The sequence below is a fragment of the Schistocerca gregaria genome, chromosome 3 (genome assembly GCF_023897955.1).
Source record: "Schistocerca gregaria isolate iqSchGreg1 chromosome 3, iqSchGreg1.2, whole genome shotgun sequence".
Classification (NCBI taxonomy): domain Eukaryota; kingdom Metazoa; phylum Arthropoda; class Insecta; order Orthoptera; family Acrididae; genus Schistocerca; species Schistocerca gregaria.
The window spans coordinates 12,195,021-12,267,109 of NC_064922.1; positions in this window are offsets into that span (position 1 = coordinate 12,195,021).

Below are 72,089 nucleotides of genomic sequence, written 5' to 3' on the forward strand. Positions count from 1 at the left end.
TGTATTCAATCCTAATGCATTTCCTGTGTTTCGTCAACACTCTGATACTCCACAGATTACAGAATGCCTCCAGATGTGCATCGGAAACTACTGCTGGTCTTCCAGGGAACGATGAAAGCGTAAACTCTTTGAGACAATACTCCAATGGAGGAGAGTGCGCATGGTGATTGTTGTAATCAATCCCGATGCATTTTCTGTGTTTCATCAACACTCAGATAGTCCACAGATTACAGAATGCCTACAGATGTGCATCGGAAACTAACACTGGTGTTCCAGGGAACGGTCAAATCGTAGATTGTTTGAAACATTACTCCCATGGAGGAAAGTGCGCATGGTGACTGTTGTATTTAATTTCGATGCAATTTCTGTGTTTCATCAACACTCTGATACTCCACAGATTACAGAATGCCACCAGATGTGCATCGGAAACTACTACTGGTCTTCCAGGTAACGATCAAAGCGTAGACTGTTTGAGACATTACTCCCATGGAGGAAGGTGCGCATGGTGACTGTTGTATTCAATCTCGATGCAATTTTGGTTTCATCAACACTCTGATATTCCACAGATTACAGAATGCCTCCAGATGTGCATCGGAAACTACTACTGGTCTTCCAGGGAACGATCAAAGCGTAGACTGTTTGAGACATTACTCCCATGGAGTAAAGTGCGCATGGTGACTGTTGTATTCAATCTCGATGCAATTTCCGTGTTTCATCAACAGTCTGATAGTCCACAGATTACAGAGTGCCACCAGATGTGCATCGGAAACTACTACTGGTCTACCAGGGAACGATCAAAGCGTAGACCGTTAGAGCCATTTCTCCCATGGAGGAAAGTGCGCATGGTGACTGTTGTATTCAATCGCGATGCAATTTCTGTGTTTCATCAACACTCTGATAGTCCACAGATTGCAGAATGCCTGCAGATGTGCATCGGAAACTGACAATGGTGTTCCAGTGAACGATCAAAGCGTAGACTGATTTAGACATTACTAACATGGAGGAAAGTGCGGATGGTGACTGTTGTATTCACTCCCGATGCTATTTCTGTGTTTCATCAACACTTTGAAGGTCCACAAATTACAGAATGCCTCCAGATGTGCATCGGTAACTACTACTGGTCTTCCAGGGAACGATCAAAGCGTAGACTGTTTGAGACATTACTCCCATGGAGGAAAGTGCGCATGGTGTCTGTTGTATTCAATCCCGATGCAATTTCTGTGTTTCATCAACATTCTGATGGTCCACAGAGTTCAGAAATCCTCCAGATGTGCATCGGAAACTACTACTGGCCTTCCAGGGAACGATCAAAGCGTAGACTGTTTGAGACATTACTCCCATGGAGGAAAGTGCGCATGGTGACTGTTGTATTCAATCCCGATGCAATTTTGGTTTCATCAACACTCTGGCACTCCACAGATTACAGAATGGCTCCGAATGTGCATCGGAAACTACTACTGGTCTTCCAGGGAACGATCAAGGCGTAGACTGTTTGTGAAATTACTCCCATGGAGGAAAGTGCGCATGGTGACTGTTGTATTCAATCCCGATGCAATTTCTGTGTTTCATCAACACTGATAGTCCACAGATTATAGAATGCCTCCAGATGTGCATCGGAAACTACTGCTGGTCTTCCAGGGAACGATCAAAGCGTAAACTCTTTGAGACATTACTCCCACTGAGGAAAGTGCGCATGGTGAGTGTTGTATTCAATCCCGATGCATTTCCTGTGTTTCATCAACACTCTGACACTCCACACATTACAGAAAGCCTCCAGATGTGCATCGGAAGCTACTATTGGTCTTCCAGGGAACGATCAAAGCGTAGACTGTTTGAGACACTACTCCCAATGAGGAAAGTGCGCATGGTGACTGTTGTATGCAATCTCGATGCAACTTCTGTGTTTCATCAACAGTCTGATAGTCCACAGAATACAGAAAGCCTCCAGATGTGCATCGGAAACCACTACTGGTCTTCCAGGGAACGATCAAAGCGTAGACTGTTTGAGATATTACTCCCATGGAGGAAAGTGCGCATGGTGACTGTTGTATTCAATCCCGATGCAATTTCTGTGTTTCATGAACACTCTGATGGTCCACAGATAACAGAATGCCTCCAGATGTGCATCGGCAACTACTACTGGTCTTCCAGGGAACGATCAAAGCGTAGACTGATTGAGACATTACTCCCATGGAGGAAAGTGCGGAAGGTGACTGTTGTATTCAATCCCGATACAATTTCTGTGTTTCATCAACACTCTGATAGTCCACAGATTACAGAAGGCCTCCAGACGTGCATCGGAAACTACTACTGGTCTTCCAGGGAACGATCAAAGCGTAGACTGTTTGAGACATTACTCCCATGAAACGAAAGTGCGCATGGTGACTGTTGTATTCAATCCTAATGCATTTCCTGTGTTTCATCGACACTCTGATACTCCACAGATTACAGAATGCCTCCAGATGTGCATCGGAAATTACTGCTGGTCTTCCAGGGAACGATGAAAGCGTAAACTGTTTGAGACATTACTCCCATAGAGGAAGGTGCGCATGGTGACTGTTGTATTCAATTTCGATGCAATTTTTGTTTCTTCAACACTCTGATACTCCACAGATTACAGAATGCCTCCAGGTGTGCATCGGAAACTACTACTGGTGTTCCAGGGAACGATCAAAGCGTAGACTGTTTGAGACATTACTCCCATGGAGGAAAGTGCGCATGGTGACTGTTGTATTCAATCCCGATGCATTTCCTGTGTTTCATCAACACTCTGATACTCCACACATTACAGAATGCCTCCAGATGTGCCTCAAAGGCTACTATTGGTCTTCCAGGGAACGATCAATCCGTAGACTGTTTGAGACACTACTCCCAATGAGAAAAGTGCGCATGGTGACTGTTGTATGCAATCTCGATGCAATTTCTGTGTTTCATCAGCAGTCTGATAGTCCACAGAATACAGAAAGCCTCCAGATGTGCATCGGAAACTACTACTGGTCTTCCAGGGAACGATCAAAGCGTAGACTGTTTGAGACATTACTCAGATGGAGGAAAGTGCGCATGGTGACTGTTGTATTCAATCCCGATGCAATTTCTGTGTTTCATGAACACTCTGATGGTCCACAGATTATAGAATGCCTCCAGATGTGCATCGGAAACTACTGCTGGTCTTCCAGGGAACGATCAAAGCGTAGACTGTTAGAGACATTACTCCCATGGAGGAAAGTGCGCATGGTGACTGTTGTATTCAATCCCGATGCAATTTCTGTGTTTCATCAACACTCTGATACTCCACAGATTACAGAATGCCACCAGATGTGCATCGGAAACTATTACTGGTCTTCCAGGGAACGATCAAAGCGTAGACTGTTTGAGACATTACTCCCATGGAGGAAGGTGCGCATGGTGACTGTTGTATTCAATCTCGATGCAATTTTGGTTTCATCAACACTCTGATATTCCACAGATTACAGAATGCCTCCAGATGTGCATCGGAAACTACTACTGGTCTTCCAGGGAACAATCAAAGCGTAGACTGTTTGAGACATTACTCCCATGGAGGAAAGTGCGCATGGTGACTTTTGTATTCAATCTCGATGCAATTTATGTGTTTCATCAACACTCTGATAGTCCACAGATTGCAGAATGCCTGCAGATGTGCAACGGAAACTGACAATGGTGTTCCAGTGAACGATCAAAGCGTAGACTGATTTAGACATTACTAACATGGAGGAAAATGCGGATGGTGACTGTTGTATTCAATCCCGATGCTATTTCTGTGTTTCATCAACACTTTGAAGGTCCACAAATTACAGAATGCCTCCAGATGTGCATCGGCAACTACTACTGGTCTTCCAGGGAACGATCAAAGCGTAGACTGTTTGAGACATTACTCCCATGGAGGAAAGTGCGCATGGTGACTGTTGTATTCAATCCCGATGCAATTTCTGTGTTTCATCAACACTCTGGTACTCCACAGATTACAGAATGGCTCCAGATGTGCATCGGAAACTACTACTGGTCTTCCAGGGAACGATCAAAGCGTAGACTGTTTAAGAATTTACTCCCATTGAGGGAAGTGCGCATGGTGACTGTTGTATTAATTCCCGATGCAATTTCTGCGTTTCATCAACTGTCTGATAGTCCACAGATTACAGAAAGCCTCCAGATGTGCATCGGAAACTTCTAACGGTCTTCCAGGGAACGATCAAAGCGTAGACTGTTTGAGACATACTCCCATGGAGGAAAGTGCGCATGGTGATTGTTGTATTCAATCCCGATGCAATTTCTGTATTTCATCAACACCCTGATAGTCCACAGATTACAAAATGACCCCAGATGTGCATCGGCAACTACTACTGGTCCTCCAGGGAACATTCAGAGCGTAGACTGTTTGAGACATTACGCCCATGGAGGAAAGTGCGCATGGTGACTGTTGTATTCAATCCCGATGCAATTTCTGTGTTTCATCAACACTCTGGTAGTCCACAGAATACAGAATGCCAGCAGAAGTGCATCGGAAATTACTACTGGTCTTGCAGGGAACGATCAAAGCGTAGACTGTTTGAGACATTACTCCCATAGAGGAACATGCGCATGGTGACTGTTGTATTCAATCCCGATGCAATTTCTGTGTTTCATCAACACTCTGATAGTCCACAGATTACAGAATGACTCCAGATGTGCATCGGAAACTACTGCTGGTCTTCCAGGGAACGATCAAAGCGTAAACTCTTTGAGACAATACTCCAATGGAGGAAAGTGCGCATGGTGACTGTTGTATTCAATCCCGATGCATTTTCTGTGTTTCATCAACACTCAGATACTCCACAGATTACAGAATGCCTCCAGATGTGCATCGGAAACTAACACTGGTGTTCCAGGGAACGATCAAATCGTAGACTGTTTGAAACACTACTCCCATGGAGGAAAGTGCGCATGGCGACTGTAGTATTCAATCCCGATGCAATATCTGTGTTTCATCAACACTCTGATAGTCCACAGATTACAGAATGCCTCCAGATGTGCATCAGACGCTACTACTGGTCTTCCAGGGAACGATCAAAGCGTAGACTGTTAGAGACATTACTCCCATGGAGGAATGTGCGCATGGTGACTGTTGTATTCAATGCCGATGCAATTTCTGTGTTTCATCAACACTCTGCTACTCCACAGATTACAGAATGCCTCCAGATGTGCATCGGAAACTACTACTGGTCTTCCAGGGAAAGATCAAAGCGTAGACTGTTTGAGACATTACTCCCATGGAGGAAGGTGCGCATGGTGACTGTTGTATTCAATCTCGATGCAATTTTGGTTTCATCAACACTCTGATACACCACAGATTACAGAATGCCTCCAGATGTGCATCGGAAACTACTACTGGTCCTCCAGGGAACGATCAAAGCGTAGACTGTTTGAGACATTACTCCCATGGAGGAACGTGCGCATGGTGACTGTTGTATTCAATCTCGATGCAATTTCTGTGTTTCATCAACAGTCTGATAGTCCACAGATTACAGAGTGCCACCAGATGTGCATCGGAAACTACTACTGGTCTTCCAGGGAACGATCAAAGCGTAGACTGTTAGAGCCATTTCTCCCATGGAGGAAAGTGCGCATGGTGACTGTTGTATTCAATCCCGATGCATTTCCTGTGTTTCATCAACACTCTGATACTCCACAGATTACAGAATGCCTCCAGGTGTGCATTGGAAACTACTACTGGTCTTCCAGGGAACGTTCAAAGCGTAGACTGTTTGAGACATTACTCAGATGGAGGAAAGTGCGCATGGTGACTGTTGTATTCAATCCCGATGAAATTTCTGTGTTTCATGAACACTCTGATGGTCCACAGATTATAGAATGCCTCCAGTTGTGAATCGGCAACTACTACTGGTCTTCCAGGGAACGATCAAAGCGTAGACTGATTGAGACATTACTCCCATGGAGGAAAGTGCGGATGGTGACTGTTGTAATCAATTCCGATGCATTTTCTGTCTTTCATCAACACTCAGATAGTCCACAGATTACAGAATGCCTCCAAATGTGCATCGGAAACTAACACTGGTGTTCCAGGGAACGATCAAATCGTAGATTGTTTGAAACATTACTCCCATGGAGAAAAGTGCGCATGGTGACTGTTGTATTCAATCTCGATGCAATTTTTGTTTCTTCAACACTCTGATACTCCACAGATTACAGAATGCCTCCAGGTGTGCATCGGAAACTACTACTGGTGTTCCAGGGAACGATCAAATCGTAGATTGTTTGAAACATTGCTCCCATGGAGGAAAGTGCGCATGGTGACTGCTGTATTCAATCCCGATGCAATTACTGTGTTTCATCAACACTCTGATGGTCTACCGATTACAGAATGCCTCCAGATGTGCAACGGAAACTACTACTGGTCTTCCAGGGAACGATCAAAGCGTAGACTGTTAGAGACATTACTCCCATGGAGGAAAGTGCACATGGTGACTGTTGTATTCAATCCCGATGCAATTTCTGTGTTTCATCAACACTCTGATACTCCACAGATTACAGAATGCCACCAGATGTGCATCGGAAACTACTACTGGTCTTCCAGGGAACGATCAAAGCGTAGACTGTTTGAGACATTACTCCCATGGAGGAAGGTGCGCATGGTGACTGTTGTATTCAATCTCGATGCAATTTTGGTTTCATCAACACTCTGATATTCCACAGATTACAGAATGCCTCCAGATGTGCATCGGAAACTACTACTGGTCTTCCAGGGAACGATCAAAGCGTAGACTGTTTGAGACATTACTCCCATGGAGGAAAGTGCGCATGGTGACTGTTGTATTCAATCTCGATGCAATATCTGTGTTTCATCAACACTCTGATAGTCCACAGATTGCAGAATGCCTGCAGATGTGCAACGGAAACTGACAATGGTGTTCCAGTGAACGATCAAAGCGTAGACTGATTTAGACATTACTAACATGGAGGAAAATGCGGATGGTGACTGTTGTATTTAATCCCGATGCTATTTCTGTGTTTCATCAACACTTTGAAGGTCCACAAATTACAGAATGCCTCCAGATGTGCGTCGGTAACTACTACTGGTCTTCCATGGAACGGCCAAAGCGTAGACTGTTTGAGACATTACTCCCATGGAGGAAAGTGCGCATGGTGTCTGTTGTATTCAATCCCGATGCAATTTCTGTGTTTCATCAACATTCTGATGGTCCACAGAATTCAGAAATCCTCCAGATGTGCATCGGAAACTACTACTGGTGTTCCAGGGAACGATCAAAGCGTAGACTGTTTGAGACATTACTCCCATGGAGGAAAGTGCGCATGGTGACTGTTGTATTCAATCCCGATGCAATTTCTGTGTTTCATCAACACTCTGGTACTCCACAGAATACAGAAAGCCTCCAGATGTGCATCGGAAACTACTACTGGTCTTCCAGGGAACGATCAAAGCGTAGACTCTTTGAGACATTACTCAGATGGAGGAAAGTGCGCATGGAGACTGTTGTATTCAATCCCGATGCAATCTCTGTGTTTCATCAACAGTCTGATAGTCCACAGAATACAGAAAGCCTCCAGATGTGCATCGGAAACTACTACTGGTCTTCCAGGGAACGATCAAAGCGTAGACTGTTTGAGACATTACTCCCATGGAGGAAAGTGCGCATGGTGACTGTTGTATTCAATCCCGATGCAATTTCTGTGTTTCATGAACACTCTGATGGTCCACAGATTATAGAATGCCTCCAGTTGTGCATCGGCAACTACTACTGGTCTTCCAGGGAACGATCAAAGCGTAGACTGATTGAGACATTACTCCCATGGAGGAAAGTGCGGATGGTGACTGTTGTATTCAATCCCGATACAATTTCTGTGTTTCATCAACACTCTGATACTCCACAGATTACAGAAGGCCTCCAGACGTGCATCGGAAACTACTACTGGTCTTCCAGGGAACGATCAAAGCGTAGACTGTTTGAGACATTACTCCCATGAAAGGAAAGTGCGCATGGTGACTGTTGTATTCAATCCTAATGCATTTCCTGTGTTTCGTCAACACTCTGATACTCCACAGATTACAGAATGCCTCCAGATGTGCATCGGAAACTACTGCTGGTCTTCCAGGGAACGATGAAAGCGTAAACTCTTTGAGACAATACTCCAATGGAGGAGAGTGCGCATGGTGATTGTTGTAATCAATCCCGATGCATTTTCTGTGTTTCATCAACACTCAGATAGTCCACAGATTACAGAATGCCTACAGATGTGCATCGGAAACTAACACTGGTGTTCCAGGGAACGGTCAAATCGTAGATTGTTTGAAACATTACTCCCATGGAGGAAAGTGCGCATGGTGACTGTTGTATTTAATTTCGATGCAATTTCTGTGTTTCATCAACACTCTGATACTCCACAGATTACAGAATGCCACCAGATGTGCATCGGAAACTACTACTGGTCTTCCAGGTAACGATCAAAGCGTAGACTGTTTGAGACATTACTCCCATGGAGGAAGGTGCGCATGGTGACTGTTGTATTCAATCTCGATGCAATTTTGGTTTCATCAACACTCTGATATTCCACAGATTACAGAATGCCTCCAGATGTGCATCGGAAACTACTACTGGTCTTCCAGGGAACGATCAAAGCGTAGACTGTTTGAGACATTACTCCCATGGAGTAAAGTGCGCATGGTGACTGTTGTATTCAATCTCGATGCAATTTCCGTGTTTCATCAACAGTCTGATAGTCCACAGATTACAGAGTGCCACCAGATGTGCATCGGAAACTACTACTGGTCTACCAGGGAACGATCAAAGCGTAGACCGTTAGAGCCATTTCTCCCATGGAGGAAAGTGCGCATGGTGACTGTTGTATTCAATCGCGATGCAATTTCTGTGTTTCATCAACACTCTGATAGTCCACAGATTGCAGAATGCCTGCAGATGTGCATCGGAAACTGACAATGGTGTTCCAGTGAACGATCAAAGCGTAGACTGATTTAGACATTACTAACATGGAGGAAAGTGCGGATGGTGACTGTTGTATTCACTCCCGATGCTATTTCTGTGTTTCATCAACACTTTGAAGGTCCACAAATTACAGAATGCCTCCAGATGTGCATCGGTAACTACTACTGGTCTTCCAGGGAACGATCAAAGCGTAGACTGTTTGAGACATTACTCCCATGGAGGAAAGTGCGCATGGTGTCTGTTGTATTCAATCCCGATGCAATTTCTGTGTTTCATCAACATTCTGATGGTCCACAGAGTTCAGAAATCCTCCAGATGTGCATCGGAAACTACTACTGGCCTTCCAGGGAACGATCAAAGCGTAGACTGTTTGAGACATTACTCCCATGGAGGAAAGTGCGCATGGTGACTGTTGTATTCAATCCCGATGCAATTTTGGTTTCATCAACACTCTGGCACTCCACAGATTACAGAATGGCTCCGAATGTGCATCGGAAACTACTACTGGTCTTCCAGGGAACGATCAAGGCGTAGACTGTTTGTGAAATTACTCCCATGGAGGAAAGTGCGCATGGTGACTGTTGTATTCAATCCCGATGCAATTTCTGTGTTTCATCAACACTGATAGTCCACAGATTATAGAATGCCTCCAGATGTGCATCGGAAACTACTGCTGGTCTTCCAGGGAACGATCAAAGCGTAAACTCTTTGAGACATTACTCCCACTGAGGAAAGTGCGCATGGTGAGTGTTGTATTCAATCCCGATGCATTTCCTGTGTTTCATCAACACTCTGACACTCCACACATTACAGAAAGCCTCCAGATGTGCATCGGAAGCTACTATTGGTCTTCCAGGGAACGATCAAAGCGTAGACTGTTTGAGACACTACTCCCAATGAGGAAAGTGCGCATGGTGACTGTTGTATGCAATCTCGATGCAACTTCTGTGTTTCATCAACAGTCTGATAGTCCACAGAATACAGAAAGCCTCCAGATGTGCATCGGAAACCACTACTGGTCTTCCAGGGAACGATCAAAGCGTAGACTGTTTGAGATATTACTCCCATGGAGGAAAGTGCGCATGGTGACTGTTGTATTCAATCCCGATGCAATTTCTGTGTTTCATGAACACTCTGATGGTCCACAGATAACAGAATGCCTCCAGATGTGCATCGGCAACTACTACTGGTCTTCCAGGGAACGATCAAAGCGTAGACTGATTGAGACATTACTCCCATGGAGGAAAGTGCGGAAGGTGACTGTTGTATTCAATCCCGATACAATTTCTGTGTTTCATCAACACTCTGATAGTCCACAGATTACAGAAGGCCTCCAGACGTGCATCGGAAACTACTACTGGTCTTCCAGGGAACGATCAAAGCGTAGACTGTTTGAGACATTACTCCCATGAAACGAAAGTGCGCATGGTGACTGTTGTATTCAATCCTAATGCATTTCCTGTGTTTCATCGACACTCTGATACTCCACAGATTACAGAATGCCTCCAGATGTGCATCGGAAATTACTGCTGGTCTTCCAGGGAACGATGAAAGCGTAAACTGTTTGAGACATTACTCCCATAGAGGAAGGTGCGCATGGTGACTGTTGTATTCAATTTCGATGCAATTTTTGTTTCTTCAACACTCTGATACTCCACAGATTACAGAATGCCTCCAGGTGTGCATCGGAAACTACTACTGGTGTTCCAGGGAACGATCAAAGCGTAGACTGTTTGAGACATTACTCCCATGGAGGAAAGTGCGCATGGTGACTGTTGTATTCAATCCCGATGCATTTCCTGTGTTTCATCAACACTCTGATACTCCACACATTACAGAATGCCTCCAGATGTGCCTCAAAGGCTACTATTGGTCTTCCAGGGAACGATCAATCCGTAGACTGTTTGAGACACTACTCCCAATGAGAAAAGTGCGCATGGTGACTGTTGTATGCAATCTCGATGCAATTTCTGTGTTTCATCAGCAGTCTGATAGTCCACAGAATACAGAAAGCCTCCAGATGTGCATCGGAAACTACTACTGGTCTTCCAGGGAACGATCAAAGCGTAGACTGTTTGAGACATTACTCAGATGGAGGAAAGTGCGCATGGTGACTGTTGTATTCAATCCCGATGCAATTTCTGTGTTTCATGAACACTCTGATGGTCCACAGATTATAGAATGCCTCCAGATGTGCATCGGAAACTACTGCTGGTCTTCCAGGGAACGATCAAAGCGTAGACTGTTAGAGACATTACTCCCATGGAGGAAAGTGCGCATGGTGACTGTTGTATTCAATCCCGATGCAATTTCTGTGTTTCATCAACACTCTGATACTCCACAGATTACAGAATGCCACCAGATGTGCATCGGAAACTATTACTGGTCTTCCAGGGAACGATCAAAGCGTAGACTGTTTGAGACATTACTCCCATGGAGGAAGGTGCGCATGGTGACTGTTGTATTCAATCTCGATGCAATTTTGGTTTCATCAACACTCTGATATTCCACAGATTACAGAATGCCTCCAGATGTGCATCGGAAACTACTACTGGTCTTCCAGGGAACAATCAAAGCGTAGACTGTTTGAGACATTACTCCCATGGAGGAAAGTGCGCATGGTGACTTTTGTATTCAATCTCGATGCAATTTATGTGTTTCATCAACACTCTGATAGTCCACAGATTGCAGAATGCCTGCAGATGTGCAACGGAAACTGACAATGGTGTTCCAGTGAACGATCAAAGCGTAGACTGATTTAGACATTACTAACATGGAGGAAAATGCGGATGGTGACTGTTGTATTCAATCCCGATGCTATTTCTGTGTTTCATCAACACTTTGAAGGTCCACAAATTACAGAATGCCTCCAGATGTGCATCGGCAACTACTACTGGTCTTCCAGGGAACGATCAAAGCGTAGACTGTTTGAGACATTACTCCCATGGAGGAAAGTGCGCATGGTGTCTGTTGTATTCAATCCCGATGCAATTTCTGTGTTTCATCAACATTCTGATGGTCCACAGAATTCAGAAATCCTCCAGATGTGCATCGGAAACTACTACTGGTCTTCCAGGGAACGATCAAAGCGTAGACTGTTTGAGACATTACTCCCATGAAAGGAAAGTGCGCATGGTGACTGTTGTATTCAATCCTAATGCATTTCCTGTGTTTCGTCAACACTCTGATACTCCACAGAATACAGAAAGCCTCCAGATGTGCATCGGAAACTACTACTGGTCTTCCAGGGAACGGTCAAATCGTAGATTGTTTGAAACATTACTCCCATGGAGGAAAGTGCGCATGGTGACTGTTGTATTCAATTTCGATGCAATTTTTGTTTCTTCAACACTCTGATACTCCACAGATTACAGAATGCCTCCAGGTGTGGATCGGAAACTACTACTGGTGTTCCAGGGAACGATCAAATCGTAGATTGTTTGAAACATTACTCCCATGGAGGAAAGTGCGCATGGTGACTGCTGTATTCAATGCCGATGCAATTACTGTGTTTCATCAACACTCTGATGGTCCACCGATTACAGAATGCCTCCAGATGTGCAACAGAAACTACTACTGGTCTTCCAGGGAACGATCAAAGCGTAGACTGTTAGAGACATTACTCCCATGGAGGAAAGTGCGCATGGTGACTGTTGTATTCAATCCCGATGCAATTTCTGTGTTTCATCAACACTCTGATACTCCACAGATTACAGAATGCCACCAGATGTGCATCGGAAACTACTACTGGTCTTCCAGGTAACGATCAAAGCGTAGACTGTTTGAGACATTACTCCCATGGAGGAAGGTGCGCATGGTGACTGTTGTATTCAATCTCGATGCAATTTTGGTTTCATCAACACTCTGATATTCCACAGATTACAGAATGCCTCCAGATGTGCATCGGAAACTACTACTGGTCTTCCAGGGAACGATCAAAGCGTAGACTGTTTGAGACATTACTCCCATGGAGTAAAGTGCGCATGGTGACTGTTGTATTCAATCTCGATGCAATTTCTGTGTTTCATCAACAGTCTGATAGTCCACAGATTACAGAGTGCCACCAGATGTGCATCGGAAACTACTACTGGTCTACCAGGGAACGATCAAAGCGTAGACCGTTAGAGCCATTTCTCCCATGGAGGAAAGTGCGCATGGTGACTGTTGTTTTCAATCGCGATGCAATTTCTGTGTTTCATCAACACTCTGATAGTCCACAGATTGCAGAATGCCTGCAGATGTGCATCGGAAACTGACAATGGTGTTCCAGTGAACGATCAAAGCGTAGACTGATTTAGACATTACTAACATGGAGGAAAGTGCGGATGGTGACTGTTGTATTCAATCCCGATCCTATATCTGTGTTTCATCAACACTTTGAAGGTCCACAAATTACAGAATGCCTCCAGATGTGCATCGGTAACTACTACTGGTCTTCCAGGGAACGATCAAAGCGTAGACTGTTTGAGACATTACTCCCATGGAGGAAAGTGCGCATGGTGTCTGTTGTATTCAATCCCGATGCAATTTCTGTGTTTCATCAACATTCTGATGGTCCACAGAGTTCAGAAATCCTCCAGATGTGCATCGGAAACTACTACTGGTCTTCCAGGGAACGATCAAAGCGTAGACTGTTTGAGACATTACTCCCATGGAGGAAAGTGCGCATGGTGACTGTTGTATTCAATCCCGATGCAATTTTGGTTTCATCAACACTCTGGCACTCCACAGATTACAGAATGGCTCCGAATGTGCATCGGAAACTACTACTGGTCTTCCAGGGAACGATCAAGGCGTAGACTGTTTGTGAAATTACTCCCATTCAGGAAAGTGCGCATGGTGACTGTTGTATTCAATCCCGATGCAATTTCTGTGTTTCATCAACACTGATAGTCCACAGATTATAGAATGCCTCCAGATGTGCATCGGAAACTACTGCTGGTCTTCCAGGGAACGATCAAAGCGTAAACTCTTTGAGACATTACTCCCATTGAGGAAAGTGCGCATGGTGACTGTTGTATTCAATCCCGATGCATTTCCTGTGTTTCATCAACACTCTGACACTCCACACATTACAGAAAGCCTCCAGATGTGCATCGGAAGCTACTATTGGTCTTCCAGGGAACGATCAAAGCGTAGACTGTTTGAGACACTACTCCCAATGAGGAAAGTGCGCATGGTGACTGTTGTATGCAATCTCGATGCAACTTCTGTGTTTCATCAACAGTCTGATAGTCCACAGAATACAGAACGCCTCCAGATGTGCATCGGAAACTACTACTGGTCTTCCAGGGAACGATCAAAGCGTAGACTGTTTGAGACATTACTCAGATGGAGGAAAGTGCGCATGGAGACTTTTGTATTCAATCCCGATGCAATTCCTGTGTTTCATCATCAGTCTGATATTCCACAGATTACAGAATGCCTCCAGATGTGCATGGGAAACTACTACTGGTCTTCCAGGGAACGATCAAAGCGTAGACTGTTTGAGACATTACTCCCATGGAGGAAAGTGCGCATGGTGACTGTTGTATTCAATCTCGATGCAATTTATGTGTTTCATCAACACTCTGATAGTCCACAGATTGCAGAATGCCTGCAGATGTGCAACGGAAACTGACAATGGTGTTCCAGTGAACGATCAAAGCGTAGACTGATTTAGACATTACTAACATGGAGGAAAATGCGGATGGTGACTGTTGTATTCAATCCCGATGCTATTTCTGTGTTTCATCAACACTTTGAAGGTCCACAAATTACAGAATGCCTCCAGATGTGCATCGGTAACTACTACTGGTCTTCCAGGGAACGATCAAAGCGTAGACTGTTTGAGACATTACTCCCATGGAGGAAAGTGCGCATGGTGTCTGTTGTATTCAATCCCGATGCAATTTCTGTGTTTCATCAACATTCTGATGGTCCACAGAATTCAGAAATCCTCCAGATGTGCATCGGAAACTACTACTGGTCTTCCAGGGAACGATCAAAGCGTAGACTGTTTGAGACATTACTCCCATGAAAGGAAAGTGCGCATGGTGTCTGTTGTATTCAATCCTAATGCATTTCCTGTGTTTCGTCAACACTCTGATACTCCACAGAATACAGAAAGCCTCCAGATGTGCATCGGAAACTACTACTGGTCTTCCAGGGAACGGTCAAATCGTAGATTGTTTGAAACATTACTCCCATGGAGGAAAGTGCGCATGGTGACTGTTGTATTCAATTTCGATGCAATTTTTGTTTCTTCAACACTCTGATACTCCACAGATTACAGAATGCCTCCAGGTGTGGATCGGAAACTACTACTGGTGTTCCAGGGAACGATCAAATCGTAGATTGTTTGAAACATTACTCCCATGGAGGAAAGTGCGCATGGTGACTGCTGTATTCAATCCCGATGCAATTACTGTGTTTCATCAACACTCTGATGGTCCACCGATTACAGAATGCCTCCAGATGTGCAACGGAAACTACTACTGGTCTTCCAGGGAACGATCAAAGCGTAGACTGTTTGAGACATTACTCCCATGGAGGAAAGTGCGCATGGTGTCTGTTGTATTCAATCCCGATGCAATTTCTGTGTTTCATCAACATTCTGATGGTCCACAGAGTTCAGAAATCCTCCAGATGTGCATCGGAAACTACTACTGGTCTTCCAGGGAACGATCAAAGAGTAGACTGTTTGAGACATTACTCCCATGGAGGAAAGTGCGCATGGTGACTGTTGTATTCAATCCCGATGCAATTTTGGTTTCATCAACACTCTGGCACTCCACAGATTACAGAATGGCTCCGAATGTGCATCGGAAACTACTACTGGTCTTCCAGGGAACGATCAAGGCGTAGACTGTTTGTGAAATTACTCCCATGGAGGAAAGTGCGCATGGTGACTGTTGTATTCAATCCCGATGCAATTTCTGTGTTTCATCAACACTGATAGTCCACAGATTATAGAATGCCTCCAGATGTGCATCGGAAACTACTGCTGGTCTTCCAGGGAACGATCAAAGCGTAAACTCTTTGAGACATTACTCCCATTGAGGAAAGTGCGCATGGTGACTGTTGTATTCAATCCCGATGTATTTCCTGTGTTTCATCAACACTCTGACACTCCACACATTACAGAAAGCCTTCAGATGTGCATCGGAAGCTACTATTGGTCTTCCAGGGAACGATCAAAGCGTAGACTTTTTGAGACACTACTCCCAATGAGGAAAGTGTGCATGGTGACTGTTGTATGCAATCTCGATGCAACTTCTGTGTTTCATCAACAGTCTGATAGTCCACAGAATACAGAACGCCTCCAGATGTGCATCGGAAACTACTACTGGTCTTCCAGGGAACGATCAAAGCGTAGACTGTTTGAGACATTACTCAGATGGAGGAAAGTGCGCATGGAGTATGTTGTATTCAATCCCGATGCAATTCCTGTGTTTCATCATCAGTCTGATAGTCCACAGAATACAGAAAGCCTCCAGATGTGCATCGGAAACTACTACTGGTCTTCCAGGGAACGATCAAAGCGTAGACTGTTTGAGACATTACGCCCATGGAGGAAAGTGTGCATGGTGACTGTTGCATTCAATCCCGATGCAATTTCTGTGTTTCATCAACTCTCTGATGGTCCACAGATTACAGAATACGTGCAGATGTGCATTGGCAACTACTACTGGTCTTCCAGGGAACGATCAAAGCGGAGACTTTTTGAGACATTACTCCCATGGAGGAAAATTGCGCATGGTGACTGTTGTATTCAATGCCGATGTAATTTCTGTGTTTCATCAACACATTGAAGATCCAAAGTTTACAGGATGAGTCCAGATGTGCATCGGAAGCTACAACTGGTCTACCAGGGAACGATCAAAGCGTAGACTGCTTGAGACATTACTTGCATGGAGGAAAGCCCCATGGTGACTGTTGTTTTGAATCCCGATGCAATTCCTGTGTTTCATCAACAGTCTGATAGTCCACAGATTACAGAAAGCCTCCAGATGTGCATCGGACACTACTAATGGTCTTCCAGGTAACGATCAAAGCGTAGACTGTTAGAGACATTACTCCCATGGAGGAAGGTGCGCATGGAGACTGTTGTATTCAATCTCGATGCAATTTTGGTCTCATCAACACTCTGATAGTCCACAGATTACAGAATGCCTCCAGATGTGCATCGGAAACTACTACTGGTCTTCCAGGGAACGATCAAAGCGTAGACTGTTAGAGACATTACTCCCATGGAGGAAGGTGCGCATGGTGACTGTTGTATTCAATCTCGATGCAATTTTGGTCTCATCAACACTCTGATCCTCCACAGATTACAGAATGCCTCCAGATGTGCATCGGACACTACTAATGGTCTTCCAGGTAACGATCAAATCGTAGACTGTTTGAGACATTACTCCCATGGAGGAAAGTGCGCATGGTGACTGTTGTATTCAATCCCCATGCAATTTCAGTGTTTCAACAACACTATGATAGTCCACAGATTACAGAGTGCCACCAGATGTGCATCGGAAACTACTACTGGTCTTCCAGGGAACGATAAAAGCTTAGACTGTTAGAGACATTACTCCCATGGAGGAAAGTGCGCATGGTGACTATTGTATTAAATCCCGATGCAATTTCTGTGTTTCATCAACAGTCTGATAGTCCACACATTACAGAATGCCTCCAGATGTGCATCGGAAACTAACACTGGTGTTCTAGGGAACGATCAAAGCGTAGACTGTTTGAGACATTACTAACATGGAGGAAAGTGCGGATGGTGACTGTTTTATTCAATCCCGATGCTATTTCTGTGTTTCATCAACACTTTGAAGGTCCTCAAATTACAGAATGCCTCCAGATGTGCATCGGTAACTACTACTGGTCTTCCAGGGAACGATCAAAGCGTAGAGTGTTTGAGACATTACTCCTATGGAGGAAAGTGCGCATGATGTCTGTTGTATTCAATCCCGATGCAATTTCTGTGTTTCATCAACACTCTGGTACTCCACAGATTACAGAATGGCTCCAGATGTGCATCGGAAACTACTACTGGTCTTCCAGGGAACGATCAAAGCGTAGACTGTTTGAGAAATTACTCCCATGGAGGAAAGTGCGAATGGTGACTGTTGTATTACATCCCGATGCAATTTCTGCGTTTCATCAACTGTCTGATAGTCCACAGATTACAGAAAGCCTCCAGATGTGCATCGGAAACTTCTAACGGTCTTCCAGGGAACGATCAAAGCGTAGACTGTTTGACACATACTCCCATGGAGGAAAGTGCGCATGGTGATTGTTGTATTGAATCCCGATGCAATTTTTGTGTTTCATCAACACCCTGATAGTCCACAGATTACAGAATGACCCCAGATGGGCATCGGCAACTACTACTGGTCTTCCAGGGAACATTCAGAGCGTAGACTGTTTGAGACATTACTCGCATGGAGGAAACTGCGCATGGTGACTGTTGTATTCAATCCCGATGCAATTACTGTGTTTAATCAACACTCTGGTAGTCCACAGATTACAGAATGCTAGCAGAAGTGCATCGGAAATTACTACTGGTCTTGCAGGGAACAATCAAAGCGTAGACTGTTTGAGACATTACTCCCATAGAGGAACGTGCGCATGGTGACTGTTGTATTCAATCCCGATGCAATTTCTGTGTTTCATTAACACTCTGATAGTCCACAGATTACAGAATGACCCCAGATGTGCATCGGAAACTACTGCTGGTCTTCCAGGGAATGATCAAAGCGTAAACTCTTTGAGACAATACTCCAATGGAGGAAAGTGCGCATGGTGACTGTTGTATTCAATCCCGATGCATTTTCTGTGTTTCATCAACATTCAGATAGTCCACAGATTACAGAATGCCTCCAGATGTGCATCGGAAACTAACACTGGTGTTCCAGGGAACGATCAAATGGTAGACTGTTTGAAACACTACTCCCATGGAGGAAAGTGCGCATGGCGACTGTAGTATTCAATCCCGATGCAATTTCTGTGTTTCATCAACACTCTGATAGTCCACAGATTACAGAATGCCTCCAGATGTGCATCGGAAACTACTACTGGTCTTCCAGGGAACGATCAAAGCGTAGACTGTTAGAGACATTACTCCCATGGAGGAAGGTGCGCATGGTGACTGTTGTATTCAATCTCGATGCAATTTTGGTCTCATCAACACTCTGATAGTCCACAGATTACAGAATGCCTCCAGATGTGCATCGGAAACTACTACTGGTCTTCCAGGGAACGATCAAAGCGTAGACTGTTAGAGACATTACTCCCATGGAGGAAGGTGCGCATGGTGACTGTTGTATTCAATCTCGATGCAATTTTGGTCTCATCAACACTCTGATCCTCCACAGATTACAGAATGCCTCCAGATGTGCATCGGAAACTACTACTGGTCTTCCAGGGAACGATCAAAGCGTAGACTGCTTGAGACATTACTCCCATGGAGGAAAGTGCGCATGGTGACTGTAGTATTCAATCTCGATGCAATTTCAGTCTTTCATCAACACTCTGATAGTCCACAGATTGCAGAATGCCTCCAGATGTGCATCGGAAACTGACAATGGTGTTCCAGTGAACGATCAAAGCGTAGACTGTTTTAGACATTACTAACATGGAGGAATGTGCGGATGGTGACTGTTGTATTCAATGCCGATGCTATTTCTGTGTTTCATTAACACTTCGAAGGTCCACAAATTACAGAATGCCTCCAGATGTGCATCGGTAACTACTACTGGTCTTCCAGGGAACGATCAAAGCGTAGACTGTTTGAGACATTACTCCCATGGAGGAAAGTGCGCATGGTGACTGTTGTATTCAATCCCGATGCAATTTCTGTGTTTCATCAACACTCTGGTACTCCACAGATTACAGAATGGCTCCAGATGTGGATCGGAAACTACTACTGGTCTTCCAGGGAACGATCAAAGCGTAGACTGTTTGAGAAATTACTCCCATGGAGGAAAGTCCGCATGGTGACTGTTGTATTCAATCCCGATGCAATTTCTGTGTTTCATCAACACTGATAGTCCACAGATTATAGAATGCCTCCAGATGTGCATCGGAAACTACTGCTGGTCTTCCAGGGAACGATCAAAGCGTAAACTCTTTGAGACATTACTCCCATTGAGGAAAGTGCACATGGTGACTGTTGTATTCAATCCCGATGCATTTCCTGTGTTTCATCAACACTCTGATACTCCACACATTACAGAATGCCTCCAGATGTGCATCGGAAACTACTACTGGTCTTCCAGCGAACGATCAAAGCGTAGACTGTTTGAGAGATCACTCCCATGGAGGAAGGTGCGCATGGTGACTGTTGTATTCAATTTCGATGCAATTTTTGTTTCTTCAACACTCTGATACTCCACAGATTACAGAATGCCTCCAGGTGTGCATCGGAAACTACTACAGGTGTTCCAGGAATCGATCAAATCGTAGATTGTTTGAAACATTACTCCCATGGAGGAAAGTGCGCATGGTGACTGCTGCATTCAATCCCGATGCAATTACTGTGTTTCATCAACACTCTGATAGTCCACAGATTACAGAATACCTCCAGATGTGCAACGGAAACTACTACTGGTCTTCCAGGGAACGATCAAAGCGTAGACTGTTAGAGACATTACTCCCATGGAGGAAAGTGTGCATGGTGACTGTTGTATTCAATCCCGATGCATTTCCTGTGTTTCATCAACACTCTTATACTCCACACATTACAGAATGCCTCCAGATGTGCATCGGAAGCTACTATTGGTCTTCCAGGATCGATCAAAGCGTAGACTGTTTGAGACACTACTCCCAATGAGGAAAGTGCGCATGGTGACTGTTGTATGCAATCTCGATGCAATTTCTGTGTTTCATCAACAGTCTGATAGTCCACAGAATACAGAAAGCCTCCAGATGTGCATCGGAAACTACTACTGGTCTTACAGGGAACGATCAAAGCGTAGACTGTTTGAGACATTAATCAGATGGAGGAAAGTGCGCATGGAGACTGTTGTATTCAATCCCGATGCAATTCCTGTGTTTCATCATCAGTCTGATAGTCCACAGAATACAGATAGCCTCCAGATGTGCATCGGAAACTACTACTGGTCTTCCAGGGAACGATCAAAGCGTAGACTGTTAGAGACATTACGCCCATGGAGGAAAGTGTGCATGGTGACTGTTGTATTCAATCCCGATGCAATTTCTGTGTTTCATCAACACTCTGATGGTCCACAGATTACAGAATGCCTCCAGATGTGCATCGGCTACTACTACTGGTCTTCCAGGGAACGATCAAATCGTAGACTGTTAGAGACATTACTCTAATGGAATAATGTGCGGATGGTGACTGTTGTATTCAATCCCGAAGCAAATTCTGTGTTTCATCAACACTCTGATACTCCACAGATTACAGTAAGCCTCCAGATGTGCATCGGAAACTACTACTGGTCTTCCAGGGAACGATCAAAGCGTAGACTGTTTGAGATATTACTCCCATGAAAGGAAAGTGCGCATGGTGACTGTTGTATTAATCCCGATGCATTTCCTGTGTTTCATCAACACTCTGATATTCCTCAGATTACAGAATGCCTCCAGATGTGCATCGGAAACTACTGCTGGTCCTCCAGGGAACGATGAAAGCGTAAACTCTTTGAGACAATACTCCAATGGAGGAAAGTGCGCATGGTGATTGTTGTAATCAATCCCGATGCATTTACTATGTTTCATCAACACTCAGATAGTCCACAGATTACAGAATGCCTCCAGATGTGCATCGGAAACTAACACTGGTGTTCCAGGGAACGATCAAATCGTAGATTGTTTGAAACATTACTCCCATGGAGGAAAGTGCGCATGGTGACTGTTGTATTAATTCCCGATGCAATTACTGTGTTTCATCAACACTCTGATAGTCCACAGATTACAGAAAGCCTCCAGATGTGCATCGGAAACTTCTAACGGTCTTCCAGGGAACGATCAAAGCGTAGACTGTTTGAGACATTACTCCCATGGAGGAAAGTGCGCATGGTGATTGTTGTATTCAAACCCGATGCAATTTCTGTGTTTCATCAACACTCTGGTACTCCACAGATTACAGAATGGCTCCAGATGTGCATCGGAAACCACTACTTGTCTTCCAGGGAACGATCAAAGCGTAGACTGTTTGAGAAATTACTCCCATGGAGGAAAGTGCGCATGGTGACTGTTGTATTAAATCCTGATGCAATTTCTGCGTTTCATCAACTGTCTGATAGTCCACAGATTACAGAAAGCCTCCAGATGTGCATCGGAAACTTCTAACGGTCTTCCAGGGAACGATCAAAGCGTAGACTGTTTGAGACATTACTCCCATGGAGGAAAGTGCGCATGGTGATTGTTGTATTCAATCCCGATGCAATTTCTGTGGTTCATCAACACTCTGGTACTCCACAGATTACAGAATGGCTCCAGATGTGCATCGGAAACTACTACTGGTCTTCCAGGGAACGATCAAAGCGTAGACTGTTTGAGAAATTACTCCCATGGAGGAAAGTGCGCATGGTGACTGTTGTATTAAATCCCGATGCAATTTCTGCGTTTCATCAACTGTCTGATAGTCCACAGATTACAGAAAGCTTCCAGATGTGCATCGGAAACTTCTAACGGTCTTCCAGGGAACGATCAAATCGTAGACTGTTTGAGACATTACTCCCATGGAGGAAAGTGCGCATGGTGATTGTTGTATTCAATCCCGATGCAATTTCTGTGTTTCATCAACACCCTGATAGTCCACAGATTACAGAATGACCCCAGATGGGCATCGGCAACTACTACTGGTCTTCCAGGGAACATTCAGAGCGTAGACTGTTTGAGACATTACTCGCATGTAGGAAAGTGCGCATGGTGACTGTTGTATTCAATCCCGATGCAATTTCTGTGTTTAATCAACACTCTGGTAGTCCACAGATTACAGAATGCCAGCAGAAGTGCATCGGAAATTACTACTGGTCTTGCAGGGAACGATCAAAGCGTAGACTGTTTGAGACATTACTCCCATAGAGTAACGTGCGCATGGTGACTGTTGTATTCAATCCCGATGCAATTTCTGTGTTTCATCAACACTCTGATAGTCCACAGATTACAGAATGCCTCCAGATGTGCATCGGAAACTACTGCTCGTCTTCCAGGGAACGATCAAAGCGTAAACTCTTTGAGACAATACTCCAATGGAGGAAAGTGCGCATGGTGACTGTTGTATTTAATCCCGATGCATTTTCTGTGTTTCATCAACATTCAGATAGTCCACAGATTACAGAATGCCTCCAGATGTGCATCGGAAACTATCACTGGTGTTCCAGGGAACGATCAAATCGTAGACTGTTTGAAACACTACTCCCATGGAGGAAAGTGCGCATGGCGACTGTGGTATTCAATCCCGATGCAATTTCTGTGTTTTATCAACACTCTGATAGTCCACAGATTACAGAATGCCTCCAGATGTGCATCGGAAACTACTACTGGTCTTCCAGGGAACGATCAAAGCGTAGACTGTTACAGACATTACTCCCATGGAGGAAGGTGCGCATGGTGACTGTTGTATTCAATCTCGATGCAATTTTGGTTTCATCAACACTCTGATACTCCACAGATTACAGAATGCATCCAGATATGCATCGGAAACTACTACTGGTCTTCCAGGGAACGATCAAAGCGTAGACTGTTTGAGACATTACTCCCATGGAGGAAAGTGCGCATGGTGACTGTTGTATTCAATCTCGATGCAATTTCTGTCTTTCATCAACAGTCTGATAGTCCACAGATTACAGAGTGCCACCAGATGTGCATCGGAAACTACTACTGGTCTTCCAGGGAACGATCAAAGCGTTGACTGTTTGAGACATTACGCCCATGGAGGAATGTGTGCATGGTGATTGTTGTATTCAATCCCGATGCAATTTCTGTGTTTCATCAACACTCTGATGGTCCACAGATTACAGAATACGTGCAGATGTGCATTGGCAACTACTACTGGTCTTCCAGGGAACGATCAAAGCGGAGACTTTTTGAGACATTACTCCCATGGAGGGAAATTGCGCATGGTGACTGTTGTATTCAATGCCGATGTAATTTCTGTGTTTCATCAACACTTTGAAGGTCCAAAGTTTACAGAATGAGTCCAGATGTGCATCGGAAGCTACAACTGGTCTACCAGGGAACGATCAAAGCGTAGACTGCTTGAGACATTACTTGCACGGAGGAAAGTCCCCATGGTGACTGTTGTTTTGAATCCCGATGCAATTCCTGTGTTTCATCAACAGTCTGATAGTCCACAGATTACAGAAAGCCTCCAGATGTGCATCGGACACTACTAATGGTCTTCCAGGTAACGATCAAATCGTAGACTGTTTGAGACATTACTCTCATGGAGGAAAGTGCGCATGGTGATTGTTGTATTCAATCCCCATGCAATTTATGTGTTTCAACAACACTATGATTGTCCACAGATTACAGAATACCTCCAGATGTGCATCGGAAACTACTACTCGTCTTCCAGGGAACGATCAAAGCGTAGACTGTTTGAGACATTACTAACCTGGAGGAAAGTGCGCATGGTGACTGTTGTATTCAATCCCCATGCAATTTCAGTGTTTCAACAACACTATGATAGTCCACAGATTACAGAGTGCCACCAGATGTGCATCGGAAACTACTACTGGTCTTCCAGGGAACGATAAAATCTTAGACTGTTAGAGACATTACTCCCATGGAGGAAAGTGCGCATGGTGACTATTGTATTAAATCCCGATGCAATTTCTGTGTTTCATCAACACTCTGATAGTCCACACATTACAGAATGCCTCCAGATGTGCATCGGAAACTAACACTGGTGTTCTAGGGAACGATCAAAGCGTAGACTGTTTGAGACATTACTAACATGGAGGAAAGTGCGGATGGTGACTGTTGTATTCAATCCCGATGCTATTTCTGTGTTTCATCAACACTTTGAAGGTCCACAAATTACAGAATGTCTCCAGATGTGCATCGGTAACTACTACTGGTCTTTCAGGGAACGATCAAAGCGTAGACTGTTTGAGACATTACTCCTATGGAGGAAAGTGCGCATTATGTCTGTTGTATTTAATCCCGATGCAATTTCTGTGTTTCATCAACATTCTGATGGTCCACAGAATTCAGAAATCCTCCAGATGTGCATCGGAAACTACTACTGGTCTTTCAGGGAACGATCAAAGCGTAGACTGTTTGAGACATTACTCCCATGGAGGAAAGTGCGCATGGTGATTGTTGTATTCAATCCCGATGCAATTTCTGTGTATCATCAACACTCTGGTACTCCACAGATTACAGAATGGCTCCAGATGTGCATCGGAAACTACTACTGGTCTTCCAGGGAACGATCACAGCGTAGACTGTTTGAGAAATTACTCCCATGGAGGAAAGTGCGCATGGTGACTGTTGTATTAAATCCCGATGCAATTTCTGCGTTTCATCAACTGTCTGATAGTCCACAGATTACAGAAAGCCTCCAGATGTGCATCGGAAACTTCTAACGGTCTTCCAGGGAACGATCAAAGCGTAGACTGTTTGAGACATTACTCCCATGGAGGAAAGTGCGCATGGTGATTGTTGTATTCAATCCCGATGCAATTTCTGTGTTTCATCAACACTCTGGTACTCCACAGATTACAGAATGGCTCCAGATGTGCATCGGAAACTACTACTGGTCTTCCAGGGAACGATCAAAACGTAGACTGTTTGAGAAATTACTCCCATGGAGGAAAGTGCGCATGGTGACTGTTGTATTAAATCCCGATGCAATTTCTGCGTTTCATCAACTGTCTGATAGTCCCCAGATTACAGAAAGCCTCCAGATGTGCATCGGAAACTTCTAACGGTCTTCCAGGGAACGATCAAAGCGTAGACTGTTTGAGACATTACTCCCATGGAGGAAAGCGCGCATGGTGATTGTTGTATTCAATCCTGATGCAATTTCTGTGTTTCATCAACACCCTGATAGTCCACAGATTACAGAATGACCCCAGATGGGCATCGGCAACTACTACTGGTCTTCCAGGGAACATTCAGAGCGTAGACTGTTTGAGACATTACTCGCATGTAGGAAAGTGCGCATGGTGAATGTTGTATTCAATCCCGATGCAATTTCTGTGTTTAATCAACACTCTGGTAGTCCACAGATTACAGAATGCCAGCAGAAGTGCATCGGAAATTACTACTGGTCTTGCAGGGGACGATCAAAGCGTAGACTGTTTGAGACATTACTCCCATAGAGGAACGTGCGCATGGTGACTGTTGTATTCAATCCCGATGCAATTTCTGTGTTTCATCAACACTCTGATAGTCCACAGATTACAGAATGCCTCCAGATGTGCATCGGAAACTACTGCTGGTCTTCCAGGGAACGATCAAAGCGTAAACTCTTTGAGACAATACTCCAATGGAGGAAAGTGCGCATGGTGACTGTTGTATTCAATCCCGATGCATTTTCTGTGTTTCATCAACATTCAGATAGTCCACAGATTACAGAATGCCTCCAGATGTGCATCGGAAACTATCACTGGTGTTCCAGGGAACGATCAAATCGTAGACTGTTTGAAACACTACTCCCATGGAGGAAAGTGCGCATGGCGACTGTGGTATTCAATCCCGATGCAATTTCTGTGTTTCATCAACACTCTGATAGTCCATAGATTACAGAATGCCTCCAGATGTGCATCGGAAAGTACTACTGGTCTTCCAGGGAACGATCAAAGCGTAGACTGTTACAGACATTACTCCCATGGAGGAAGGTGCGCATGGTGACTGTTGTATTCAATCTCGATGCAATTTTGGTTTCATCAACACTCTGATACTCCACAGATTACAGAATGCCTCCAGATGTGCATCGGAAACTACTACTGGTCTTCCAGGGAACGATCAAAGCGTAGACTGTTTGAGACATTACTCCCATGGAGGAAAGTGCGCATGGTGACTGTTGTATTCAATCGCGATGCAATTTCTGTGTATCATCAACACTCTGATAGTCCACAGATTGCAGAATGCCTCCAGATGTGCATCGGAAACTGACAATGGTGTTCCAGTGAACGATCAAAGCGTAGACTGTTTTAGACATTACTAACATGGAGGAAAGTGCGGATGGTGACTGTTGTATTCAATGCCGATGCTATTTCTGTGTTTCATTAACACTTTGAAGGGCCACAAATTACAGAATGCCTCCAGATGTGCATCGGTAACTACTACTGGTCTTCCAGGGAACGATCAAAGCGTAGACTGTTTGAGACATTACTCCCATGGAGGAAAGTGCGCATGGTGACTGTTGTATTCAATCCCGATGCAATTTCTGTGTTTCATCAACACTCTGGTACTCCACAGATTACAGAATGGCTCCAGATGTGCATCGGAAACTACTACTGGTCTTCCAGGGAACGATCAAAGCGTAGACTGTTTGAGAAATTACTCCCATGGAGGAAAGTGCGCATGGTGACTGTTGTATTCACTCCCGATGCATTTCCTGTGTTTCATCAACACTCTGATACTCCACACATTACAGAATGCCTCCAGATGTGCATCGAAAACTACTACTGGTCTTCCAGCGAACGATCAAAGCGTAGACTGTTTGAGACATCACTCCCATGGAGGAAGGTGCGCATGGTGACTGTTGTATTCAATTTCGATGCAATTTTTGTTTCTTCAACACTCTGATACTCCACAGATTACAGAATGCCTCCAGGTGTGCATCGGAAACTACTACTGGTGTTCCAGGGATCGATCAAATCGTAGATTGTTTGAAACATTACTCCCATGGAGGAAAGTGCGCATGGTGACTGCTGTATTCAATCCCGTCGCAATTACTGTGTTTCATCAACACTCTGATAGTCCACAGATTACAGAATGCCTCCAGATGTGCAACGGAAACTACTACTGGTCTTCCAGGGAACGATCAAAGCGTAGACTGTTAGAGACATTACTCCCATGGAGGAAAGTGCGCATGGTGACTGTTGTATTCAATCCCGATGCAATTTCTGTGTTTCATCAACACTCTGGTACTCCACAGATTACAGAATGGCTCCGAATGTGCATCGGAAACTACTACTGGTCTTCCAGGGTACGATCAAGGCGTAGACTGTTTGAGAAATTACTCCCATGGAGGAAAGTGCGCATGGTGACAGTTGTATTCAATCCCGATGCAATTTCTGTGTTTCATCAACACTGATAGTCCACAGATTATAGAATGCCTCCAGATGTGCATCGGAGACTACTGCTGGTCTTCCAGGGAACGCTCAAAGCGTAAACTCTTTGAGACATTACTCCCATTGAGGAAAGTGCGCATGGTGACTGTTGTATTCAATCCCGATGCATTTCCTGTGTTTCATCAACACTCTGATACTCCACACATTACAGAATGCTTCCAGATGTGCATCGGAAGCTACTATTGGTCTTCCAGGAACGATCAAAGCGTAGACTGTTTGAGACACTACTCCCAATGAGGAAAGTGCGCATGGTGACTGTTGTATTCAATCCCGATGCAATTTCTGTGTTTCATCAACAGTCTGATAGTCCACAGAATACAGAAAGCCTCCAGATGTGCATCGGAAACTACTACTGGTCTTACAGGGAACGATCAAAGCGTAGACAGTTTGAGACATTACTCAGATGGAGGAAAGTGCGCATGGAGACTGTTGTATTCAATCCCGATGCATTTCCTGTGTTTCATCAACACTCTGATATTCCACAGATTACAGAAAGCCTCCAGATGTGCATCGGAAACTACTACTGGTCTTCCAGGGAACGATCAAATCGTAGACTGTTAGAGACATTACTCTAATGGAATAATGTGCGGATGGTGACTGTTGTATTCAATCCCGAAGCAATTTCTGTGTTTCATCAACACTCTGATACTCCACAGATTACAGAAAGCCTCCAGATGTGCATCGGAAACTACTACTGGTCTTCCAGTGAACGATCAAAGCGTAGACTGTTTGAGACATTACTCTCATGAAAGGAAAGTGCGCATGGTGACTGTTGTATTCAATCCCGATGCATTTCCTGTGTTTCATCAACACTCTGATATTCCACAGATTACAGAATGCCTCCAGATGTGCATCTGAAACTACTGCTGGTCTTCCAGGGAACGATGAAAGCGTAAACTCTTTGAGACAATACTCCAATGGAGGAAAGTGCGCATGGTGATTGTTGTAATCAATCCCGATGCATTTTCTATGTTTCATCAACACTCAGATAGTCCACAGATTACAGAATGCCTCCAGATGTGCATCGGAAACTACTACTGGTCTTCCAGGGAACGATCAAAGCGTAGACTGTTAGAGACATTACTCCCATGGAGGAAAGTGCGCATGGTGAATGTTGTATTCAATCCCGATGCAATTTCTGTGTTTCATCAACACTCTGATACTCCACAGATTACAGAATGCCACCAGATGTGCATCGGAAACTACTACTGGTCTTCCAGGGAACGATCAAAGCGTAGACTGTTAGAGCCATTTCTCCCATGGAGGAATGTGCTCATGGTGACTGTTGTATTCAATCGCGATGCAATTTCTGTGTTTCATCAACACTCTGATAGTCCACAGATTGCAGAATGCCTCCAGATGTGCATCGGAAACTAACAATGGTGTTCCAGGGAACGATCACAGCGTAGACTGTTTTAGACATTACTAACATGGAGGAAAGTGCGGATGGTGACTGTTGTATTCAATCCCGATGCTATTTCTGTGTAACATCAACACTTTGAAGGTCCACAAATTACAGAATGCCTCCAGATGTGCATCGGTAACTACTACTGGTCTTCCAGGGAACGATCAAAGCGTAGACTGTTTGAGACATTACTCCCATGGAAGAAAGTGCGCTTGGTGACTGTTTTATTCAATCCCGATGCAATTTCTGTGTTTAATCAACACTCTGGTACTCCACAGATTACAGAATGGCTCCAGATGTGCATCGGAAACTACTACTGGTCTTCCAGGGAACGATCAAAGCGTAGACTGTTTGAGAAATTACTCCAATGGAGGAAAGTGCGCATGGTGACTGTTGTGTTCAATCCCGATGCAATTTCTGTGTTTCATCAACACTCTGATAGTCCACAGATTATAGAATGCCTCCAGATGTGCATCGGAAACTACTGCTGGTCTTCCATGGAACGATCAAAGCGTAAACTCTTTGAGACATTACTCCCATGGAGGAAAGTGCGCATGGTGACTGTTGTATTCTATCCCGATGCATTTCCTGTGTTTCATCAACACTCTGAATCTCCACAGATTACAGAATGCCTCCAGATGTGCATCGGAGGCTACTACTGGTCTTCCAGGGAACGATCAAAGGGTAGACTGTTTGAGACACTACTCCCAATGAGGAAAGTGCGCAGGGTGACTGTTGTATGCAATCTCGATGCAATTTCTGTGTTTCATCAACAGTCTGATAGTCCACAGAATACATAAAGCATCCAGATGTGCATCGGAAACTACTACTGGTCTTCCAGGGAACGATCAAAGCGTAGACTCTTTGAGACATTACTCCCATGCAGGAAAGTGCGCATGGAGACTGTTGTATTCAATCCCGATGCAATTTCTGTGTTTCATCAACAGTCTGATAGTCCACAGAATACAGAAAGCCTCCAGATGTGCATCGGAAACTACTACTGGTCTTCCAGGGAACGATCAAAGCGTGGACTGTTTGAGACATTACTCCCATGGAGGAAAGTGCGCATGGTGACTGTTGTATTCAATCCCGATGCAATTTCTGTGTTACATCAACACTCTGATAGTCCACAGATTACAGAATGCCTCCAGATGTGCATCGGCAACTACTACTGGTCTTCCAGGGAACGATCAAAGCGTAGACTGTTTGAGACATTACTCCCATGGATTAAGTGCGGATGGTGACTGTTGTATTCAATCCCGATGCAATTTCTGTGATTCATCAACACTCTGATACTCCACAGATTACAGAAAGGCTCCAGATGTGCATCAGAAACTACTACTGGTCTTCCAGGGAACGATCAAAGCGTAGACTGTTTGAGACATTACTCCCAATGAGGAAAGTGGCCATGGTGACTGTTGTATTCATTCCCGATTCATTTCCTGTGTCTCATCAACATTCTGATTCTCCACAGATTACGGAATGCCTCCAGATGTGCATCGGAAGCTACTACTGGTCTTCCTGGGAACCATCAAAGCGTAGACTGTTTGAGATACTACTCCCAATGACTAAAGTGCGCATGGTGACTGTTGTATGTAATCTCGATGCTATTTCTGTGTTTCATCAACAGTCTGATAGTCCACAGAATACAGAAAGCCTCCAGATGTGCATCGTAAACTACTACTGGTCTTCCAGGGAACGATCAAAGCGTAGACTGTTTGAGACATTACTCCCATGCACGAAAGTGCGCATGGTGACTGTTGTTTTCAATCCCGATGCAATTTCTGTGTTTCATCAACAGTCTGATAGTCCACAGAATACAGAAAGCCTCCAGATGTGCATCGGAAACTACTACTGGTCTTCCAGGGAACGATCAAAGCGTAGACTGTTTGAAACATTACTCCCATGTAGGAAAGTGCGCATGGAGACTGTTGTATTCAATCCCGATGCAATTTCTGTGTTTCATCAACAGTCTGATAGTCCACAGAATACAGAAAGCCTCCAGATGTGCATCGGAAAGTACTACTGGTCTTCCAGGGGACGATCAAAGCGTAGACTGTTTGAGACATTACTCCCATGGAGGAAAGTGCGCATGGTGACTGTTGTATTCAATCCCGATGCAATTTCTGCGTTTCATCAACACTCTGATGGTCCAGAGATTACAGAATGCTTCCAGATGGGCATCGGAAGCTACTACTGGTCTTCCAGGGAACGATCAAAGCGTGGACTGTTTGAGACATTACTCCCATGGAGGAAAGTGCGCATGGTGACTGTTGTATTCAATCCCGATGCAATTTCTGTGTTTCATCAACACTCTGATACTCCACAGATTACAGAAAGGCTCCAGATGTGCATCAGAAACTACTACTGGTCTTCCAGGGAACGATCAAAGCGTAGACTGTTTGAGACATTACTCCCAATGAGGAAAGTGGCCATGGTGACTGTTGTATTCAATCCCGATTCATTTCCTGTGTCTCATCAACACTCTGATTCTCCACAGATTACGGAATGCCTCCAGATGTGCATCGGAAGCTACTACTGGTCTTCCAGGGAACGATCAAAGCGTGGACTGTTTGAGACATTACTCCCATGGAGGAAAGTGCGCATGGTGACTGTTGTTTTCAATCCCGATGCAATTTCTGTGTTTCATCAACAGTCTGATAGTCCACAGAATACAGAAAGCCTCCAGATGTGCATCGGAAACTACTACTGGTCTTGCAGGGAACGATCAAAGCGTAGACTGTTTGAAACATTACTCCCATGCAGGAAAGTGCGCATGGAGACTGTTGTATTCAATCCCGATGCAATTTCTGTGTTTCATCAACAGTCTGATAGTCCACAGAATACAGAAAGCCTCCAGATGTGCATCGGAAACTACTACTGGTCTTCCAGGGAACGATCAAAGCGTAGACTGTTTGAGACATTACTCCCATGCAGGAAAGTGCGCATGGTGACTGTTGTTTTCAATCCCGATGCAATTTCTGTGTTTCATCAACAGTCTGATAGTCCACAGAATACAGAAAGCCTCCAGATGTGCATCGGAAACTACTACTGGTCTTCCAGGGAACGATCAAAGCGTAGACTGTTTGAAACATTACTCCCATGCAGGAAAGTGCGCATGGAGACTGTTGTATTCAATCCCGATGCAATTTCTGTGTTTCATCAACAGTCTGATAGTCCACAGAATACAGAAAGCCTCAAGATGTGCATCGGAAAGTACTACTGGTCTTCCAGGAAACGATCAAAGCGTAGACTGTTTGAGACATTACTCCCATGGAGGAAAGTGCGCATGGTGACTGTTGTATTCAATCCCGATGCAATTTCTGCGTTTCATCAACACTCTGATGGTCCACAGATTACAGAATGCCTCCAGATGGGCATCGGAAGCTACTACTGGTCTTCCAGGGAACGATCAAAGCGTGGACTGTTTGAGACATTACTCCCATGGAGGAAAGTGCGCATGGTGACTGTTGTATTCAATCCCGATGCAATTTCTGTGTTTCATCAACACTCTGATACTCCACAGATTACAGAAAGGCTCCAGATGTGCATCAGAAACTACTACTGGTCTTCCCGGGAACGATCAAAGCGTAGACTGTTTGAGACACTACTCCCAATGACCGAAGTGCGCATGGTGACTGTTGTTTTCAATCCCGATGCAATTTCTGTGTTTCATCAACACTCTGATGGTCCACAGATTACAGAATGTCAGCAGATGTGCATCGGAAACCACTACTGGTCTTCCAGGGAACGTTCAGAGCGTAGACTGTTTGAGACATTACTCCCATGGAGGAAAGTGCGCAGGGTGACTGTTGTATTCAATCCCGATGCAATTTCTGTGTTTCATCAACACTTTGAAGGTCCACAGTTTACAGAATGCCACCAGATGTGCATAGGAAACTAACACTGGTCTTCCAGGGAATGATCAAAGCGTAGACTGTTTGAGATATTACTCCCATGGAATAATGTGCGCATGGTGACTGTTGTATTCAATCCCGATGCAATTTCTGTTTTTCATCAAGAATACAGAAAGCCTCCAGATGTGCATCGGAAACTACTACTGGTCTTCCAGGGAAAGATCAAAGCGTAGACTGTTTGAGACATTACTCACATGCAGGAAAGTGCGCATGGAGACTGTTGTATTCAATCCCGATGCAATTTCTGTGTTTCATCAACAGTCTGATAGTCCACAGAATATAGAAAGCCTCCAGATGTGCATCAGAGACTACTACTGGTCTTCCAGGGAATGATCAAAGCGTAGACTGTTAGAGATATTACTCCCATGGAGGAAAGTGCGCATGGTGAATGTTGTATTGAATCCCGATGCAATTTCTGTGTTTCATCAACACACTGATACTCCACAGATTACAGAATGCCACCAGATGTGCATCGGAAACTACTACTGGTCTTCCAGGGAACGATCAAAGCGTAGACTGTTAGAGCCATTTCTCCCATGGAGGAAAGTGCTCATGGTGACTGTTGTATTCAATCGCGATGCAATTTCTGTGTTTCATCAACACTCTGATAGTCCACAGATTGCAGAATGCCTCCAGATGTGCATCGGAAACTAACAATGGTGTTCCAGGGAACGATCACAGCGTAGACTGTTTTAGACATTACTAACATGGAGGAAAGTGCGGATGGTGACTGTTGTATTCAATCCCGATGCTATTTCTGTGTAACATCAACACTTTGAAGGTCCACAAATTACAGAATGCCTCCAGATGTCCATCGGTAACTACTACTGGTCTTCCAGGGAACGATCAAAGCGTAGACTGTTTGAGACATTACTCCCATGGAAGAAAGTGCGCTTGGTGACTGTTTTATTCAATCCCGATGCAATTTCTGTGTTTAATCAACACTCTGGTACTCCACAGATTACAGAATGGCTCCAGATGTGCATCGGAAACTACTACTGGTCTTCCAGGGAACGATCAAAGCGTAGACTGTTTGAGAAATTACTCCAATTGAGGAAAGTGCGCATGGTGACTGTTGTGTTCAATCCCGATGCAATTTCTGTGTTTCATCAACACTCTGATAGTCCACAGATTATAGAATGCCTCCAGATGTGCATCGGAAACTACTGCTGGTCTTCCAGGGAACGATCAAAGCGTAAACTCTTTGAGACATTACTCCCATGGAGGAAAGTGCGCATGGTGACTGTTGTATTCTATCCCGATGCATTTCCTGTGTTTCATCAACACTCTGAATCTCCACAGATTACAGAATGCCTCCAGATGTGCATCGGAGGCTACTATTGGTCTTCCAGGGAACGATCAAAGGGTAGACTGTTTGAGACACTACTCCCAATGAGGAAAGTGCGCAGGGTGACTGTTGTATGCAATCTCGATGCAATTTCTGTGTTTCATCAACAGTCTGATAGTCCACAGAATACATAAAGCATCCAGATGTGCATCGGAAACTACTACTGGTCTTCCAGGGAACGATCAAAGCGTAGACTCTTTGAGACATTACTCCCATGCAGGAAAGTGCGCATGGAGACTGTTGTATTCAATCCCGATGCAATTTCTGTGTTTCATCAACAGTCTGATAGTCCACAGAATACAGAAAGCCTCCAGATGTGCATCGGAAACTACTACTGGTCTTCCAGGGAACGATCAAAGCGTGGACTGTTTGAGACATTACTCCCATGGAGGAAAGTGCGCATGGTGACTGTTGTATTCAATCCCGATGCAATTTCTGTGTTACATCAACACTCTGATAGTCCACAGATTACAGAATGCCTCCAGATGTGCATCGGCAACTACTACTGGTCTTCCAGGGAACGATCAAAGCGTAGACTGTTTGAGACATTACTCCCATGGATTAAGTGCGGATGGTGACTGTTGTATTCAATCCCGATGCAATTTCTGTGATTCATCAACACTCTGATACTCCACAGATTACAGAAAGGCTCCAGATGTGCATCAGAAACTACTACTGGTCTTCCAGGGAACGATCAAAGCGTAGACTGTTTGAGACATTACTCCCAATGAGGAAAGTGGCCATGGTGACTGTTGTATTCATTCCCGATTCATTTCCTGTGTCTCATCAACATTCTGATTCTCCACAGATTACGGAATGCCTCCAGATGTGCATCGGAAGCTACTACTGGTCTTCCTGGGAACCATCAAAGCGTAGACTGTTTGAGATACTACTCCCAATGACTAAAGTGCGCATGGTGACTGTTGTATGTAATCTCGATGCTATTTCTGTGTTTCATCAACAGTCTGATAGTCCACAGAATACAGAAAGCCTCCAGATGTGCATCGTAAACTACTACTGGTCTTCCAGGGAACGATCAAAGCGTAGACTGTTTGAGACATTACTCCCATGCAGGAAAGTGCGCATGGTGACTGTTGTTTTCAATCCCGATGCAATTTCTGTGTTTCATCAACAGTCTGATAGTCCACAGAATACAGAAAGCCTCCAGATGTGCATCGGAAACTACTACTGGTCTTCCAGGGAACGATCAAAGCGTAGACTGTTTGAAACATTACTCCCATGCAGGAAAGTGCGCATGGAGACTGTTGTATTCAATCCCGATGCAATTTCTGTGTTTCATCAACAGTCTGATAGTCCACAGAATACAGAAAGCCTCCAGATGTGCATCGGAAAGTACTACTGGTCTTCCAGGGAACGATCAAAGCGTAGACTGTTTGAGACATTACTCCCATGGAGGAAAGTGCGCATGGTGACTGTTGTATTCAATCCCGATGCAATTTCTGCGTTTCATCAACACTCTGATGGTCCACAGATTACAGAATGCCTCCAGATGGGCATCGGAAGCTACTACTGGTCTTCCAGGGAACGATCAAAGCGTGGACTGTTTGAGACATTACTCCCATGGAGGAAAGTGCGCATGGTGACTGTTGTATTCAATCCCGATGCAATTTCTGTGTTTCATCAACACTCTGATACTCCACAGATTACAGAAAGGCTCCAGATGTGCATCAGAAACTACTACTGGTCTTCCAGGGAACGATCAAAGCGTAGACTGTTTGAGACATTACTCCCAATGAGGAAAGTGGCCATGGTGACTGTTGTATTCAATCCCGATTCATTTCCTGTGTCTCATCAACACTCTGATTCTCCACAGATTACGGAATGCCTCCAGATGTGCATCGGAAGCTACTACTGGTCTTCCAGGGAAAGATCAAAGCGTGGACTGTTTGAGACATTACTCCCATGGAGGAAAGTGCGCATGGTGACTGTTGTTTTCAATCCCGATGCAATTTCTGTGTTTCATCAACAGTCTGATAGTCCACAGAATACAGAAAGCCTCCAGATGTGCATCGGAAACTACTACTGGTCTTGCAGGGAACGATCAAAGCGTAGACTGTTTGAAACATTACTCCCATGCAGGAAAGTGCGCATGGAGACTGTTGTATTCAATCCCGATGCAATTTCTGTGTTTCATCAACAGTCTGATAGTCCACAGAATACAGAAAGCCTCCAGATGTGCATCGGAAACTACTACTGGTCTTCCACGATCAAAGCGTAGACTGTTTGAGACATTACTCCCATGCAGGAAAGTGCGCATGGTGACTGTTGTTTTCAATCCCGATGCAATTTCTGTGTTTCATCAACAGTCTGATAGTCCACAGAATACAGAAAGCCTCCAGATGTGCATCGGAAACTACTACTGGTCTTCCAGGGAACGATCAAAGCGTAGACTGTTTGAAACATTACTCCCATGCAGGAAAGTGCGCATGGAGACTGTTGTATTCAATCCCGATGCAATTTCTGTGTTTCATCAACAGTCTGATAGTCCACAGAATACAGAAAGCCTCCAGATGTGCATCGGAAAGTACTACTGGTCTTCCAGGAAACGATCAAAGCGTAGACTGTTTGAGACATTACTCCCATGGAGGAAAGTGCGCATGGTGACTGTTGTATTCAATCCCGATGCAATTTCTGCGTTTCATCAACACTCTGATGGTCCACAGATTACAGAATGCCTCCAGATGGGCATCGGAAGCTACTACTGGTCTTCCAGGGAACGATCAAAGCGTGGACTGTTTGAGACATTACTCCCATGGAGGAAAGTGCGCATGGTGACTGTTGTATTCAATCCCGATGCAATTTCTGTGTTTCATCAACACTCTGATACTCCACAGATTACAGAAAGGCTCCAGATGTGCATCAGAAACTACTACTGGTCTTCCCGGGAACGATCAAAGCGTAGACTGTTTGAGACACTACTCCCAATGACCGAAGTGCGCATGGTGACTGTTGTTTTCAATCCCGATGCAATTTCTGTGTTTCATCAACACTCTGATGGTCCACAGATTACAGAATGTCAGCAGATGTGCATCGGAAACCACTACTGGTCTTCCAGGGAACGTTCAGAGCGTAGACTGTTTGAGACATTACTCCCATGGAGGAAAGTGCGCAGGGTGACTGTTGTATTCAATCCCGATGCAATTTCTGTGTTTCATCAACACTTTGAAGGTCCACAGTTTACAGAATGCCACCAGATGTGCATAGGAAACTACCACTGGTCTTCCAGGGAATGATCAAAGCGTAGACTGTTTGAGATATTACTCCCATGGAATAATGTGCGCATGGTGACTGTTGTATTCAATCCCGATGCAATTTCTGTTTTTCATCAAGAATACAGAAAGCCTCCAGATGTGCATCGGAAACTACTACTGGTCTTCCAGGGAAAGATCAAAGCGTAGACTGTTTGAGACATTACTCACATGCAGGAAAGTGCGCATGGAGACTGTTGTATTCAATCCCGATGCAATTTCTGTGTTTCATCAACAGTCTGATAGTCCACAGAATATAGAAAGCCTCCAGATGTGCATCAGAGACTACTACTGGTCTTCCAGGGAATGATCAAAGCGTAGACTGTTAGAGATATTACTCCCATGGAGGAAAGTGCGCATGGTGAATGTTGTATTGAATCCCGATGCAATTTCTGTGTTTCATCAACACACTGATACTCCACAGATTACAGAATGCCACCAGATGTGCATCGGAAACTACTACTGGTCTTCCAGGGAACGATCAAAGCGTAGACTGTTAGAGCCATTTCTCCCATGGAGGAAAGTGCTCATGGTGACTGTTGTATTCAATCGCGATGCAATTTCTGTGTTTCATCAACACTCTGATAGTCCACAGATTGCAGAATGCCTCCAGATGTGCATCGGAAACTAACAATGGTGTTCCAGGGAACGATCACAGCGTAGACTGTTTTAGACATTACTAACATGGAGGAAAGTGCGGATGGTGACTGTTGTATTCAATCCCGATGCTATTTCTGTGTAACATCAACACTTTGAAGGTCCACAAATTACAGAATGCCTCCAGATGTGCATCGGTAACTACTACTGGTCTTCCAGGGAACGATCAAAGCGTAGACTGTTTGAGACATTACTCCCATGGAAGAAAGTGCGCTTGGTGACTGTTTTATTCAATCCCGATGCAATTTCTGTGTTTAATCAACACTCTGGTACTCCACAGATTACAGAATGGCTCCAGATGTGCATCGGAAACTACTACTGGTCTTCCAGAGAACGATCAAAGCGTAGACTGCTTGAGAAATTACTCCAATGGAGGAAAGTGCGCATGGTGACTGTTGTGTTCAATCCCGATGCAATTTCTGTGTTTCATCAACACTCTGATAGTCCACAGATTATAGAATGCCTCCAGATGTGCATCGGAAACTACTGCTGGTCTTCCAGGGAACGATCAAAGCGTAAACTCTTTGAGACATTACTCCCATGGAGGAAAGTGCGCATGGTGACTGTTGTATTCAATCCCGATGCATTTCCTGTGTTTCATCAACACTCTGATACTCCACAGATTACAGAATGCCTCCAGATGTGCATCGGAGGCTACTATTGGTCTTCCAGGGAACGATCAAAGCGTAGACTGTTTGAGACACTACTCCCAATGAGGAAAGTGCGCAGGGTGACTGTTGTATGCAATCTCGATGCAATTTCTGTGTTTCATCAACAGTCTGATAGTCCACAGAATACAGAAAGCATCCAGATGTGCATCGGTAACTACTACTGGTCTTCCAGGGAACGATCAAAGCGTAGACTGTTTGAGACATTACTCCCATGCAGGAAAGTGCGCATGGAGACTGTTGTATTCAATCCCGATGCAATTTCTGTGTTTCATCAACAGTCTGATAGTCCACAGAATACAGAAAGCCTCCAGATGTGCATCGGAAACTACTACTGGTCTTCCAGGGAACGATCAAAGCGTGGACTGTTTGAGACATTACTCCCATGGAGGAAAGTGCGCATGGTGACTGTTGTATTCATTCCCGATGCAATTTCTGTGTTTCATCAACACTCTGATAGTCCACAGATTACAGAATGCCTCCAGATGTGCATCGGCAACTACTACTGGTCTTCCAGGGAACGATCAAAGCGTAGACTGTTTGAGACATTACTCCCATGGAGGAAAGTGCGGATGGTGACTGTTGTATTCAATCCCGATGCAATTTCTGTGTTTCATCAACACTCTGATACTCCACAGATTACAGAAAGGCTCCAGATATGCATCAGAAACTACTACTGGTCTTCCAGGGAACGATCAAAGCGTAGACTGTTTGAGACATTACTCCCAATGAGGAAAGTGGCCATGGTGACTGTTGTATTCAATCCCGATGCATTTCCTGTGTCTCATCAACACTCTGATTCTCCACAGATCACGGAATGGCTCCAGATGTGCATCAGAAGCTACTACTGGTCTTCCAGGGAACGATCAAAGCGTAGACTGTTTGAGATACTACTCCCAATGACTAAAGTGCGCATGGTGACTGTTGTATGTAATCTCGATGCTATTTCTGTGTTTCATCAACAGTCGGATAGTCCACAGAATACAGAAAGCCTCCAGATGTGCATCGGAAACTACTACTGGTCTTCCAGGGAACGATCAAAGCGTAGACTGTTTGAGACATTACTCCCATGCAGGAAAGTGCGCATGGTGACTGTTGTTTTCAATTCCGATGCAATTTCTGTGTTTCATCAACAGTCTGATAGTCCACAGAATACAGAAAGCCTCCAGATGTGCATCGGAAACTACTACTGGTCTTCCAGGGAACGATCAAAGCGTAGACTGTTTGAGACATTACTCCCATGCAGGAAAGTGCGCATGGTGACTGTTGCTTTCAATTCCGATGCAATTTCTGTGTTTCATCAACAGTCTGATAGTCCACAGAATACAGAAAGCCTCCAGATGTGCATCGGAAAGTACTACTGGTCTTCCAGGGAACGATCAAAGCGTAGACTGTTTGAGACATTACTCCCATGGAGGAAAGTGCGCATGGTGACTGTTGTATTCAATCCCGATGCAATTTCTGCGTTTCATCAACACTCTGATGGTCCACAGATTACAGAATGCCTCCAGATGAGCATCGGCAACTACTACTGGTCTTCCTGGGAACGATCAAAGCGTAGACTGTTTGAGACATTACTCCCATGGAGGAAAGTGCGGATGGTGACTGTTGTATGCAATCTCGATGCAATTTCTGTGTTTCATCAACACTTTGAAGATCCACAGTTTACAGAATGCCTCCAGATGTGCATAGGTAACTTTCACTGGTCTTCCAGGGAATGATCAAAGCGTAGACTGTTTGAGATATTACTCCCATGGAATAAAGTGCGCATGGTGACTGTTGTATTCAATCCCGATGCAATTTCTGTTTTTCATCAAGAATACAGAAAGCCTCCAGATGTGCATCGGAAAAAACTACTGGTCTTCAGGGAAAGATCAAAGCGTAGTCTGTTTGAGACATTACTCACATGCAGGAAAGTGCGCATGGAGACTGTTGTATTCAATCCCGATGCAATTTCTGTGTTTCACCAACAGTCTGATAGTCCACAGAATATAGAAAGCCTCCAGATTTGCATCAGAGACTACTACTGGTCTTCCAGGGAATGATCAAAGCGTAGACTGTTAGAGATATTACTCCCATGGAGGAAAGTGCGCATGGTGAATGTTGTATTGAATCCCGATGCAATTTCTGTGTTTCATCAACACACTGATAGTCCACAGACTACAGAATGTCAGTAGATGTGCATCGGAAACCACTACTGGTCTTCCAGGATACGATCAAAGCGTAGACTGTTTGAGACAATACTCCCATGGAGAAAAGTGCGCATGGTGACTGTTGTATTCAATCCCGATGCAATTTCTGTGTTTCATCAACACTTTGAAGGTCCACAGTTTACAGAATGCCTCCAGATGTGCATAGGTAACTTTCACTGGTCTTCCAGGGAATGATCAAAGCGTAGACTATTTGAGATATTACTCCCATGGAATAAAGTGCGTATGGTGACTGTTGTATTCAATCCCGATGCAATTTCTGTTTTTCATCAACAGTCTGATAGTCCACAGATTACAGAAAGACTCCAGATGTGCATCGGAAACTACTACTGGTCTTCCAGGGAAAGATCAAAGCGTAGAATCTTTGAAACATTACTCCCATGGAGGAAAGTGCGCATGGTGACTGTTGTATTCAATCCCGATGCAATTTCTGTGTTTCATCAACACTCTGATAGTCCACAGATTACAGAATTCCTCCTGATGTGCATCGGAAACTGCTACTGGTCTTCCAGGGAACGATCAAAGCGTAGACTGTTTGAGACATTACTCCCATGGAGGAATGTGCGCATGGTGACTGTTGTATTCAATCCCGAGGCAATTTCTGTGTTACATCAACACTCTGATAGTCTACAGATTACAAAATGCCTCCAGTTGTGCATCGGAAACTACTACTGGTCTTCCAGTAAACGATGAAAGCGTAGCCCGTTTGAGACATTACTCCCATGGAGGAAAGTTCGCATGGTGACTGTTGTATTCAATCCCGATGCAATATCCGTGTTTCATCAACAGCCTGATAGTCCACAGATTACAGAATGCCTCCAGATGTGCATCAGACGCTACTACTGGTCTTCCAGGGAACGACCAAAGCGTAGACTGTTTGAGACACTACACCCATTGAGGAAAGTGCGCATGGTGACTGTTGTATTCAGTCTCGATCAATTTCTGTGTTTCATCAACAGTCTGATAGTCCACAGATTGCAGAGTGCCACCAGATGTGCAACGGTTACTTCTACTGGTCTTCCAGGGAACGATCAAAGCGTAGACTCTAAGAGACATTACTCCCATGGAGGAAAGTGCGCATGGTGTGTGTTGTATTCAATCCCGATGCAATTTCTGTGTTTCATCAACAATCTGATAGTCCACAGATTACAGAATACATCCAGATGTGCATCGGAAACTAACACTGGTGTTCCAGGGAACGACCAAAGCGTATACTGTTTCAGACATTACTAACATGGAGGAAAGTGCGGATGGTGACTGTTGTTTTGAATCCCGATGCAATTTCTGTGTTTCGTCAACACTTTGAAGGTCCACAGATTACAGAATGCCTCCAGATGTGCATCGGTAACTATTACCGGTCTTCCAGGGAACGACCAAAACGTAGACTGCTTGAGACATTACTCCCATGGAGGAAAGTTCGCATGGTGACTGTTGTATTCAATCCCGATGCAATATCCGTGTTTCATCAACAGCCTGATAGTCCACAGATTACAAAAGAGTCCAGATGTCCATCGGACACAACTAATGGTCTTCCAGGGAACGATCAGAGCGTAGACTGTTTGAGACATTACTCGCATGGAGGAAAGTGCGCATGGTGACTGTTGTATTCAATCCCGATGCAATGTCTGTGTTTCATCAACAGTCTGGTAGTCCACAGATTACAGAATGCGTAAAGATGTGTATCAGAAACTGCTACTGGTCTTCCGGTTAACGATAAAAGCGTAGACTGTTAGAGACATTACTTTTATGGAGGAAAGTGCGCATGGTAACTCTTGTATTCAATCCCGATGCAATTTCTGTGTTTCATCAACACTCTGATAGTCCACAGATTACAGAATGAATCCAGATGTGAATCGGAAACTACTGCTGGTCTTCCAGGGAACGAATAAAGAGTAAACTCTTTGAGACATTACTCCCATGGAGGAATGTGAGCATGGTGACTGTTGTATTCAATCCCGATGCTTTTTCTGTGTTTCATCTACACTCTGATAGTCCACAGATTACAGAATGCCACCAAACGTGCATCGGAAACTACTACTGGTCTTCCTGGGAACGATCAAAGCGTAGACTGTTTGAGACATGACTTTTATGATGTAAAATGCGCATGGTGACTGTTGTATTCAATCACGATGCAATTTCCGTGTTACATCAACACTCTGATAGTCCACAGATTAGAGACTGCCACCAGACGTGCATCGGAAACTACTACTGGTCTTAAAGGGAACGATCAGAGCGTAGACTGTTTGGGACGTTACTCCCATGGAATAAAGTGCGCATGGTGACTGTTGTATTCAATCCCGATGCAATTTCTGTTTTTCATCAACAGTCTGATGGTCCACAGAATACAGAAAGCCTCCAGATGTGCATCGGAAACTACTACTGGTCTTCCAGGGAACGATCAAAGCGTAGACTGTTTGAAACATTACTCCCATGGAGGAAAGTGCGCATGGTGACTGTTGTATTCAATCCCGATGCGATTTCTGTGTTTCATCAACACTCTGATAGTCCACAGATTACAGAATGCCTCCAGATGTGCATCGGAAACTGCTACTGGTCTTCCAGGGAACGATCAAAGCGTAAACTCTTTCAGACATTACTCCCATGGAGGAAAGTGCGCATGGTGAGTGTTGCATTCAATCCCGATGCATTTCCTGTGTTTCATTAACACTCTGATAGTCCACAGATTACAGAATGCCACCAGACGTGCAACGGAAACTACTACTGGTCTTCCTGGGAACGATCAAAGCGTAGACTGTTTGAGACATTACTCCCATAGAGGAAAGTGCGCATGGTGTCTGTTGTATTCAATCCCGATGCAATTTCTGTGTTTCATCAACAGTCTGATAGGCCACTGATTACAGAATGCCTCTAGATGTGCATCGGAAACTACTACTGGTCTTCCGGAGAACGATCAAAGCGTAGACTGTTTGAAACATTACTCCCATGGAGGAAAGTGCGCATGGTGGTTGTTGTATTCAATCCCGATGCAATTTCTGTGTTTCATCAACAGTCTGATAGTCCACAGAATACAGAAAGCCTCCAGTTGTTCATCGGAAACTACTACTGGTCTTCCAGGGAACGATCAAAGCGTAGACTGTTTGAGACTTTACTCCCATAGAGGAAAGTGCGCATGGTGTCTGTTGTATTCAATCCCGATGCAATTTCTGTGTTTCATCAACACTCTGATAGGCCACTGATTACAGAATGCCTCCAGATGTGCATCGGAAACTACTACTGGTCTTCCAGGGAACGATCAAATCGTAGACTGTTAGAGACATTACTCCCATGGAGGAAAGTGCGCATGGTGACTGTTGTATGCAATCTCGATGCAATTTTGTTTTTCATCAGCAGTCTGATAGTCCACAGAATACAGAAAGCTTCCAGATGTGCATCGGAAACTACTACTGGTCTTCCGGAGAACGATCAAAGCGTAGACTGTTTGAAACATTACTCCCATGGAGGAAAGTGCGCATGGTGACTGTTGTATTCAATCCCGATGCAATTTCTGTGTTTAATCAACACTCTGTTAGTCCACAGATTACAGAATGCCAGCAGAAGTGCATCGGAAATTACTACTGGTCTTGCAGGGAACGATCAAAGCGTAGACTGTTTGAGACATTACTCCCATAGAGGAACGTGCGCATGGTGACTGTTGTATTCAATCCCGATGCAATTTCTGTCTTTCATCAACACTCTGATAGTCCACAGATTACAGAATGCCTCCAGATGTGCATCGGAAACTACTGCTGGTCTTCCAGGGAACGATCAAAGCGTAAACTCTTTGAGACAATACTCCAATGGAGGAAAGTGCGCATGGTGACTGTTGTATTCAATCCCGATGCATTTTCTGTGTTTCATCAACATTCAGATAGTCCACAGATTACAGAATACCTCCTGATGTGCTTCGGATACTATCACTGGTGTTCCAGGGAACGATCAAATCGTAAACTGTTTGAAACACTACTCCCATGGAGGAAAGTGCGCATGGCGACTGTGGTATTCAATCCCGATGCAATTTCTGTGTTTCATCAACACTCTGATAGTCCACAGATTACAGAATGCCTCCAGATGTGCATCGGAAACTACTACTGGTCTTCCAGGGAACGATCAAAGCGTAGACTGTTACAGACATTACTCCCATGGAGGAAGGTGCGCATGGTGACTGTTGTATTCAATCTCGATGCAATTTTGGTTTCATCAACACTCTGATACTCCACAGATTACAGAATGCCTCCAGATGTGCATCGGAAACTACTACTGGTCTTCCAGGGAACGATCAAAGCGTAGACTGTTTGAGACATTACTCCCATGGAGGAAAGTGCGCATGGTGACTGTTGTATTCAATCTCGATGCAATTTCTGTCTTTCATCAACAGTCTGATAGTCCACAGATTACAGAGTGCCACCAGATGTGCATCGGAAACTACTACTGGTCTTCCAGGGAACGATCAAAGCGTAGACTGTTAGAGCCATTTCTCCCATGGAGGAAAGTGCGCATGGTGACTGTTGTATTCAATCGCGATGCAATTTCTGTGTATCATCAACACTCTGATAGTCCACAGATTGCAGAATGCCTCCAGATGTGCATCGGAAACTGACAATGGTGTTCCAGAGAACGATCAAAGCGTAGACTGTTTTAGACATTACTAACATGGAGGAAAGTGCGGATGGTGACTGTTGTATTCAATGCCGATGCTATTTCTGTGTTTCATTAACACTTTGAAGGTCCACAAATTACAGAATGCCTCCAGATGTGCATCGGTAACTACTACTGGTCTTCCAGGGAACGATCAAAGCGTAGACTGTTTGAGACATTAGTCCCATGGAGGAAAGTGCGCATGGTGACTGTTGTATTCAATCCCGATGCAATTTCTGTGTTTCATCAACACTCTGGTACTCCACAGATTACAGAATGGCTCCAGATGTGCATCGGAAACTACTACTGGTCTTCCAGGGAACGATCAAAGCGTAGACTGTTTGAGAAATTACTCCCATGGAGGAAAGTGCGCATGGTGACTGTTGTATTCAATCCCGATGCAATTTCTGTGTTTCATCAACACTGATAGTCCACAGATTATAGAATGCCTCCAGATGTGCATCGGAAACTACTGCTGGTCTTCCAGGGAACGATCAAAGCGTAAACTCTTTGAGACATTACTCCCATTGAGGAAAGTGCGCATGGTGACTGTTGTATTCAATCCCGATGCATTTCCTGTGTTTCATCAACACTCTGATACTCCACACATTACAGAATGTTTCCAGATGTGCATCGGAAGCTACTATTGGTCTTCCAGGAACGTTCAAAGCGTAGACTGTTTGAGACACTACTCCCAATAAGGAAAGTGCGCATGGTGACTGTTGTATGCAATCTCGATGCAATTTCTGTGTTTCATCAACAGTCTGATAGTCCACAGAATACAGAAAGCCTCCAGATGTGCATCGGAAACTACTACTGGTCTTACAGGGAACGATCAAAGCGTAGACTGTTTGAGACATTACTCAGATGGAGGAAAGTGCGCATGGAGACTGTTGTATTCAATCCCGATGCAATTCCTGTGTTTCATCATCAGTCTTATAGTCCACAGAATACAGAAAGCCTCCAGATGTGCATCGGAAACTACTACTGGTCTTCCAGGGAACGATCAAAGCGTAGACTGTTTGAGACCTTACGCCCATGGAGGAAAGTGTGCATGGTGACTGTTGTATTCAATCCCGATGCAATTTCTGTGTTTCATCAACTCTCTGATGGTCCACAGATTACAGAATGCCTCCAGATGTGCATCGGCTACTACTACTGGTCTTCCAGGGAACGATCAAATCGTAGACTGTTAGAGACATTACTCTAATGGAATAATGTGCGGATGGTGACTGTTGTATTCAATCCCGAAGCAATTTCTGTGTTTCATCAACACTCTGATACTCCACAGATTACAGAAAGCCTCCAGATGTGCATCGGAAACTACTACTGGTCTTCCAGTCAACGATCAAAGCGTAGACTGTTTGAGACATTACTCCCATGAAAGGAAAGTGTGCATGGTGACTGTTGTATTCAATCCCGATGCATTTCCTGTGTTTCATCAACACTCTGATATTCCACAGATTACAGAATGCCTCCAGATGTGCATCGGAAACTACTGCTGGTCTTCCAGGGAACGATGAAAGCGTAAACTCTTTGAGACAATACTCCAATGAAGGAAAGTGCGCATGGTGATTGTTGTAATCAATCCCGATGCATTTTCTATGTTTCATCAACACTCAGATAGTCCATAGATTACAGAATGCCTCTAGATGTGCATCGGAAACTAACACTGGTGTTCCAGGGAACGATCAAATCGTAGATTGTTTGAAACATTACTCCCATGGAGGAAAGTGCGCATGGTGACTGTTGTATTCATTCCCGATGCAATTACTGTGTTTCATCAACACTCTGATAGTCCACAGATTACAGAATGCCTCCAGATGTGCATCGGAAACTACTACTGGTCTTCCAGGGAACGATCAAAGCGTAGACTATTAGAGACATTACTACCATGAAGGAAAGTGCGCATGGTGACTGTTGTATTCAATCCTGATGCAATTTCTGTGTTTCATCAACACTCTGATACTCCACAGATTACAGAATGCCTCCAGATGTGCATCGGAAACTACTACTGGTCTTCCAGGGAACGATCAAAGCGTAGACTGTTTGAGACATCACTCCCATGGAGGAAGGTGCGCATGGTGACTGTTGTATTCAATCTCTATGCAATTTTAGTTTCATCAACACTCTGATACTCCACAGATTACTGAATGCCTCCAGGTGTGCATCGGAAACTACTACTGGTGTTCCAGGGAACGATCAAATCGTAGATTGTTTGAAACATTACTCCCATGGAGGAAAGTGCGCATGGTGACTGTTGTATTCAATCCCGATGCAATTACTGTGTTTCATCAACACTCTGATAGTCCACAGATTACAGAATGCCTCCAGATGTGCATCGGAAACTACTACTGGTCTTCCAGGGAACGATCAAAGCGTAGACTGTTAGAGACATTACTCCCATGGAGGAAAGTGCGCATGGTGAATGTTGTATTCAATCCCGATGCAATTTCTGTGTTTCATCAACACTCTGATACTCCACAGATTACAGAATGCCACCAGATGTGCATCGGAAACTACTACTGGTCTTCCAGGGAACGATCAAAGCGTAGACTGTTAGAGCCATTTCTCCCATGGAGGAAAGTGCTCATGGTGACTGTTGTATTCAATCGCGATGCAATTTCTGTGTTTCATCAACACTCAGATAGTCCACAGATTGCAGAATGCCTCCAGATGTGCATCGGAAACTAACAACGGTGTTCCAGGGAACGATCACAGCGTAGACTGTTTTAGACATTACTAACATGGAGGAAAGTGTGGATGGTGACTGTTGTATTCAATCCCGATGCTATTTCTGTGTAACATCAACACTTTGAAGGTCCACAAATTACAGAATGCCTCCAGATGTGCATCGGTAACTACTACTGGTCTTCCAGGGAACGATCAAAGCGTAGACTGTTTGAGGCATTACTCCCATGCAAGAAAGTGCGCTTGGTGACTGTTTTATTCAATCCCGATGCAATTTCTGTGTTTAATCAACACTCTGGTACTCCACAGATTACAGAATGGCTCCAGATCTGCATCGGAAACTACTACTGGTCTTCCAGGGAACGATCAAAGCGTAGACTGTTTGAGGAATTACTCCAATGGAGGAAAGTGCGCATGGTGACTGTTGTGTTCAATCCCGATGCAATTTCTGTGTTTCATCAACACTCTGATAGTCCACAGATTATAGAATGCCTCCAGATGTGCATCGGAAACTACTGCTGGTCTTCCAGGGAACGATCAAAGCGTAAACTCTTTGAGACATTACTCCCATGGACGAAAGTGCGCATGGTGACTGTTGTATTCAATCCCGATGCATTTCCTGTGTTTCATCAACACTCTGATACTCCACAGATTACAGAATGCCTCCAGATGTGCATCGGAAGCTACTATTGGTCTTCCAGGGAACGATCGAAGCGTAGACTGTTTGAGACACTACTCCCAATGAGGAAAGTGCGCAGGGTGACTGTTGTATGCAATCTCGATGCAATTTCTGTGTTTCATCAACAGTCTGATAGTCCACAGAATACAGAAAGCATCCAGATGTGCATCGGAAACTACTACTGGTCTTCCAGGGAACGATCAAAGCGTAGACTGTTTGAGACATTACTCCCAATGAGGAAAGTGGCCATGGTGACTGTTGTATTCAGTCCCGATGCATTTCGGGTGTCTCATCAACTCTCTGATTCTCCACAGATTACGGAATGCCTCCAGATGTGCATCGGAAGCTACTACTTGTCTTCCAGGGAACGATCAAATCGTAGACTGTTTGAGACACTACTCCCAATGACTAAAGTGCGCATGGTGACTGTTGTATGTAATCTCGATGCTATTTCTGTGTTTCATCAACAGTCTGATAGTCCACAGAATACAGAAAGCCTCCAGATGTGCATCGGAAACTACTACTGGTCTTCCAGGGAACGATCAAAGCGTAGACTGTTTGAGACATTACTCCCATGCAGGAAAGTGCGCATGGTGACTGTTGTTTTCAATCCCGATGCAATTTCTGTGTTTCATCAACAGTCTGATAGTCCACAGAATACTGAAAGCCTCCAGATGTGCATCGGAAAGTACTACTGGTCTTCCAGGGAACGATCAAAGCGTAGACTGTTTGAGACATTACTCCCATGGAGGAAAGTGCGCATGGTGACTGTTGTATTCAATCCCGATGCAATTTCTGCGTTTCATCAACACTCTGATGGTCCACAGATTACAGAATGCCTCCAGATGTGCATCGGCAACTACTACTGGTCTTCCTGGGAACGATCAAAGCGTAGACTGTTTGAGACATTACTCCCATGGAGCTAAGTGCGGATGGTGACTGTTGTATTCAATTCCGATGCAATTTCTGTGTTTCATCAACACTCTGATACTCCACAGATTACAGAAAGCCTCCAGATGGGCATCGGAACCTACTACTGGTCTTCCAGGGAACGATCAAAGCGTAGACTGTTTGAGACACTACTCCCAATGCCTGAAGTGCGCATGGTGACTGTTGTATGCAATCTCGATGCAATTTCTGTGTTTCATCAACAGTCTGATAGTCCACAGGTTACAGAATGTCAGCAGATGTGCATCGGAAACCACTACTGGTCTTCCAGGGAACGTTCAGAGCGTAGACTGTTTGAGACATTACTCCCATGGAGGAAAGTGCGCAGGGTGACTGTTGTATTCAATCCCGATGCAATTTCTGTTTTCATCAACACTTTGAAGGTCCACAGTTTACAGAATACCTCCAGATGTGCATAGGTAACTACCACTGGTCTTCCAGGGAATGATCAAAGCGTAGACTGTTTGAGATATTACTCCCATGGTATAAAGTGCGCATGGTGACTGTTGTATTCAATCCCGATGCAATTTCTGTTTTTCATCAAGAATACAGAAAGCCTCCAGATGTGCATCGGAAACTACTACTGGTCTTCCAGGGAAAGATCAAAGCGTAGACTGTTTGAGACATTACTCACATGCAGGAAAGTGCGCATGGAGACTGTTGTATTCAATCCCGATGCAATTTCTGTGTTTCATCAACAGTCTGATAGTCCACAGAATATAGAAAGCCTCCAGATGTGCATCAGAGACTACTACTGGTCTTCCAGGGAATGATCAAAGCGTAGACTGTTAGAGATATTACTCCCATGGAGGAAAGTGCGCATGGTGAATGTTGTATTGAATCCCGATGCAATTTCTGTGTTTCATCAACACACTGATAGTCCACAGATTACAGAATGTCAGTAGATGTGCATCGGAAACCACTACTGGTCTTCCAGGGAACGATCAAAGCGTAGACTGTTTGAGACAATACTCCCATGGAGGAAAGTGCGCATGGTGACTGTTGTATTCAATCCCGATGCAATTTCTGTGTTTCATCAACACTTTGAAGGTCCACAGTTTACAGAATGCCTCCAGATCTGCATAGGTAACTTTCACTGGTCTTCCAGGGAATGATCAAAGCGTAGACTGCTTGAGATATTACTCCTATGGAATAAAGTATGTATGGTGACTGTTGTATTCAATCCCGATGCAATATCTGCTTTTCATCAACAGTCTGATAGTCCACAGATTACAGAAAGACTCCAGATGTGCATCGGAAACTACTACTGGTCTTCCAGGGAAAGATCAAAGCGTAGAATCTTTGAAACATTACTCCCATGGAGGAAAGTGCGCATGGTGACTGTTGTATTCAATCCCGATGCAATTTCTGTGTTTCATCAACACTCTGATAGTCCACAGATTACAGAATTCCTCCTGATGTGCATCGGAAACTGCTACTGGTCTTCCAGGGAACGATCAAAGCGTAGACTCTTAGAGACATTACTACCATGGAGGAAAGTGCGCATGGTGACTGTTGTATTCAATCCTGATGCAATTTCTGTGTTTCATCAACACTCTGATACTCCACAGATTACAGAATGCCTCCAGATGTGCATCGGAAACTACTACTGGTCTTCCAGGGAACGATCAAAGCGTAGACTGTTTGAGACATCACTCCCATGGAGGAAGGTGCGCATGGTGACTGTTGTATTCAATCTCTATGCAATTTTGATTTCATCAACACTCTGATGCTCCACAGATTACAGAATGCCTCCAGGTGTGCATCGGAAACTACTACTGGTGTTCCAGGGAACGATCAAATCGTAGATTGTTTGAAACATTACTCCCATGGAGGAAAGTGCGCATGGTGACTGTTGTATTCAATCCCGATGCAATTACTGTGTTTCATCAACACTCTGATAGTCCACAGATTACAGAATGCCTCCAGATGTTCATCGGAAACTACTACTGGTCTTCCAGGGAACGATCAAAGTGTAGACTGTTAGAGACATTACTCCCATGGAGGAAAGTGCGCATGGTGAAAGTTGTATTCAATCCCGATGCAATTTCTGTGTTTCTTCAACACTCTGATACTCCACAGATTACAGAATGCCACCAGATGTGCATCGGAAACTACTACTGGTCTTCCAGGGAACGATCAAAGCGTAGACTGTTAGAGCCATTTCTCCCATGGAGGAAAGTGCTCATGGTGACTGTTGTATTCAATCGCGATGCAATTTCTGTGTTTCATCAACACTCTGATAGTCCACAGATTGCAGAATGCCTCCAGATGTGCATCGGAAACTAATAATGGTGTTCCAGGGAACGATCACAGCGTAGACTGTTTTAGACATTACTAACATGGAGGACAGTGCGGATGGTGACTGTTGTATTCAATCCCGATGCTATTTCTGTGTAACATCAACACTTTGAAGGTCCACAAATTACAGAATGCCTCCAGATGTGCATCGGTAACTACTACTGGTCTTCCAGGGAACGATCAAAGCGTAGACTGTTTGAGACATTACTCCCATGGAAGAAAGTGCGCTTGGTGACTGTTTTATTCAATCCCGATGCAATTTCTGTGTTTAATCAACACTCTGGTACTCCACAGATTACAGAATGGCACCAGATCTGCATCGGAAACTACTACTGGTCTTCCAGGGAACGATCAAAGCGTAGACTGTTTGAGAAATTACTCCAATGGAGGAAAGTGCGCATGGTGACTGTTGTGTTCAATCCCGATGCAATTTCTGTGTTTCATCAACACTCTGATAGTCCACAGATTATAGAATGCCTCCAGATGTGCATCGGAAACTACTGCTGGTCTTCCAGGGAACGATGAAAGCGTAAACTCTTTGAGACATTACTCCCATGGAGGAAAGTGCGCATGGTGACTGTTGTATTCAATCCCGATGCATTTCCTGTGATTCATCAACACTCTGATACTCCACAGATTACAGAATGCCTCCTGATGTGCATCGGAAGCTACTATTGGTCTTCCAGGGAACGATCGAAGCGTAGACTGTTTGAGACACTACTCCCAATGAGGAAAGTGCGCAGGGTGACTGTTGTATGCAATCTCGATGCAATTTCTGTGTTTCATCAACAGTCTGATAGTCCACAGAATACAGAAAGCATCCAGATGTGCATCGGAAACTACTACTGGTCTTCCAGGGAACGATCAAAGCGTAGACTGTTTGAGACATTACTCCCATGCAGGAAAGTGCGCATGGAGACTGTTGTATTCAATCCCGATGCAATTTCTGTGTTTCATCAACAGTCTGATAGTCCACAGAATACAGAAAGCCTCCAGATGTACATCGGAAACTACTACTGGTCTTCCAGGGAACGATCAAAGCGTGGACTGTTTGAGACATTACTCCCATGGACGAAAGTGCGCATGGTGACTGTTGTATTCAATCCCGATGCAATTTCTGTGTTTCATCAACACTCTGATAGTCCACAGATTACAGAATGCCTCCAGATGTGCATCGGCAACTACTACTGGTCTTCCAGGGAACGATCAAAGCGTAGTCTGTTTGAGACATTACTCCCATGGAGGAAAGTGCGGATGGTGACTGTTGTATTCAATCCCGATGCAATTTCTGTGTTTCATCAACACTCTGATACTCCACAGATTACAGAATGCCTCCAGATGTGCATCGGAAACTACTACTGGTCTTCCAGGGAACGATCAAAGCGTAGACTGTTTGAGACATCACTCCCATGGAGGAAGGTGCCCATGGTGACTGTTGTATTCAATCTCTATGCAATTTTGATTTCATCAACACTCTGATGCTCCACAGATTACAGAATGCCTCCAGGTGTGCATCGGAAACTACTACTGGTGTTCCAGGGAACGATCAAATCGTAGATTGTTTGAAACATTACTCCCATGGAGGAAAGTGCGCATGGTGACTGTTGTATTCAATCCCGATGCAATTACTGTGTTTCATCAACACTCTGATAGTCCACAGATTACAGAATGCCTCCAGATGTTCATCGGAAACTACTACTGGTCTTCCAGGGAACGATCAAAGTGTAGACTGTTAGAGACATTACTCCCATGGAGGAAAGTGCGCATGGTGAAAGTTGTATTCAATCCCGATGCAATTTCTGTGTTTCTTTAACACTCTGATACTCCACAGATTACAGAATGCCACCAGATGTGCATCGGAAACTACTACTGGTCTTCCAGGGAACGATCAAAGCGTAGACTGTTAGAGCCATTTCTCCCATGGAGGAAAGTGCTCTTGGTGACTGTTGTATTCAATCGCGATGCAATTTCTGTGTTTCATCAACACTCTGATAGTCCACAGATTGCAGAATGCCTCCAGATGTGCATCGGAAACTAACAATGGTGTTCCGGGGAACGATCACAGCGTAGACTGTTTTAGACATTACTAACATGGAGGAAAGTGCGGATGGTGACTGTTGTATTCAATCCCGATGCTATTTCTGTGTAACATCAACACTTTGAAGGTCCACAAATTACAGAATGCCTCCAGATGTGCATCGGTAACTACTACTGGTCTTCCAGGGAACGATCAAAGCGTAGACTGTTTGAGACATTACTCCCATGGAAGAAAGTGCGCTTGGTGACTGTTTTATTCAATCCCGATGCAATTTCTGTGTTTAATCAACACTCTGGTACTCCACAGATTACAGAATGGCTCCAGATCTGCATCGGAAACTACTACTGGTCTTCCAGGGAACGATCAAAGCGTAGACTGTTTGAGAAATTACTCCAATGGAGGAAAGTGCGCATGGTGAGTGTTGTGTTCAATCCCGATGCAATTTCTGTGTTTCATCAACACTCTGATAGTCCACAGATTATAGAATGCCTCCAGATGTGCATCGGAAACTACTGCTGGTCTTCCAGGGAACGATGAAAGCGTAAACTCTTTGAGACATTACTCCCATGGAGGAAAGTGCGCATGGTGACTGTTGCATTCAATCCCGATGCATTTCCTGTGTTTCATCAACACTCTGATACTCCACAGATTACAGAATGCCTCCTGATGTGCATCGGAAGCTACTATTGGTCTTCCAGGGAACGATCGAAGCGTAGACTGTTTGAGACACTACTCCCAATGAGGAAAGTGCGCAGGGTGACTGTTGTATGCAATCTCGATGCAATTTCTGTGTTTCATCAACAGTCTGATAGTCCACAGAATACAGAAAGCATCCAGATGTGCATCGGAAACTACTACTGGTCTTCCAGGGAACGATCAAAGCGTAGACTGTTTGAGACATTACTCCCATGCAGGAAAGTGCGCATGGAGACTGTTGTATTCAATCCCGATGCAATTTCTGTGTTTCATCAACAGTCTGATAGTCCACAGAATACAGAAAGCCTCCAGATGTACATCGGAAACTACTACTGGTCTTCCAGGGAACGATCAAAGCGTGGACTGTTTGAGACATTACTCCCATGGACGAAAGTGCGCATGGTGACTGTTGTATTCAATCCCGATGCAATTTCTGTGTTTCATCAACACTCTGATAGTCCACAGATTACAGAATGCCTCCAGATGTGCATCGGCAACTACTACTGGTCTTCCAGGGAACGATCAAAGCGTAGTCTGTTTGAGACATTACTCCCATGGAGGAAAGTGCGGATGGTGACTGTTGTATTCAATCCCGATGCAATTTCTGTGTTTCATCAACACTCTGATACTCCACAGATTACAGAAAGCCTCCAGATGTGCATCAGAAACTACTACTGGTCTTCCAGGGAACGATCAAAGCGTAGACTGTTTGAGACATTACTCCCAATGAGGAAAGTGGCCATGGTGACTGTTGTATTCAATCCCGATGCATTTCCCGTGTCTCATCAACTCTCTGATTCTCCACAGATTACAGAATGCCTCCAGATGTGCATCGGAAGCTACTACTTGTCTTCCAGGGAACGATCAAATCGTAGACTGTTTGAGACACTACTCCCAATGACTAAAGTGCGCATGGTGACTGTTGTATGTAATCTCGATGCTATTTCTGTGTTTCATCAACAGTCTGATAGTCCACAGAATACAGAAAGCCTCCAGATGTGCATCGGAAACTACTACTGGTCTTCCAGGGAACGATCAAAGCGTAGACTGTTTGAGACATTACTCCCATGCAGGAAAGTGCGCATGGTGACTGTTGTTTTCAATCCCGATGCAATTTCTGTGTTTCATCAACAGTCTGATAGTCCACAGAATACAGAAAGCCTCCAGATGTGCATCGGAAACTACTACTGGTCTTCCAGGGAACGATCAAAGCGTAGACTGTTTGAGACATTACTCCCATGCAGGAAAGTGCGCATGGAGACTGTTGTATTCAATCCCGATGCAATTTCTGTGTTTCATCAACAGTCTGATAGTCCACAGAATACTGAAAGCCTCCAGATGTGCATCGGAAAGTACTACTGGTCTTCCAGGGAACGATCAAAGCGTAGACTGTTTGAGACATTACTCCCATGGAGGAAAGTGCGCATGGTGACTGTTGTATTCAATCCCGATGCAATTTCTGCGTTTCATCAACACTCTGATGGTCCACAGATTACAGAATGCCTCCAGATGTGCATCGGCAACTACTACTGGTCTTCCTGGGAACGATCAAAGCGTAGACTGTTTGAGACATTACTCCCATGGAGGAAAGTGCGGATGGTGACTGTTGTATTCAATCCCGATGCAATTTCTGTGTTTCATCAACACTCTGATACTCCACAGATTACAGAAAGCCTCCAGATGGGCATCGGAAGCTACTACTGGTCTTCCAGGGAACGATCAAAGCGTAGACTGTTTGAGACACTACTCCCAATGACTGAAGTGCGCATGGTGACTGTTGTAGGCAATCTTGATGCAATTTCTGTGTTTCATCAACACTTTGAAGGTCCACAGTTTACAGAATGCCTCCAGATGTGCATAGGTAACTACCACTGGTCTTCCAGGGAATGATCAAAGCGTAGACTGTTTGAGATATTACTCCCATGGAATAATGTGCGCATGGTGACAGTTGTATTCAATCCCGATGCAATTTCTGTTTTTCATCAAGAATACAGAAAGCCTCCAGATGTGCATCGGAAACTACTACTGGTCTTCCAGGGAAAGATCAAAGCGTAGACTGTTTGAGACATTACTCACATGCAGGAAAGTGCGCATGGAGACTGTTGTATTCAATCCCGATGCAATTTCTGTGTTTCATCAACAGTCTGATAGTCCACAGAATATAGAAAGCCTCCAGATGTGCATCAGAGACTACTACTGGTCTTCCAGGGAATGATCAAAGCGTAGACTGTTAGAGATATTACTCCCATGGAGGAAAGTGCGCATGGTGAATGTTGTATTGAATCCCGATGCAATTTCTGTGTTTCATCAACACACTGATAGTCCACAGATTACAGAATGTCAGCAGATGTGCATCGGAAACCACTACTGGTCTTCCAGGGAACGATCAATGCGTAGACTGTTTGAGACATTACTCCCATGGAGGAAAGTGCGCATGGTGACTGTTGTATTCAATCCCGATGCAATTTCTGTGTTTCATCAACACTTTGAAGGTCCACAGTTTACAGAATGCCTCCAGATGTGCATAGGTAACTTTCACTGGTCTTCCAGGGAATGATCAAAGCGTAGACTGTTTGAGATATTACTCCCATGGAATAAAGTGCGCATATTGACTGTTGTATTCAATCCCGATGCAATTTCTGTTTTTCATCAAGAATACAGAAAGCCTCCAGATGTGCATCGGAAACTACTACTGGTCTTCCAGGGAAAGATCAAAGCGTAGACTGTTTGAGACATTACTCACATGCAGGAAAGTGAGCATGGAGACTGTTGTATTCAATCCCGATGCAATTTCTGTGTTTCATCAACAGTCTGATAGTCCACAGAATATAGAAAGCCTCCAGATGTGCATCAGAGACTACTACTGGTCTTCCAGGGAATGATCAAAGCGTAGACTGTTAGAGATATTACTCCCATGGAGGAAAGTGCGCATGGTGAATGTTGTATTGAATCCCGATGCAATTTCTGTGTTTCATCAACACACTGATAGTCCACAGATTACAGAATGTCAGTAGATGTGCATCGGAAACCACTACTGGTCTTCCAGGGAACGATCAAAGCGTAGACTGTTTGAGACAATACTCCCATGGAGGAAAGTGCGCATGGTGACTGTTGTATTCAATCCCGATGCAATTTCTGTGTTTCATCAACACTTTGAAGGTCCACAGTTTACAGAATGCCTCCAGATGTGCATAGGTAACTTTCACTGGTCTTCCAGGGAAAGATCAAAGCGTAGAATCTTTTAAACATTACTCCCATGGAGGAAAGTGCGCATGGTGACTGTTGTATCCAATCCCGATGTAATTTCTGTGTTTCATCAACACTCTGATAGTCCACAGATTACAGAATTCCTCCTGATGTGCATCGGAAACTGCTACTGGTCTTCCAGGGAACGATCAAAGCGTAGACTGTTTGAGACATTACTCCCATGGAGGAATGTGCGCATGGTGACTGTTGTATTCAATCCCGAGGCAATTTCTGTGTTACATCAACACTCTGATAGTCTACAGATTACAGAATGCCTCCAGTTGTGCATCGGAAACTACTACTGGTCTTCCAGTAAACGATGAAAGCGTAGCCCGTTTGAGACATTACTCCCATGGAGGAAAGTTCGCATGGTGACTGTTGTATTCAATCCCGATGCAATGTCTGTGTTTCATCAACAGTCTGGTAGTCCTCAGATTACAGAATGCGTAAAGATGTGTATCAGAAACTGCTACTGGTCTTCCGGTTAACGATCAAAGCGTAGACTGTTAGAGACATTACTTTTATGGAGGAAAGTGCGCATGGTAACTCTTGTATTCAATCCCGATGCAATTTCTGTGTTTCTTCAAAACTCTGATAGTCCACAGATTACAGAATGAATCCAGATGTGAATCGGAAACTACTGCTGGTCATCCAGGGAACGATTAAAGCGTAAACTCTTTGAGACATTACTCCCATGGAGGAATGTGCGCATGGTGACTGTTGTATTCAATCCCGATGGTATTTCTGTGTTTCATCTACACTCTGATAGTCCACAGATTACAGAATGCCACCAAACGTGCATCGGAAACTACTACTGGTCTTCCTGGGAACGATCAAAGCGTAGACTGTTTGAGACATGACTTTTATGATGTAAAATGCGCATGGTGACTGTTGTATTCAATCACGATGCAATTTCCGTGTTACATCAACACTCTGATAGTCCACAGATTAGAGACTGCCACCAGACGTGCATCAGAAACTACTACTGGTCTTACAGGGAACAATCAGAGCGTAGACTGTTTGGGACGTTACTCCCATGGAATAAAGTGCGCATGGTGACTGTTGTATTCAATCCCGATGCAATTTCTGTTTTTCATCAACAGTCTGATGGTCCATAGAATACAGAAAGCCTCCAGATGTGCATCGGAAACTACTACTGGTCTTCCAGGGAACGATCAAAGCGTAGACTGTTTGAAACATTACTCCCATGGAGGAAAGTGCGCATGGTGACTGTTGTATTCAATCCCGATGCGATTTCTGTGTTTCATCAACACTCTGATAGTCCACAGATTACAGAATGCCTCCAGATGTGCATCGGAAACTGCTACTGGTCTTCCAGGGAACGATCAAAGCGTAGACTCTTAAAAACGTTACTCCCATTTAGGAAAGTGCGCATGGTGGCTGTTGTATTCAATCCCGATGCAGATTCTGTGTTACATCAACACTCTGATAGTCTACAGATTACAGAATGCCTCCAGGTGTGCAACGGAAACTACTACTGGTCTTCCAGTAAACGATCAAAGCGTAGACTGTTTGAGACATTACTTTTATGTAGTAAAATGCGCATGGTGACTGTTGTATTCAATCACGATGCAATTGCTGTGTTACATCAACACTCTGATAGTCCACAGATTAGAGACTGCCACCAGACGTGCATCGGAAACTACTACTGGTCTTGCAGGGAACGATCAAAGCGTAGACTGTTTGAGACATTACTCCCATGGAAGAAAGTGCGCATGGTGACTGTTGTATTCAATGACGATGCAATTTCTGTGTTTCATCAACACTCTGATAGTCCACAGATTACAGAATGCCTCCAGACGTGCAACGGAAACTACTGCTGGTCTTCCAGGGAACGATCAAAACGTAAACTCTTTCAGACAATACTCCCATGGAGGAAAGTGCGCATGGTGAGTGTTGCATTCAATCCCGATGCATTTCCTGTGTTTCATTAACACTCTGATAGTCCACAGATTACAGAATGCCACCAGACGTGCATCGGAAACTACTACTGGTCTTCCTGGGAACGATCAAAGCGTATACTGTTTGAGACACTACTCCCAATGAGGAAAGTGCGCATGGTGACTGTTGTATGCAATCTCGATGCAATTTTTGTGTTTCATCAACAGTCTGATAGTCCACAGAATACAGAAAGCCTCCAGATGTGCATCGGAAACTACATCTGGTCTTCCAGGGAACGAACAAACCGTAGACTGTTTGAGACATGACTCCTATGCAGGAAAGTGCGCATGGTGACTGTTGTATTCAATCCAGATGCAATTTCTGTGTTTCATCAACAGTCTGATAGTCCACAGAATACGGAAAGCCTCCAGTTGTGCATCGGAAACTACTACTGGTCTTCCAGGGAACGATCAAAGCGTAGACTGTTTGAGACTTTACTCCCATAGAGGAAAGTGCGCATGGTGTCTGTTGTATTCAATCCCGATGCAATTTCTGTGTTTCATCAACACTCTGATAGGCCACTGATTACAGAATGCCTCCAGATGTGCATCGGAAACTACTACTGGTCTTCCAGGGAACGATCAAATCGTAGACTGTTTGAGACATTGCTCCCATGGAGGAAAGTGCGCAAGGTGACTGTTGTATGCAATCTCGATGCAATTTCTGTTTTTCATCAGCAGTCTGATAGTCCACAGAATACAGAAAGCCTCCAGATGTGCATCGGAAACTACTACTGGTCTTCCGGAGAACGTTCAAAGCGTAGACTGTTTGAAACATTACTCCCATGGAGGAAAGTGCGCATGGTGACTGTTGTATTCAATCCCGATGCAATTTCTGTGTTTCATCAACACTTGGATAGTCCACAGATTACAGAATGCCACCAGATGTGCATCGGAAACTGCTACTGGTCTTCCAGGGAACGATCAAAGCGTAGACTGTTTGAGACATTACTCCCATGGAGGAAAGTGCGCATGGTGACTGTTGTATTCAATGACGATGCAATTTCTGTGTTTCATCAACACTCTGATAGTCCACAGATTACAGAATGCCTCCAGATGTGCAACGGAAAGTACTGCTGGTCTTCCAGGGAACGATCAAAGTGTAAACCCTTTGAGACAGAACTCCCATGGAGTAAAGTGCGCATGGTGAGTGTTGCATTCAATCCCGATGCATTTTCTGTGTTTCATTAACACTCTGATAGTCCACAGATTACAGAATGCCACCAGACGTGCATAAGAAACTACTACTGGTCTTCCTGGGAACGATCAAAGCGTAGACTGATTGAGACACTACTCCCAATGAGGAAAGTGCGCATGGTGACTGTTGTATGCAATCTCGATGCAATTTCTGTGTTTCATCAACAGTCTGATAGTCCACAGAATACTGAAAGCCTCCAGATGTGCATCGGAAACTACTACTGGTCTTCCAGGGAACGATCAAAGCGTAGACTGTTTGGGACATTACTCCCATGGAGGAAGGTGCGCATGGTGACTGTTGTATTCAATCCCGCTGCAATTTCTGTGTTTCATCAGCACTCTGATACCCCACAGATTACAGAATGCCTCCAGATGTGCATCAGAGGCTACTACTGGTCTTCCAGGGAACGACCAAAGCGTAGACTGTTTGAGACACTACTCCCATTGAGGAAAGTGCGCATGGTGACTGTTGTATTCAATCTCGATCAATTTCTGTGTTTCATCAACAGTCTGATAGTCCACAGATTGCAGAGTGCCACCAGATGTGCAACGGTTACTTCTACTGGTCTTCCAGGGAACGATCAAAGCGTAGACTGTAAGAGATATTACTCCCATGGAGGAAAGTGCGCATGGTGTCTGTTGTATTCAATCCCGATGCAATTTCTGCGTTTCATCAACAATCTGATAGTCCACAGATTACAGAATTCATCCAGATGTGCATCGGAAACTAACACTGGTGTTCCAGGGAACGACCAAAGCGTATACTGTTTCAGACATTACTAACATGGAGGAAAGTGCGGATGGTGACTGTTGTTTTGAATCCCGATGCAATTTCTGTGTTTCGTCAACACTTTGAAGGTCCACAGATTACAGAATGCCTCCAGAAGTGCATCGGTAACTATTACCGGTCTTCCAGGGAACGATCAAAACGTAGACTGCTTGAGACATTACTCCCATGGAGGAAAGTGCGCATGGTGACTGGTGTATTCAATCCGATGCAATATCCGTGTTTCATCAACAGCCTGATAGTCCACAGATTACAAAAGAGTCCAGATGTCCATCGGACACAACTAATGGTCTTCCAGGGAACGATCAGAGCGTAGACTGTTTGAGACATTACTCGCATGGAGGAAAGTGCGCATGGTGACTGTTGTATTCAATCCCGATGCAATGTCTGTGTTTCATCAACAGTCTAATAGTCCACAGATTACAGAATGCCTAAAGATGTGCATCAGAAACTGCTACTGGTCTTCCGGTTAACGATCAAAGCGTAGACTGTTAGAGACATTACTTTTATGGAGGAAAGTGCGCATGGTAACTCTTGTATTCAATCCCGATGCAATTTCTGTGTTTCATCAACACTCTGATAGTCCACAGATTACAGAATGCCTCCAGATGTGAATCGGAAACTACTGCTGGTCTTCCAGGGAACGATTAAAGCGTAAACTCTTTGAGACATTACTCCCATGGAGGAAAGTGCGCATGGTGACTGTTGTATTCAATCCCGATGCATTTTATGTGTTTCATCAACACTCTGATGGTCCACAGATTACAGAATGCCTCCAGATGTGCATCGGAAACTACTACTGGTCTTCCTGGGAACGATCAAAGCATAGACTGTTTGAGACATTACTCCCATGGAGGAATGTGCGCATGGTGACTGTTGTATTCAATCCCGATGCTATTTCTGTGTTACATCTACACTCTGATAGTCCACAGTTTACAGAATGCCACCAGACGTGCATCGGAAACTACTACTGGTCTTCCTAAGAACGATCAAAGCGTAGACTGTTTGAGACATGACTTTTATGAAGTAAAATGCGCATGGTGACTGTTGTATTCAATCACGATGCAATTTCTGTGTTACATCAACACTCTGATAGTCCACAGATTAGAGACTGCCACCAGACGTGCATCGGAAACTACTACAGGTCTTCCAGGGAACGATCAGAGCGTAGACTGTTTGGGACGTTACTCCCATGGAATAAAGTGCGCATGGTGACTGTTGTATTCAATCGCGATGCAATTTCTGTTTTTCATCAACAGTCTGGTAGTCCACAGAATACAGAAAGCCTCCAGATGTGCATCAGAAACTACTACTGGTCTTCCAGGGAACGATCAAAGCGTAGACTGTTTGATACATTACTCCCATGGAGGAAAGTGCGCATGGTGACTGTTGTATTCAATCCCGATGCGATTTCTGTGTTTCATCAACACTCTGATAGGCCACTGATTACAGAATGCCTCCAGATGTGCATCTGAAACTACTACTGGTCTTCCAGGGAACGATCAAATCGTAGACTGTTTGAGACATTACTCCCATGGAGGAAAGTGCGCATGGTGACTGTTGTAAGCAATCTCGATGCAATTTCTGTTTTTCATCAGCAGTCTGATAGTCCACAGAATACAGAAAGCCTCCAGATGTGCATCGGAAACTACTACTGGTCTTCCAGAGAACGATCAAAGCGTGGACTGTTTGAAACATTACTCCCATGGAGGAAAGTGCGCATGGTGAATGTTGTATTCAATGACGATGCAATTTCTGTGTTTCATCAACACTCGGATAATCCACAGATTACAGAATGCCTCCAGATGTGCAACGGAAACTGCTACTGGTCTTCCAGGGAACGATCAAAGCGTAGACTGTTTGAGACATTACTCCCATGGAGGAAAGTGCGCATGGTGACTGTTGTATTCAATGACGATGCAATTTCTGTGTTTCATCAACACTCTGATAGTCCACAGATTACAGAATGCCTCCAGATGTGCAACGGAAACTACTGCTGGTCTTCCAGGGAACGATCAAAGCGTAAACTCTTTGGGACAGAACTCCCATGGAGGAAAGTGCGCATGGTGAGTGTTGCATTCAACCCCCGATGCATTTTCTGTGTTTCATTAACACTCTGATAGTCCACAGATTACGGAATGCCACCAGACGTGCATCGGAAACTACTACTGGTCTTCCTGGGAACGATCAAAGCGTAGACTGATTGAGACACTACTCCCAATGAGGAAAGTGCGCATGGTGACTGTTGTATTCAATCCCGATGCAATTTCTGTGTTTCATCAACACTCTGATAGGCCACTGATTACAGAATGCCTCCAGATGTGCATCTGAAACTACTACTGGTCTTCCAGGGAACGATCAAATCGTAGACTGTTTGAGACATTACTCCCATTGAGGAAAGTGCGCATGGTGACTGTTGTATGCAATCTCGATGCAATTTCTGTTTTTCATCAGCAGTCTGATAGTCCACAGAATACAGAAAGCCTCCAGATGTGCATCGGAAACTACTACTGGTCTTCCAGAGAACGATCAAAGCGTAGACTGTTTGAAACATTACTCCCATGGAGGAAAGTGCGCATGGTGACTGTTGTATTCAATGACGATGCAATTTTTGTGTTTCATCAACACTCGTATAGTCCACAGATTACAGAATGCCTCCAGATGTGCAACGGAAACTGCTACTGGTTTTCCAGGGAACGATCAAAGCGTAGACTGTATGAGACATTACTCCCATGGAGGAAAGTGCGCATGGTGACTGTTGTATTCAATGACGATGCAATTTCTGTGTTTCATCAACACTCGGATAGTCCACAGATTACAGAATGCCTCCAGACGTGCATCGGAAACTACTACTGGTCTTCCTGGGAACGATCAAAGCGTAGACTGATTGAGACACTACTCCCAATGAGGAAAGTGCGCATGGTGACTGTTGTATGCAATCTCGATGCAATTTCTGTGTTTCATCAACAGTCTGATAGTCCACAGAATACAGAAAGCCTCCAGATGTGCATCGGAAACTACTACTGGTCTTGCAGGGAACGATCGAAGCGTAGACTGTTTGAGACATTACTCCCATGCAGGAAAGTGCGCATGGAGACTGTTGTATTCAATCCCGATGCAATTTCTGTGTTTCATCAACACTCTGATGGTCCACAGATTACAGAATGCCTCCAGATGTGCATCGGCAACTACTACTGGTCTTCCAGGGAACGATCAAAGCGTAGACTGTTTGAGACATTACTCCCATGGAGGAAAGTGCGGATGGTGACTGTTGTATTCAATCCCGATGCAATTTCTGTGTTTCATCAACACTCTGATACTCCACAGATTACAGAAAGCCTCCAGATGTGCATCGGAAACTACTACTGGTCTTCCAGGGAACGATCAAAGCGTAGACTGTTTGAGACATTACTCCCATGGAGGAAAGTGCGTATGGTGACTGTTGTATTCAATCCCGATGCAATGTCTGTGTTTCATCAACAGTCTGGTAGTCCACAGATTACAGAATGCCTAAAGATGTGCATCAGAAACTGCTACTGGTCTTCCGGTTAACGATCAAAGCGTAGACTGTTAGAGACATTACTTTTATGGAGGAAAGTGCGAATGGTAACTCTTGTATTCAATCCCGATGCAATTTCTGTGTTTCATCAACACTCTGATAGTCCACAGATTACAGAATGCCACCAGACGTGCATCGGACACTACTACTGGTCTTCCTGGGAACGATCAAAGCGTAGACTGTTTGAGACATTACTTTTATGAAGTAAAATGCGCATGGTGACTGTTGTATTCAATCACGATGCAATTTCTGTGTTACATCAACACTCTAATAGTCCACAGATTAGAGACTGCCACCAGACGTGCATCGGAAACTACTACTGGTCTTCCAGGGAACGATCAGAGCGTAGACTGTTTGGGACGTTACTCCCATGGAATAAAGTGCGCATGGTGACTGTTGTATTCAATCCCGATGCAATTTCTATTTTTCATCAACAGTCTGATAGTCCACAGAATACAGAAAGCCTCCAGATGTGCATCGGAAACTACTACTGGTCTTCCAGGGAACGATCAAAGCGTAGACTGTTTGAGACTTTACTCCCATGGAGGAAATTGCGCTTGGTGACTGTTGTATTCAATCCCGATGCAATATCTGTGTTTCATCAACATTCTGATAGTCCACACATTACAGAATGCACCCAAATGTGCTTCGAAAGCTACTACTGGTCTTGCGGAGAACGATCAATGCGTAGACTGTTTGAGACATTACTCCCATGGAGGGAAGTGCGCATGGTGTCTGTTGTATTCAATCCCGAGGCAATTTCTGAGTTTCATCAACACTTTGAAGGTCCACAGATTACAGAATACCTCCAGATGTGCATCGGAAACTACTACTGGTCTTCCAGGGAACGATCAAAGCGTAGACTGTTTGAAACATTACTCCCATGGAGGAAAGTGCGAATGGTGACTGTTGTATTCAATCCCGATGCGATTTCTGTGTTTCATCAACACTCCGATACTCCACAGATTACAGAATGCCTCCAGATGTGCATCGGAAACTGCCACTGGTCTTCCAGGGAAAGATCAAAGCGTAGACTCTTAGAGACGTTACTCCCATGGAGGAAAGTGCGCATGGTAGCTGTTGTATTCAATCCCGATGCAGATTCTGTGTTACTTCAACACTCTGATAGTCCACCGATTACAGAATGCCTCCAGTTGTGCATCGGAAACTACTACTGGTCTTCCAGTAAACGATCAAAGCGTAGACTGTTTGAGACATTACTCCCATGGAGGAAAGTGCGCATAGTGAGTGTTGCATTCAATCCCGATGCATTTTCTGTGTTTCATTATCACTCTGATAGTCCACAGATTACAGAATGCCACCAGACGTGCATCGGAAACTACTACTGGACTTCCTAAGAACGATCAAAGCGTAGACCGTTTGAGACACTACTCCCAATGAGGAAAGTGCGCATGGTGACTGTTCTATTGAATCCCGATGCAATTTCTGTGTTTCATCAACACTCTGATAGTCCACAGATTACAGAATGCCTCCAGATGCGCATCGGAAACTGCTACTGGTCTTCCAGGGAACGATCATAGCGTAGACTCTTAGAGACGTTACTCTCATGGAGGAAAGTGCGCATGGTGACTGTTGTATTCAATCCCGATGCAGATTCTGTGTTACATCAACACTCTGATAGTCTACAGATTACAGAATGCCTCCAGTTGTGCATCGGAAACTACTACTGGTCTTCCAGTAAACGATCAAAGCGTGGACTGTTTGAGACATTACTTCTATGAAGTAAAATGCGCATGGTGACTGTTGTATTCAATGACGATGCAATTTCTGTGTTACATCAACACTCTGATTGTCCACAGATTAGAGACTGCCACCAGACGTGCATCGGAAACTACTACTGGTCCTCCTGGGAACGCTCAAAGCGTAGACTGTTTGAGACACTACTCCCAATGAGGAAAGTGCGCATGGTGACTGTTGTATGCAATCTCGATGCAATTTCTGTGTTTCATCAACAGTCTGATAGTCCACATAATACAGAAAGCATCCAGATGTGCATCGGAAACTACTACTGGTCTTCCAGGGAAAGATCAAAGCGTAGACTGTTTGAGACATTACTCCTATGCTGGAAAGTGCGCATGGTGACTGTTGTATGCAATCTCGATGCAATTTCTGTGTTTCATCAACAGTATGATAGTCCACATAATACAGAAAGCATCCAGATGTGCATCGGAAACTACTACTGGTCTTCCAGGGAAAGATCAAAGCGTAGACTGTTTGAGACATTACTCCTATGCTGGAAAGTGCGCATGGTGACTGTTGTATTCAATCCCGATGCAATTTCTGTGTATCATCAACACTGTGATGGTCCACAGATTACAGAATGCCACCAGACGTGCATCGGAAACTACTACTGGACTTCCTAAGAACGATCAAAGCGTAGACTGTTTGAGACACTACTCCCAATGAGGAAAGTGCGCATGGTGACTGTTGTATGCAATCTCGATGCAATTTCTGTGTTTCATCAACACTCTGATAGTCCACAGAATACAGAAAGCCTACAGATGTGCATCGGAAACTACATCTGGTCTTCCAGGGAACGATCAAAGCGTAGACTCTTTGAGACATTACTCCTATGCAGGAAAGTGCCCATGGTGACTGTTGTATTCAATCCCGATGCAATTTCTGTGTTTCATCAACAGTCTGATAGTCCACAGAATACAGAAAGCCTACAGTTGTGCATCGGAAACTACTACTGGTCTTCCAGGGAACCATCAAAGCGTAGACTGTTTGAGACTTTACTCCCATGGAGGAAAGTGCGCATGGTGTCTGTTGTATTCAATCCCGATGCAATTTCTGTGTTTCATCAACACTCTGATAGGCCACAGGTTACAGAATGCCTCCAGATGTGCATCGGAAACTACTACTGGTCTTCCAGGGAACGATCAAAGCGTAAACTGTTTGAGACATTACTCCCATGGAGGAAAGTGCGCATTGTGTCTGTTCTATTCAATCCCGATGCAATTTCTGTGTTTCATGAACACATTGAAGGTCCACAGTTTACAGAATGCCTCCAGATGTGCATCGGTAACTACCACTGGTCTTCCAGGGAACGATCAAATCGTAGACTGTTTGAGACATTACTCCCATGGAATAAATTGGGCATGGTGACTGTTGTATTCAATCCCGATGCATTTTCTGTTTTTCAGCAGCAGTCTGATAGTCCACAGAATACAGAAAGCCACCAGATGTGCATCGGAAACTACTACTGGTCTTCCAGAGAACGATCAAAGCGTAGACTGTTTGAAACATTACTCCCATGGAGGAAAGTGGGCATGGTGACTGTTCTATTGAATCCCGATGCAATTTCTGTGTTTCATCAACACTCTGATAGTCCACAGATTACAGAATGCCTCCAGATGCGCATCGGAAACTGCTACTGGTCTTCCAGGGAACGATCATAGCGTAGACTCTTAGAGACGTTACTCTCATGGAGGAAAGTGCGCATGGTGACTGTTGTATTCAATCCCGATGCAGATTCTGTGTTACATCAACACTCTGATAGTCTACAGATTACAGAATGCCTCCAGTTGTGCATCGGAAACTACTACTGGTCTTCCAGTAAACGATCAAAGCGTGGACTGTTTGAGACATTACTTCTATGAAGTAAAATGCGCATGGTGACTGTTGTATTCAATGACGATGCAATTTCTGTGTTACATCAACACTCTGATTGTCCACAGATTAGAGACTGCCACCAGACGTGCATCGGAAACTACTACTGGTCCTCCTGGGAACGCTCAAAGCGTAGACTGTTTGAGACACTACTCCCAATGAGGAAAGTGCGCATGGTGACTGTTGTATGCAATCTCGATGCAATTTCTGTGTTTCATCAACAGTCTGATAGTCCACATAATACAGAAAGCATCCAGATGTGCATCGGAAACTACTACTGGTCTTCCAGGGAAAGATCAAAGCGTAGACTGTTTGAGACATTACTCCTATGCTGGAAAGTGCGCATGGTGACTGTTGTATGCAATCTCGATGCAATTTCTGTGTTTCATCAACAGTATGATAGTCCACATAATACAGAAAGCATCCAGATGTGCATCGGAAACTACTACTGGTCTTCCAGGGAAAGATCAAAGCGTAGACTGTTTGAGACATTACTCCTATGCTGGAAAGTGCGCATGGTGACTGTTGTATTCAATCCCGATGCAATTTCTGTGTATCATCAACACTGTGATGGTCCACAGATTACAGAATGCCTCCAGATGTGCATCGGCAACTACTACTGGTCTTCCAGGGAACGCTGAAAGCGTAGACTGTTTGAGACATTACTAGGATGGAGGAAAGTGCGGATGGTGACTGTTGTATTCAATCCCGATGCAATTTCTGTGTTTCATCAACACTCTGATACTCCACAGATTACATAAAGCCTCCAGATGTGCATCGGAAACTACTACTGGTCTTCCAGGGAACGATCAAAGCGTAGACTGTTTGAGACATTACTCCCATGGAGGGAAGTGCGCATGGGGACTGTTGTATTCAATCCCGATGCATTTCCTGTGTTTCATCAACACTCTGATACTGCACAGATTACGGAATGCCTCCAGATGTGCATCGGAAGCTACTACTGGTCTTCCAGGGAACGATCAAAGCGTAGACTGTTTGAGACACTACTCCCAAAGACTAAAGTGCGCATGTCGACTGTTGTATGCAATCTCGATGCAATTTCTGTGTTTCATGAACAGTCAGATAGTCCACAGAATACAGAAAGCCTCCAGATGTGCATCGGAAACTACTACTGGTCTTCCAGGGAACGATCAAAGCGTAGACTCTTTGAGACATTACTCCCATGCAGGAAAGTGCGCATGGTGACTGTTGTATTCAATCCCGATGCAATTTCTGTGTTTCATCAACAGTCTGACAGTCCACAGAATACAGAAAGCCTCCAGATGTGCATCAGAGACTACCACTGGTCTTCCAGGGAATGATCAAAGCGTAGACTGTTAGAGATATTACTCCCATGGAGGAAAGTGCGCATGGTGAATGTTGTATTGAATCCCGATGCAATTTCTGTGTTTCATCAAAACACTGATAGTCCACAGATTACAGACTGTCAGCAAATGTGCATCGGAAACTAATACTGGTCTTCCAGGGAACGATCAAAGCGTAGACTGTTTGAGACATTACTCCCATGGAGGAAAGTGCGCATGGTGACTGTTGTATTCAATCCCGACGCAATTTCTGTGTTTCATCAACACTTTGAAGGTCCACAGTTTACAGAATGCCTCCAGATGTGCATCGGTAACTACCACTGGTCTTCCAGGGAATGATCAAAGCGTAGACTGTTTGAGATATTACTCCCATGGAATAAAGTGCGCATGGGGACTGTTATATTCAATCCCGATGCAATTTCTGTTTTTCATCAACAGTCTGATAGTCCACAGAATACAGAAAGCCTACAGATGTGCATCGGAAACTACATCTGGTCTTCCAGGGAACGATCAAAGCGTAGACTCTTTGAGACATTACTCCTATGCAGGAAAGTGCGCATGGTGACTGTTGTATTCAATCCCGATGCAATTTCTGTGTTTCATCAACAGTCTGATAGTCCACAGAATACAGAAAGCCTACAGTTGTGCATCGGAAACTACTACTGGTCTTCCAGGGAAC